The sequence below is a fragment of the Tasmannia lanceolata genome, unplaced genomic scaffold (assembly GCF_043159265.1).
Source record: "Tasmannia lanceolata isolate RefF3 unplaced genomic scaffold, GAP_Taslan_0.1 ptg000044l, whole genome shotgun sequence".
In the NCBI taxonomy this organism is placed as follows: Eukaryota; Viridiplantae; Streptophyta; class Magnoliopsida; order Canellales; family Winteraceae; genus Tasmannia; species Tasmannia lanceolata.
This window is the reverse complement of record NW_027518721.1, coordinates 18,200,126-18,272,214: the sequence shown is the minus strand read 5'-3', so window position 1 is coordinate 18,272,214 and position 72,089 is coordinate 18,200,126. Positions and strand designations below refer to the sequence as shown.

The following is a 72,089-nucleotide window of genomic DNA, read 5'->3' as shown; positions in this document are numbered from 1 at the left end:
AAAACAGAAAAATCAGAGGGATGCCATTATAAATTGAAGGTCCCTCTAAATAAACAACTCCACCCTTCATGTAACTTGCCTTGTATCTTTTAATTAAGGAACAATATTCACTTTCGGTTAATTTTTCTGTGTGTATGATTCATATAAGATAAAATCGGTTCTTGGATGGATTGAAAAGTAGCTATTGAAGTTAACTTCCGATAGTAATAAAAATCATTATCTGCCAATTGTAAATTATAACTATGTATATAATATTTGACGAATGGTGCATGACACAAGTATCGAAATTACTATCAGTTTTGATATGTTAATGCTGGTGTCAATTTGTGGAATGATTGTGAAGGTTAGATTGATAAAATATGAAGAAGTTTTGTAGCCTTTGTCTATCATGACTTGGCTATATGCCCATTGGGAATGATTGTCTACCTTTAATATCTATCTATGTTCTTGCAAAATGCTACCCTTTACCAATGAAATGCTATTATAGCTTCACTTTTGTATATCTTACAGGTTCTTTACTAACAATATATGTTATTCCATACTTTTATTCTCTTTTTCCACTTCCCATTCTTACGAATGCAGTTTTTTTAAAACAGTTTGAAAGCATTTTTTTTAAGCATTTACCATAGCCATAAGAAGTTAGTAAGTTAGTAAATTAAAGGCTTTCCCTCCCCCGTGCATCGCACAGGGTGTCCCACTAGTGTGTGTGTGTGTGTGTGTATATATATATATATATATATATATATATATATATATATATATATATATATATAGAGAGAGAGAGAGAGAGAGAGAGAACAAAAAACGGTTTTTAAACATACGTGTAGATAAGTTATCTACACACGCGTGTAGATAAGTTATCTACACACTAGCTTAAAATACAGTAAAGGGAATATTGTTTGGGTGATCCAAACCAATCATTTGATTGGCCCTCACATAGATAGGGTGTCCATAAAAAATCAGCTCCATAGGATCATCCCAACCCTACGATTTGTGGAGGTAAAATGGACGTGTATAAACCTTCATTAATCTGTCCATTTTTTGCCTCCAGATTCGAAGGGTTAGGATGATCCTATTAAGCTGATTTTTTGTGGACACCCTATCTATGTGTGGGCCAATCAAATGAATGGTTTGGATCACCGAAACAATGTGGCCCTCCATCTACACATGTGTAGAAACCGTTTTCTCATATATATATATATATATATATATATATATATATATATATATATATATATAGTGGAGGGTCACATTGTTTGGGTGATCCAAACCATTCATTTGATTGGTCCACACATAGATAGGGTGTCCACAAAAAATCAGCTCCATAGGATCATCCCAACCCTACGATTTGTGGAGGTAAAATGGACGTGTATAAACCTGTTGGATTTATTAATCCATGTTGGATTTATTAATCTAAATTAAAGTTTCAGAATCAAGATTGGGCTAAGGCTTTGAGGGTGGCTTTTCATATTCCTTGGTACTCCAAAGGTCATTCACAAAAGGACAAAAGAGTGGGCATTTCTTGGTGACTCTTTGTATTCTATTTATGGTGGCTCCTTGGTTTTCTCATTTTTAGTTGAATGCCTTTAGTTCTCTCATTAAGGGTGATTCCATAAAATGAAGAGACTCTTGGCTAGCTTCTAATGAGAGAGAAAAGAGAGAAGGAAAAGGTTATATACCATTGTTGTGGTGTGTGAAAGGAAAGCCAACCAATGGTGTGTTCCATATTTTTGGTGTGGGATTAAGATCTACACAAGAAGCCTCAAAGTGTTTTGTAGAGCCCGATTTGCTTAACTAGAGAGACTTGAAGCTTTGCCTTCAAAGTGTTTTGGTAGGTGCGCACCAACACTTAGTTGTTGTTCCTGGAGACGGTTCGGTCGTCAGATCCTTGCACCAGAATAGGGCCGAATAACGTCTTAAGCGAAGCGTTCAAGGACGTACAACAACTCTACATATATTGAGAATCATCTATATTCGGTTTGATCTTTCCATCTTTCTCTAAGATCATATTTTTGCAGTTATTCATTTTATAAGTTTCCCCTATCTGCACCAACAATCTTAAGACGTTATTCGTATAAGATGGATACTGCAAGAGCAATGGAAATTGATGGTTTAAAATTTGAGAACTTTGATGGTTCTGATTTTAACTCTTGGCGTCGAAAAGTGATTTTTGGAATGCAACTCCTGAAAATCTATTACACTGTTCAAGATGAGAAACCCAATTTTGAAGAAGAGAACACCAAAGAAGAGGTGGATTTGGATCGTGATGATGCCTTCTGTAGAAGTTATTTGCTCAACTGTCTGTCGGACCATCTTGCAGATGTTTATATTCAAAACAAAATAGCTTAGGCAGTTTGGGATAATCTGGAGCAGCAATACAAAGATGAAGAGAATTTGTCAAAGACTCATCTTATCGACAAGTTTCTAGATATGAAATTTGAAGACGGAAAATAAGTTTTGCCCCAAGTTAAAGAACTTGAAAAATTGGTATTGAAGCTTGAACAGAAAGTGATAAAGCTCAACAATATTTTCATTACTGGAGCTATTGTAAACAAGCTCCCTCCTTCCTGGCTATCTTTCTCTACGGAGATGCTTAGAAAAAAGAATCAAGTTTCTCTTCATTATTTAAAGCGGTTCATTCGTATTGAAGATGAAGCTCGAACCCGCTCTAAAATTGAGTTACTTGAGAAGCAGAAGGCTCTTCTAACATGATAGAGACAAAGTCAGAAAATAACAAAGGAAGATATAATGCGAAAAAGAAGAAGTACAATCCTAAGAAGAAGTGGAACAAGAAGAATCTCAATGTGCAGAAAAAGGAATTTAAGAAGAAAGGTCAATGTCTCAATTGTGGTAAGCAAGGCCACTTCGCTAGAGATTGTAGGGAACCACCAAAGGACAAAGAACTGAAGGAGTCAGTTAATGTTTGTAGACACCCTATTTTGACAAGGCCCTAAAATCCCCAAAGTCGAAGAGGGTCCAAATGAGGAGAGAACCTGAGTTTTTACCAATCCATTGTCCCCATTAGTTGGTGTAAAACTCCCAAAAGATTGTCATAACCCCAAGGAATGCGCCCGCAAAATTTTGCGGAAATCGAGTGAGAAATGGCAGGCAAGACGAGCTAAATTGGTGTGATTATCAAATCTTGGCTGTGCTGATATCATTTCCCTTATCTAAAGTAGGAGGGGGTGGTTTATAGAATCAAAGGGTGTGCCCCTACTAACCCCGAATGCAGCAACAAGACTCAAAATATTAGTCCCATTGCTTCCTAGCCCCCCCCCCCCCCCCACATCGAGGAAAAGAATAGTTAAAATACATTAGATGGTGGTTGTCCATGGAGGATGGGGGGGGGGGGGGGGGAGAAAATTTATCATTTTTTTCCTTATATATCTCGATCGAACTAGGGTTTAGAGGGGGGATTCATTTTTCCAAAGAAAAAAAAAAGCAGAGAAGAGGGAAATCCACAGCCGCGCCCACCTTCTTCCACCTCCGGCCACCCTCCAACCTCCGGCCAAGCCGCCTCCTTCTCGGCCTCATCTCTTCTCTTCCCACCCTGCTCTTCCCCCATTTTCTCCATCACCTCCCCCATCTTCACCCTCTTCACCACCACTGTCGGCCGGAATCCGGCAAGCCTCTCCCACAGCCACCATACCCCATTTCCCCCCATTTTTGCCCAGCCGCCACCTCAGCCATCATCTCTGCAAACCCATTTCATTTTTCCCTTTTTTCCACCTCCTCCTCCATCTTCTCCGATCCCACTCCGCCGGAGCTCCGGCCAAACCACCATCTCCAACTCCCCCAAGATTTAAACCCGATCTCATTAAAAACCCATCCCAGCCATCCTCATCTCGTCCAACCCCACTTGTCATCCATCACTTGCAGAACAGCCACCGTACCCAAAACCCATTTTCAAAGACCAAACCCACTTCAAAAAATCGCACATAGAGAGAAGGAGCCGGAACTCCACCTTCGTTCCCCATTTCCACCACCTCCACTCCCACCATCTCCACCTTCTTCTTCATCCCCAACTCCGGCCAACCCAAACCAGCTCCGACCCCATCTACGACCGACTCCACCATTAACGCCACCTCCATTCCCACCTTGAATCCAACCCAAACCACCATTAAAACCCAATCACCCAAACCCATTTCGTTTTCATCTTCATCATCTTCACAAACCCCATTTACCCATCTTCATCTTCTCCAAACCCCTCTGAAATTTTCCAATCTCATAAACCCACCTTCAACCTCCATCTCAAATCTGCAACATAACCCCCATTAAACCCCAAATCTCTCACCCCATTCCCATTTTCGAAAACCATACCTCTACCACCATCTTCCCCCTCATCTCCAAGAAAAAAAAAAGAAGAAAAGAAGAATGGGGTTTTCTCATTAGCAAGAGAAAATTAGAGATAGAGAGAAGTAGAGAGATCAACCCTTGCAGAGAGGGGATTTGCAGAGGAGGCTCGAGCCTCAGCCGCCACCACCAATTTCACCATCCAAACCCTCTTCATTTCATTTTCACCCCCATTACCATCATCTCCTCTGTTTCATCTCCTTCCAGCATCAGACCATCGAGAATTCTGCAATCTTCTTTCAGGTGATAGTCTTATCCTAATTCCTTTTCACTTTATTCTCATAATTTCATGAAATTGGATATTTGTTTTGGTCACTGATAGTGTATTTGAGGGTAGGAGAAAGGGTCCTCTGTTTGGATCTAATAAGCCTGGTTTGTGTTGAATGGATTTACAATTGGTTCATACATGATAAGGTTGAGATCACGCATGGATTTACACAGAGTACCGCCGCGCAAATGTAGCCCGAAATACAGTAGGGTTCATATTACTTGAGTGATCCAAATCATTCATTTGTAGGCCCCTGAACTTGAGCAAGCAAGCCCTACTAGTTTAATTTCATAGTATGCGTAGGTATGAGAGTGTGCTGTAGCAGTGAAGAGTTAAAGTCCAATGATAGTGCCATAAGATGTATGTGTGGAACAAGGGAATGTTGCGGTGGGGATATATTTGCAGATATGGGATTTATGTGTCTAAGGGTGGAAGAGAGGTGCTTAAGGCTCTAAGCATGAGAAGCTTCTTTTCATAGTTGTCTCTTCAATTATGATCCAAGGACTTTTCATTAACAGTCCAATGTCATTCCTCGGGCACTAGTAGCTTGCTCTGAGCGTTTTGTTTTATTACCTTTTGGAGTTGGAGCAAGAGGGCTGGCTGTTATTATTATTGGTTTTCATTTCAAACCAACTCAAGTCAAAACATGTGGATTATAAGGTTCAGATTTGTCATCTTCCCCGCTGTTGAAAGAGCCGCATCGGTTGAAAAATAGGAATCCGGGTATTTTGGATCCAATCAACTTCATTTCTAGTGAAACAAGTTTTCCCTTTCCCTTCCCCTTTTCTTTCCCTTCTTGGGATCTCTATATAGGGATAGGAGTTTCCTTCGTTTTCAAGTTTTTCATCGATTTCAGAGTTTCTTTCCGTTGAAGGCTATGACGGAATGCTTCTTGAGCCAACCCCTTCCCTTCCTGCCTTAGAGTTCTCGCAGGTTAAGGGATTTCCTCCTCTTTAGAGTCTGTCATAGAGAGTTTAGGAGTCTGTCCTACCACCCTAGAGTTTAGGAGTCTGTCCTCCCCTTTTAAAGTTTAGGAGTCCGTCCTACCCTTTTAAAATTCATCAGCCTGTCCTATCATCATAGGGGTTAGGATTCTGTCCATCCTCTCATCAAGTCACGTGATTTTATCCGCTCCTGCAAGGTATAGGATGCTGTCCAACCCTTGCAGAGCTGTGATTCTATTCTTTCCCCCCGCAAAGCATAGGATGCTGTCCAACCTTTGCGGGATATCAGGAGTCTGTCCTCCCCTTGTGATGATAGGATTCTGTCCTCTTGTGTCAAAAAATAAAAAACATTTGAAAAATCAAAAATCTCAAAAATCAAGAGTCATTAAGAGTGTAGTTAGAAAAATCTGGTCCGAACTACGGATGGCTTGATCCCTAGCTGAGGGGTACGTAGGCAGCTCAGGCGTGCAGCTGGCATCCTGAGTCCAGTCACCCTTTTTTTTCATCAACTTTTTTTTTACACCATTTTACAAATATTTCTCACATTTTCGTCCGAACTACGTTGGCTTGATCCCTCTCCGCAGGGTACGTAGGTAGCTTGGGTCCACCCAAGTTCAGTTAAACCTTTTTAATAAATATTTTCAAACATTTCAAAACAAAAGCAAAAATGGGCAAGGATGGTGATTGACAGGTCACTCGGAGCCCTATTTTCATTCCATTTCCGATTTTCATCGTGATTTTTCGGTTTCCATCGGTTTTCTGACGTTTTTTCGGGTTTTGGGACGGGCGATGACGTAGCGTGGCCCCTTTACAGGGATTGTCCTCGCTGAGCCCAACGATAGGTCATGACGATCGCGAGACTTGTCCGATCTTCAGCAAATTAGGATCGCTGGGCTTGATTCCTTTTGAATCGCCCTCTGAGCCTATCGTGTGTTCCATCTTCTTTCCCCTGGCATTTTTGGTTCTCACATGCCGTTGATTTTTTGATTTCTTTCTTTTCTTACACCTTTTAGCTTGCTGTGTGCTTATCTTAGATTTCTCATGCATTCTAGTTTGTTTGTTCTTCAAGCGTGCGATTGATTGCCATTTTCTTAGTCTTATCTCTTGCATAGGCTCGCATGCTAGTGTGTTTACTTTACTGCTTTGATTGCTTAGCTATAGCGTTTATCCATTCATCTTAGCTTGATTATCTGTCTAAACTTAGATATTTGCTTTCCTTATCTCATTATATCTATCATTATCTGCTTAGCTGTAGCTATGCATGCGATTGTTTATTGCTTTCTTAGATGTGATGAGTTAGGATTAGATGCGATGAGTTAGGATTTGGATGTTCATTTTTTTTGCCCATCCCCGGGTCATGCATGCTTAGATAGACGTTTTCTCGGGGATGATTGTTCCCATTTCACATGATTTTTGCCCAAAACTCTTCAAAGTTAATAATAAATGGCATAAGAGACCAGATGCTTGCACTTGGGCGAATTGGGGGCGCCTAACCCCTCCCCCATTCGTCATCAGGCACGGACCTTTTGTATCTCTGGTTATCTGTTGCGACAGAGCACATCATGGGATCCAGGGCCCACTTCCTTGGATGGCGACCCTTTCTTTGTTTAAGGTGCGTCTCGAATCCGGGCTGGTCCCCGAATCGAGAGGTATCTCACTTTACATCGCCGCTCATGCTGTGAGGGGCACTCTTTCGAGAGTTCCTTGGTGGAGCTCTCCTTCACGTGGATGATCCAAGACTCGCGTGGGGGCACGTCCCCCCGCCTCTCTCGGATCGGGGTCCACAATATTGTATCTAGAAATGAAGAGATTTCAGATTTTGTGGCAATAAGCTCTCATGTGAAGGGTACTTCAGATTCTACTGATAGGTGGCTAGACACTAGTGCTACTTGTCATGTGTGCACCAATAAGTCACTATTTTCTTCTTCTGTGGCTTCAAAAGAGAAAGTGGTTATGGCGGATCGTTTACTACTGATGTGCTCGGTTCTGGGACTGTTGTGTTGACACTCACGTCTAGAAAGACTCTTACTCTGAAGAATGTCAAGCATGCTCCATTCATAGCTAAGAATTTGGTGTCTGGCAGTCTTCTATGTGATGCTGGTATGCGTCTTAATTTTCAAGGTGGTAAGGCTGTTCTTTCTTATAACAATGTGTATTTTGGAAATGCCTACCACACTGATGGAATGTACAAAATGAGCACTGTATCTTAAGTTGTTAATGAAATCACCGGTTCTGATTATTCTTATGAGTTGTGGCATAATAAACTTGGTCATGTTAACTATATAAAGTTACAAGACATGAAAAGCTTGGGATTATTACCCGAATGTGGGGGTGATAAACCTGAAAAGTGTGAAGTGTGCGCACAAGCCAATTTTGTCCTGAATAGAGTTCCGTATTCAAAAACAAAGATTACACCACATGAACTTTGGTATGGTTATCCACCTAGTTTGGATATTCTTAAAGTGTGGGGGTGTCTTTCATATGTCAGAATACCAAATTATATTATGAACCCCTCCCCTTTAACCTGTGAGAATGGTTCACTACTCAAGGATAAATTCACCCCATTTAATGTTTTTCTTTGCCTTTAAAACTTAACGAATAATGTTTGTGGGTGGGCTGGGGAGACCATTCTACACATCATGTTTTGATTGGGGGGGGGGGGGATGGGATATCATTTCCCTAAAAAATTTACTTATAAGGCTACCATTCTACACATCATGTTTTGATACGGTAGGACCCACCATTTTACCTTCTGATTTGATCGGTCCGACAATATCTAGCTACCCTAATTCCATGCATAGGGTGGGCCCCCGTTTTTAAACCTCATGTTTTGATGAGGTGGGGCCTATTATTATTTTGCACCCATGCATAGCATGGGCCAAGAATGCCATCCTTTAATAAGTTAATTAATTGTTAGGGGTATAATACCGGCACTCCTTTATTTTGATAATGGCACTCTTGTTTTATTATTTCGCTTTTTATCTTAAATTCCAGGATGAGACTAGACAACAAGGCGAATATGAATCCCTTCATCGGGACTTGAAGGTCGGATTTGGAAAATGGGCATTTGATCCGATGGAACTAAGCAATCCATTCCCTAACAATTGAAGAGATTTACAAGATGATAGAATCAACAACCCAATACGTTTGTAGTGACGTTGGGTGCTATATATACAGATACAACATTTACATGACAATACTGCCCTTTATAGGGAATTATAATTACAATACAACAGTGATATGCTATTACCCTCCCGCAATTTGAACGGCCTTGTCAGAAACGGTAAAATTTGATCGAAGATAGCTGAAATGTGCTGATGAAATCCTTTTGTAAATATATCTGCTAGTTGTCGGTCTATAGGAATGAATAAAACTCGAAGTTCTCCTTTCGTAAATTTTTCTCTAACAAAATGATAATCAATATCCACATGTTTAGTCCCTGAATGCATAACAGGGTTGGCTACCAGATAAGTAGTGGCAATATTGTCGCAATGTACTGTAACCGGTTGAGAGAGAAAGATATCTAGTTCTCGCAAAAGTGATTTAATCCAACATGTATCGGCTACCGCATAAGCAATCGCTCTATATTCAGATTCAGTACTGGATCGAGAAATAGTTGGTTGTTTCTTTGCACACCATGAGATTAGATTATTCCCAAGAAAATACAATAACCTATTGTAGATCTTCTTGTATGAAGACAACCAGCCCAATTTGCGTCTGTAAATGCTCTCAAAGTATTTATCGGCGATGTTGTCAAACAAATTCCATAATGAACAGTCCCTTTAATATATCGAAGGATTCTCTTTACTGCTTGAAAATGTCTCTCACGTGGTGCATGCATGTACTAACTGACCAAGTTGACAGCGAATGTAATATCCGGCCTTGTGAAAGTAAGATATTGTAGGGCTCCAACTATACGTCTGTTCTCAGTTGGATCATCCAAAAAATCACTTTGATCTTCAGATAATTGAGTTTTTGGAATGTTCCATCTTTGATTTTTTGAGAATTTCAGAGGCTTATTTTTCTTGGCATAAAAATAAGTTATCTTTTGTTTTTGATGCATGTATGCCTAGAAAATAATGTAATTCTCCTAAATCAGTCATTGCGAATTCACTTCGCAGAGTCTAGATGATTGTAAGTATGAGATTATCATTTGCCGCTGTCAAAATAATGTCATCCACATAAAGTAAAAGGACTGCCATACCAGAAGAGGTTTTTAGAATAAACATGGAGTTGTCTGACTGACTACATGTGAAACCATTTTCTTTGATGAATCCTGTAAAACGCTGAAACCAAGCTCGTGGAGCTTGTTTTAATCTGCACAAGGCTCGCTTGAGTTCGCAAACGTAATTTGGGAATTCGAGATGAACAAATCCTTGGGGTTGAGTCATATATACCTCTTCTTGTAAATCACCGTGGAGAAAGGCATTTTTAACGTAAAGTTGACGTAGAGGCCATTTTCTAGATAAGGCGAGAGATAGAACAAGACGAATGGTTGGAGGCTTGACAACAGGAGTGAATGTTTCGTCGTAATCTAAACCCTCTCTTTGATTGTATCCCTTAGCGACTAATCTTGCTTTGTAGCATTCTATACTACCATCGGAATGAAGCGTAACTCTTTTGGATCCAATAATATTCTTATTAGATGGTAAGGGTACTAAATCCCATGTAGTGTTTGCAATAAAAGCATTGTATTCCGTTGAAATTGCGTCTCTCCAATTTTTATCTTTGTTTGCTGATGTAAAACAAGTAGGTTCGGAGAGAGAAATAGAATTATTTTGAACTGAAATTAATGAGGGAAGAATTCTTTGTTTTCGTGTTCCAACTTTGGAACGTGTGACCATAGGATGAGCACTTGGATGGTGGAACGGCTAATATTTTGGGAGTTGTGGGAAGGATTAGAAGAACCATGAACGTTTTGTTGAATAGTTGGTGTAGGAGATCGTGAAACAAAATTCTGACGTGTATTTGAATTCAAATTTGGGATTTGAACAAAAGTTTGACGAGAGCCCAGATTTCTTGAACACAAACTGAAGGAGATCGTGGAGCAGAATGTTGAGAGTCCACGTTTTCTTGGAAATTAGGTGATTGGGATGTTTGAAACGGAATATGGGCTTGACCAGAGTTAACGCAATTTTGAAAATTGGAGAAAGGAGAACGTGGGTGACGGTTTAGAGTAGTAGTAAAATTCGAATTTGTAGGAGTGGGGGAACTTAGTGTATTAGTTTGACCATAATGGGTAGAAATATTAGGAAAAGTTTGTTGAGAAGATGGGAATTGAAGGGAACGTGTAAAGTTAGGTAGTAAGATTGACGACATGGACAGCGGTTAAGAAAGCCGATGGAGGTAAATTTGCTTGAGATAACATTGAACGGACCATGTTTAAAAGTGTGCGATGTTTCCTTTCTGATGCTCCGTTCTGTTGCGGAGTATATGGGGTAGAAATTCGGAGTTGAATTCCATGAGTGTCTAAGAATTCTTGGAATGTATGATTTAAATACTCTCTTCCGCCATCACATTGGAGAAATTTAATTTTATGTCGAAGAAGATTTTCATTTCTGGCTTTAAAAATTTTAAATTTATTAAAAACTTCTGATTTTCTTTGAAAGGAGAAAACCCATGAGAATCTAGAGTAATCATCCAAAAATAACACATAATATTTTTAGCCAGAAAAAGAAGGGATAGGAAACATCCAAACATCAGAATGAATTATTTCTAAAGGTAATGAAGCTCGATAATGAGAAACAGAGAATGGTAATCTTGTACTTTTCCCAATTTCACAAGCAGTACATATATTGTTCATAGATTTACAATCAGTAAGAAAAACAGAACTGAAAAGAAATTGGAGGGAAGGGAGTCCAGGATGGCAAAGTCTATTATGCCAAAGGATTGGAGAAACGCGAGCAGCAGTGAGGGCTTCTAACGCATGGGCGTAGTGGCGGATTGAATTGAGGCGGCAAAAACTGTTGGATATATAATATAACCCTATTATGTTCTAATATAAGCCCAATAAAATAATGGACCGGTGTAGTGGGCCTATTTGGGCTAGAGCCCATTAACCTATTAAAACCCTAGTGTATCTCTATATATAGGGGCTGGAGGCAACAAACTTGGTATTCCAAACTAGATACCTTGGGTGTAATGCTTCAAGCAACCTCTTGCTTGACCTAATTACTATAACAATCTTGAAGCAGTATTCTGCAACCCTAATTTTTAATCGTTTTTGGCGTGGGTTTTAACCCCCGAAAGATCGATTTGGGAGTGGTTCTACACTAACGTCAATTCTTTTTCTTCGTTGGATTCAATCAGAGAATCGATTTGGGCGTGGAGAAAGCTTAGGGGATGGGTTTCTTCTCTCTTGTGCCTGTCTCTGCAACTCACGTTCTGTGGAGAACAAAAGAGAGACGAGTTGACTCTCTCTCAAGCAAGATATGGGTTGTAGTTGGAGAAGAATCCATCGGATTGCTTTGTGCAAATCTGTTCTAACATGAAACCCCTGTTTTGGGTGTGGGCTTCTCTCTAATAGACCTTGATTGCGTTTCACTCCCACAGATTTTGATTGGAAGTGGGTAGGATCGGAATTTTGGTTGTTGAGGTTTGCTTCTCCAAGAAGAAACTATACGATCATCTGTTTTTGCGGAATCAAAATCTCGATTTTGGGGTCTGTTAAAGTGGGTTTCGTGCCTGGGCGGAAACCCATCTTCTTCCTTTGACTCAAGGCAGGAAGCTCTCACGGCACAAATTTCTCAGTTTTTTGGGGTTTCCTCTAGGAGCAGAACCCTCTTTGCCGTTGATTGTTGGAGAATCATCGCTCCTCTGTAATTTCAGTGGGAATTCTCGTTTTTGCAGGGAGAAGAATTTTTGTTTTGGGGTTCCATCTCTCTAAATTGTTGGGGATCTCACGGCAGTAGGGGTTGGGGTTCTTCACTTTTGTTTTTTGGTACAACACTTTGGTGGTTGCATCACTGAAGACGAAAACCTTCCTGGCCGAAACCCTTTTCTCAAAAAGGACTTGCCTTGGTAAATTTGAGTGGGTAATTGGATTGTGGTGGAGCCGACACTTTAGAAGAAAATTATTGTGGGCGGAATGACTTGGTTCTTGGCTTTGGTTCCTCGATTAGGCTCATAGCTTTGTTTGTTGAGCCGTCGGTTGTGGATTTGGTTCGCGATTTGGTTCTCGATTTGATTCACGTGATACGGTTCTAGCGATTCGCAAATCAGGTGCACTCTTTCTAATTTATTTTTTGTTATTAAAAATGGAAAAGACTGGAGTTCCCTTTGAGATCTATCCTAACTAGGCTAGTTCACCGCTAATTGCTCCTAAGTTGTTACACAATCGATTGGGACATGTGCACTATCAGAAAATGGTCTAACTTACTAATACTCATAAGATACCATTATATATGTCAATTACATTTGACAAGTGTGAGAGTTAGGCGTGATAGAGAAGGAGAAGATACACATTGACAGGGTTCAAGGAATTATGTGCCTCTCAGGGCGTAATCCTTGAAATTACTGCTCCTCTCTCGCCTCAATCAATTGGCATAGTTGACTGTAAGAACAGGACGCTAACTTCAGTGTTAAACTCCATGTTAATGTCAGCTGGCATGCCTAGTTGCATTTGGGGAGAGGCAGCTTTGACTGCAAATCACATCCTAAATCTCTATATGCTCCTCCATGTGATAGAGTACCCAAGAATTTGGTGAGGACTTTGTGACCTACCAATTGGAGAATGATCCATCATCCTATCAGGACGTGATGAGATCTAGGGACTCTATGTTGTGGGCAGAAGCCATTCATGATGAAATGAGCTCTCTGTTAGAAAATCTAACTTGGCAGCTAGTCGATTTGCCAAAGGGGGCTAAGACTACGGGCTGCAAGTAGATATTTGTATGTGATTATACAAAGTTTGTTATGGTCTTAATCAAGCACCTAAATTGTGACATCCGAAATTTGGCAAAGTAGTAAAGAGCTTTGGGTTTCTGACATATAACTCGGATAAATGCCTTCACTATCGTTTTGTGTCGAATAAGGTCATGATTATTTGTTTGTATGTAGATGTTGATTCTTCTTTCCAATCTCTTTCTGTGATGAGAAATGTGAAACTACCCTTGGGTAAAGACTTCGACATGAAAAGACCTGGGTGTTGTTAACATCATTCTTGGTATGAAAGTAAGTTTTTTGAACGGCAGGGAATCACCATTGGCCTAGCCCATTATTTGAAAAACTACTTTCCTTTTTGAGGATGCAGTGAGTGCAAACCAATTGAGGCACCATTTTGATTATACCAAGAAGCTGATTTCTAAGGAAGAGACAGTGTGAGCCAGTTAGATTATTCCAAACTGATTGGTCGTCTCATGTTTGTGTTGCACTAGGCCAGACATAGCCTTTATAGTTGGCATGCTGAGTCATTTTACTAGCAATCCTGGCCATGAGCATAGAGATGCCCTTATGAGGCTGATGAGATATCTTTCATGTACTCTAGAGTATGCTCAAAACTATGGTAGCCATCCACTTATTGTAGAAGTTTATTCTGATGTATCATGGGGCTCATAATCAGATGACAGCAAATTTATTGTTGTTGTGTGGAAGTCGAATTGGAACTTTATGCCCTAACTTCAGCTATAGATGAAAGCTAAGGGATAAAAGATCTGATTATGTTTATGACATTCCACTGACCCGATTAAAGATTGGTTCTTTAGTGGGTTAAGGAATAGTTCCTTATGTGTGTTATGTGATAATCAAGCTACAACAATGGTTTTGAAGAACTCACTCTTTAATGGTAAGAGGAGACATCTTAGGCTACAACAGGCCATATGCTGAATTATCTCAAGAACACGGGATTATCACTTTGATTGAAACGAAATCGAAGGATAATAGGCCGAAGCTCTCACAATAGGGACTGACCAAAGATCGAATATTCAAAATTGTGGGGGAGATGGAGCTAAAGTCTGTATAGACAGAACTTAACCTACATCCATGTTATTTTGAATCTTCGAATCTCCCTTTTGGCCAAGATAGGCACTTGACATGTTTCGATGATGTTTACAGTTGATGAGTGTCATTCCACATTTGATGACATGTCCTTTTTGGGAAAGGTTGTACATTCCAAACTTGATGATACAGCGTAACTCAAATATGGATAAGATGACTGTAACATTCCAAAAAGAAACATGAAATGGTTCTTTGCAAAAGAAACTATTTGGTCTTGTTCTTTAATGAAACTTGACAATTAGGAATTGTTATTTGCAAAAGAAGCTGTTTAGGTCTTGTTCTTTATTGAAACTTGACAATGATGCTTATGGTGAGAGTGATACTGATACTTTTTCAGCCATTTGAATTGTACTAAGTTCTTCTTCAGGTAGAACTAGATACTTTCGTGAATTATGGAATTGTACTAAGTTCTTCTTCAGGTAGAACTAGATACTTTAGTGTTTTACACAAATGATTGGATTCATTTTCATGAAATCCATATTTGGTAATTCACAGGGATTGGCGAAAAAAGAGGAGCTTGTCTTGATTTGGAGTTTGATGAAGATGACTTACTTGATGAGTAAATCTTCTAAAGTCATAAAGACTATGCTTATATTTCAGTATGCATAGAGTTCACTTTTTTGTGGAACTTTATTTTGGATCTCGATGAAAATCATACCCCATGAATGAATTCCTCTAAGATCAGTGGGGTTCACTTATATGTGAAACTACCTTTTGGTTGTGTTTAGCTTGTTGTATATCTAGAACTCTTGGTTTGTCATAAAAGGATTCGTATTTTCAGTTGGATTACAGATCTTTTATGATATAGACCATATGGTGATGTGGATGATTCAATATTTTATTTTGAACATTACACTATCTATCTATTGGATTGTGCTATATATAGAACATAGGAGGAGATTGTTGGATATATAATATAACCCTATTATGTTCTAATATAAGCCCAATAAGATAATGGACCGGTGTAGTGGGCCTATTTGGGCTAGAGCCCATTAACCTATTAAAACCCTAGTGTATCTCTATATATAGGGGCTGGATGCAACAAACTTGGTATTCCAAACTAGATACCTTGGGTGTAATGCTTCAAGCAACCTCTTGCTTGACTTAATTACTAAAACAAAAACAAGCAGCAGGTAGCTTGTTGTAGAGATAGCAGCAGGTGGCTCTCTCATAGAGGGTCAAAAGAGCAACAGGTGGCTCTAGTGGACGTTCTCTAAAAAGCAACAATAGGCAACCAAATTTTATTCCAGTAATGATCAAAATGTTTTACAATGATGCCTATCTATAGGCTTTTGAAAAGACTAATCATAATCCTAATCATACGTTAATTAATTTCCTACTCTAAAGAAACTTCCCAAAATAATAAAACTCCTAACCTCAATCAAATTCCTAAAATCCTCTAACTAAATCTATAAAAAAGTGAAACTATTAACTAATTCTTTTTCTTGGACGTTACATCTAAAGAAAATTGCTAAAATTACTTAAAGCAAATCTTAAATAAAATAAAACTAAAATAGGACTCTCTTGAAGAGTAGTAATCAACGTGGACCGTTGATTTGAGCACTGCGTAATATCTTCTGATTAGAGGGATTCTGATGGTCCGATCAAGTTTCTAATGATCTTGACTGTTGATCTTCTTGAGTGCGCAAGATGCACCTGCATCAGCTTCTTCATTTGCAGGTTGAATACGAGCTTTTGAGGTAGAAAGAGGATACAAAGAGCCTTGATTACTGCAATGTAGGAGGGTAGAAAGCTGGATGCGGTAAGCTGGGGTGGCGCCACATGGCACCCCCTCTGCATACCGCATTCAGCTTTATACGAGAGAGAATTCCAAAACGCAATTAACCCATTTAAACGTAAATCCTAAAAAATAGCGCAAATAAATAGGTGAGAAGATAAGTTTCGATTGAATAATTAGACTTTTGGAAAACGAAAAGGACTTTACTTTTATATACACGTAACATTAATAACGAAATGTAAAACGTGTTAAGGGGAAGTGGCACCCGGAATTTAAAACGCTTCTTATATTGGTATTGACAAAGGAATGGAAAAATCGTCAAAAATCAAGGATTTATTAAAATAATATCTCTCCACAGATCAAATCTCCTAAAATACGCTGCTGATTTTGGAACTGAAAAAACGCCTAAAATCAAGGAATGGAAAATTCGCCTAAAATCAAGGATTAATTAAAATAATCTCTCTTTACGGATTAAATCTCCTAAAATTATTAGGGTTATCAATATTCTATCACGTATCCATCTCCATCCCGATTTTATCAAGATCGTATCCCATTTTATCACGATCATAATTTTTTCTTCGCCCCGTACATCGCACGGGACTGCAACTAGTTATATATATAAACCAGAATCCTCTAAACTGTGGTGGTGCCATGTGTCAGCCCTCTCTCTATCCCGTATATTACAAAGGTTTCTAAAATGGCAATTAATGCACAATTAGGGGCGTCTGTCTCGACGGAATTTCAAAAAAAAAATATTTACTGTCGTGTGTATCTATTCTTCCCTAATTAATCTCCATAAATATAGCACAAAATCGTGAAGGGACAGTTTCAATTTCCATAAAGTGGATGTTTTATCCGTCTCTCTCTCTCTCTAGAATACAAAAAGAAATCTATATATATATATATAGTTGAATGTGGTACGCTGAGGGTGTGCCACGTGACACCGCCTCTGCATACCGCATTCATCTATCACCCTCTATCCCCTTTTTATTGCCTTTCGTTTCATAATAAATCATTTTTATTGGCTTTCATTTCATAATAAATCGTTTCATATTCCAAACGTCAAAAGCTTCCTTAAAGAGGTCTCCTTTACAAACATTTTTACTATTTCAGAATGTTTACATCTTGCTGCTCTCCCTAATATCTCTCCCTAAAATCGCTAAAATCTCTGGAAACAGGCAACGATTGAGAGAAGCGGAAGAAATTCAAAAGAGTTAAAAAAAGTTATTGTGGTAGCAGGTCTCTACGGGCGGATTCTCCCATCTCCGCCGGTTGTGACCAATTCCAATGGTAGGTTTTTTACATCATGAAAAGTTTATAAATCCTAAATCATGAAAAGAAAACAATTCCAAGAAAAGTTTTTACATCCGAAAATTTTAGAATCGTTTTAGAATTGTTTTGACGCTATATTTTAGAAATTTCCAAACATTATTTTGACGCTATATTTTAGAATTGTTTTAGAAAATTTTGCAGCTCTTCCATTTAAGTTTTAAAATGCAAAATTAACTTGATAAATGTTTTTGAGGTCTTGCCATTAAAAATAAATGTTTTTCAAGGAGGAAAATTTTTAGTCTTCTAATGTTTTTAAGAAAGATATTTTAGGATCATAATTTTTTCGTCGCCTCGTGCATCCCACGAGACTGCAGCTAGTTATATATATAAAGCAAAATCCTCTAACCCGTGGTGGTGCCACGTGTCAGCCCCTCTCTATCCCGTATATTACAAAGGTTTTGAAAATGGCAATTAATGCGCAATTAGGGGCGTCTGTATCAGCGGAATTTCAAAAAAATAAATACTTTCGTGTGTATCTATTCTTCCCTAATTAATCTCCATAAATATAGCACAAAATCATGAAGGGACGGTTTCAATTTCCATAAAGTGGATGTTTTATCCGTCTCTCTCTAGAATACAAAAAGAAATTTCCTGAGGAATCCAAAACCATTTGACGCATGGCCTATCCCAATTAAATCTCATAATCTCTCTCCCTTTACGTCATTTCAACAGATTTGCATGCGTTTATTCCATGTATCTGGTAATATACAGATATCCTATAACCTGCTAATATACACATATCCTCTGTGTACCTTTGATTTCGAGATTCAGCAATAACAATTTGAGTTAAATGGAAACGTTACCCATTTATGGCTGAGTACCCACTAAGCACGCAATTAATGAAAATTTGCCAAAAAAAAAAAATCACGCCATTTATGGCTTTATGACGATTTAAATGGAAACGTTACCCATTTACGGCTGAGTACCCACTAAGCAAGGAATTAATGGGATTTTGCCACCCCAAAAAATAAATCATGCCATTTATGGCTTTATGGCATTATTATTGCCTTAAAAATATATGTTTACTGATATCAAAAGGGAGATTTTGTTGTTGATGATGGACGAAGAAGATGGGTTCGAAAGCAAATCTCTAATCAGTGTCAACAATAACCCACCTCTAATAGCTCTCCAGGTAAGCTGCAATCCTTCTATTGGGTTTCAAATCTTAAACCTTCATCTTCCTTGAATTCTTACGACAACTTTTCATGAATTGTAACAGTTCTGAAGAAATTGCAAGCCCAAGCTACATGATCCTAAAGATACTCTTGCATATATTGTGCCTGAAATATTATCTCAACGAGAGTATGATGATTTTCTTCATTTTGTTCTCATGTAAACTGATGCTAAATTTATGGGTGTGTATACTTTATATTTTGATTAAATTTTTGTTTGGGTTGCGGTTGAGTCCAACTGGTTCGGCTTTGCTAACTGTTTTCGATTGGTTACGGGAATGGGGATAGCGAATGAAGGTATCAAGACCTATTGATTTTGTGATTTCTGACTCATGTGGGCCATGCTTTTGTAATTCTCCAATGCTCTTTCGTCTGTGAGGAACGAGTAATTTTAGTGGCAAATCAGCTTCTTCTACATGCTCAAAGAGATTCTGGGAGTGGTTGTTGTCGCTTCAACTTGGATGAGGATACAGTTCTGTTACAAGCTGAAGGATGGTTTCTTCTCCAACACTGAACTTATTTGTCTGTGGTATCTTAAGGTTGATATAGATGCAAGTGACCAAGTGATTGCTTAAAAGCTGCTGGAGGTTTATAATTGTGAACCCACATTTTTGCCTCTTTAATTATAAAAAGGTTTCTACCATGGGTTCTGTAAGTAGCGGCTCTGGCAATGAAAATTTATTTTTTATTTTTTTATTTTTTAACCATTTTCATACAAGTTTTTATTATTCGTTTAATTTTTCTTCAAGCCCTGTGCAACGCACGGGTCTGAAACTAGTTTTATTGTAAAAGCTCAACCCAACTTCCTAAAAATCGACCCAAGTTGCTCCAACTAACTCTCTTTAGGATTTTAAAGGTTTATGATGGGAATGTAATGATAGAAAATAAAATAAAAAGGATGAGGCACTATAACTGGAAATTTCTGATATTATATAGGGGCCATTTGGATACGCGGATTTTAGAATCCAGGTTTTAGCATGAAAACAGTGTACAAGAGGGTTCATGATCAAGCTGATGTGTGCTGTTCTTACAGTGTTTCTTGGATTTTCACTAAGAAATCCAGGTTTTAGAAATCTCTCCCGCATCTTGTGATTTCTAAAACCTGGAAAAATGGGATGATCTGCTGCTCACTCGCTGACGGAAAGAAGGGCAAGAAATCAGAAAAGGATGGCTGGTCCTCTTCTTCTCTTGTCTCTCATCTACAATTTTGAAGAAATCCCAGATTCTAAAATCCGCATATCCAAACAACCCCTTAGAGAATTTTGGAGGATTAAAGGAGACTTCCATTTAAGAATATCTATTATAACTTCAAAGTGCATATGAATTAAAATAATGAAAACGAAAATGTCCATACATTTGCATTTTTCAAATGGCTTTCAAATTAGAGACACAACAGATCAGATCTGTGGGGTTCAGGGAGCTCTACAAAATCCCAACATCAAGGCACATCCAAGGGGTAAGGCTTAATGTTACATTTGGAAGGGATTGGAGAGCTGAGAGAGGACATGGAGTGGGAAAGGGGATGATGCATGGAAAGTAAATTTCTCTATGTCTACTTCAATGGGGGAGTTGCCATGGGACTTGGGGTCTAAGGAGCCCAAAGCTCCATGGCTTCCCCTAGACTAGATTGCTACAAAACTACTAAGTAGAAATGGAAATGACAATGAAAGAAATGAGAAGAAGGGAAGGGATTACCCTAGGGATTTTTGAATCCCTTATATTTTGCGACGAAGGATGGCGCCGCCCCAACTCCCCAGGGAGCTCTTTCCAGCAAATTTGTTAGAATTTCGGCGATGGAAAGAGAATGCTACTCTGGAAATTCTCCTGCGAGGATTCCGACAGAGCTCTGGCCTCCTTCGGTAGTTTATCAAGCTCCAAAGGCACTAAAAGGATAGGGGTTAGCCCTCACAAGTCCACTTGGGAGCCTAAGGTGCTTCTCCTTGAATGCCTAGCCTACCTTCTTATTCCCGATTTGGGACTAAAAGTTTTGTTCTTTTTTTTTTTACAATTTTTATCAGTTGATTTACCATAGTAACTCATAACCACTTACGATTAGGAAGATGGGTTACAATCTTAAGCTATGCTAGGTTTTCTAGAACTGGGAATATTCTAGGCGTCTGCCAGTTTTCAAAGCTTGACCTCTGGGAACTCAGATTGGTAAGCTCGAGGTTATGTTTGCAATATGGTTCTGACAAGTTTGGGTTGATATTGGATGTACTTTTAGGTTACCGGGTGATGGGGTACAAAAAATAGCAACTAATGAGCTGTCGACACGTGGCCCCGGAAGGGCCCACCACAAGCCCAACTGCTGCGCAGGGGTAATCTGGTAATTGCCTAAATAGTGGGTGAACCTAAACTCACAGAGGTTCCGACACCTGTCCTGGGGTAGGTAATCCAACCACCCCAGTTCCCCTTCTATAAAAGGCCTTCCAAGGCTCAGATCGAATGATAATAACTTCTGAACTACCTCTTAAAAACTCGCTCTGCACCCCTGCTCGTACTGACTTGAGTGTCGAAGGGCCTGTCCGGAGTAACGACTCCGGGTTGGTCTTCTGACCTTGTTTGCTCTTGTGGAGGGCTCAGCTCCTTCATTTCAGCTCCTCGGGTCCTCAAACCCAGCTCTCACGTCACTGCTGTATCTGTTACCGATTTTAGGCCTAATAGATTGGTGCCATCCGTGGGACCACGAACTAAAAGCTGTTCGAGTCCCCTATACAAAATGGCAGGGCAGAAGAGTGCTTGGGTACCAACTGCCCGAACTACCCGAGCCCTTGTACCTCGTAGGACCCGGAGCAAGCGAATCGCCTCGCAGGTGGTGGCTCCCTCTACTACAGCAGAGCAGAGCCCAGCTCATTCGGAACACCTCAATCCCACCCCCACTCCGGACCAAGTTCAAGCTCTCTTTCAACAGATGATGGCTCTTGTTGATCAGTACCAACACCTGATCCAAGCGCCTCCCCAACATCCTCCAGAAGCTCCACGACCTGTACAGGAAAGGTCGAATACCCACAAGGGAGAGCCAGCGCGCCCCAGTGCAGACCAGACCCACCACTTCACAAGGCAAGTCCATCACTCCATAACTAGGCATGCCCATACTGAGCCTCACCACCGTCGGAGGTCACGGTCCTGCTCCGTGCGAAAGTACCGGGCCTAGGAAGACCGTGCACCGCAGGAAAGGTCCCGGCCTCATCACAGGAGTCCGAAAAGTCAGTCCGGCTCTGCTGCGAGCCCATCGGTGGAGAGAAACAAGTCGTTGGACCGAGCAGACCAGAGGGCTGACCCAATGCTACGGAGAATAGAAGAAATAGATCATCGTATAGAAGAGCTGGCGAAAGATCAGGGCCAGCGCGCTGCGAAGACGTACTCAAGCAGACCATCGTTCACGGATAATGTTATGAACGCGGCAGTGCCCAGAGGGTTCAAAATGCCGTCGGTTCCGCAATACGACGGAACCACCGACCCTGTGGACCACCTGGAAACGTTCAGAACTATGATGCTCCTCCACGGCGCCTCTAACGAATTCCTCTGCAGAGCATTCCCGACCACACTGACCGGGGCAGCCCCGGACTGGTACTCAAGGATTAAGCCGAACTCCATTAGCAACTTTGAGGACTTTGGGGACAACCTGGTTCGCCATTTTATCAGCAGCCGGAGGCCAAGGAAAGCAACGACATCCTTGATGGCCTTGCGGCAGGAGGATAATGAACTTCTGAAAACATTCGTCAGCCGTTTCAACAGAGAGGCTCTTCAAGTGCCAAACTTGGATCCATCAGCCGCCATGAATGCGCTCCTCACAGGAGCCAAATCCAACGATTTCTGCCGATCAGTTGCTCGCCAGAACCCACACTCACTGGCGGATCTGATGGCAGGGGCCGAGGAATATATAGCCGTGGAGGAGACTCTAGCGGCCTTAGACTCAAACCGGAGGAGAACCTCCGAAGAAAAGAACCCTACCAAGCAGCGTAGGGATGATAAGGCCCCCAGAGGAGGGAATTACCCCTCTCAACACCTCCCGGAGACACATACTGGTCGCAATCAGAGGGGAAGAGTTCGTAAGGTGGCCGACCAGAATGATCTCCAAGGGAAATAAGAGAGACAAGTCGAAGTATTGTAGGTTCCACTGGGACCACGGGCACGACACAGACGAGTGCTGACAGCTCAAGGAAGAAATCGAGCTGCTGATTGGTTGCAGATACTTGAAAAAGTATGTCAAAGATGACGGCCACAGAAGAGAGCATAAGGAGAAGAGTCTCCAGGGCCAGAGCCCCCGACGGTCACAGCCGCCCCATGGGGGGAATCAATCTCCTCCGCCATCCAGTCCACAGCCAGAGGCGCGCCGATCCCAGCCCAAGGGGGTCATCAACACGATTATGGGAGGGCCATCAACCGGAGGCACATCATCTGCTGCTAGAAAAGCATACGCACGCCGAGTCAACGTCGTGCACACATGCTGCAAAAAGATGAAGACGGAGAATGAAATCTCCTTTTCATATGCGGATCTTGACAACTTGATACTGCCTCACGACTACACCCCGGTCCTAACAATGCTCGTTGCAAACTGGGAATTGAAGAAAATCCTTGTCGACAACGGGAGTTCGGCAGATATCCTGTACTATCATGCTTTCAAGAAAATGATGATAGGTGACGACCGTTTAAGGCTGGCGAACTCCGATCTGTTCGGTTTCTCAGGGGAGGTCGTGAAAGTGGAAGGACAGATTGAACTCCCAGTCCTCGTCAGAGAGCCACCCTGTCAAGCCTTCACGATGGTTAACTTCCTGGTAGTGAGGGCCACTTCGGTCTATAACGCTATCTTGGGACGACCCGGCCAGAATCTAATTCGCGCCGTCGCTTCAGCATATCACCAGAAGATGAAGTTTATAACGCCAAACGGCGTGGGAGAAGTCAGGGGAGATCAACTACAGTCTAGGGAGTGCTATGCCGTGGCACTCAAGACCAAAAATACGCGGGAATCGCTGCCGATTGAGCTACTCGATCTGAGAAACAAAGCCCAGGGGACTCAGCCCGTCGAAGACCTCATCTCCATCCCTCTGTGCAAAGGCGATAATGTGAAAGTCGTTCAGATCGGCTCCTCTCTAGGCAGTAGCACCCGGCATAACCTCACCCAGTTTCTTCAAGACAATGCAGACGTCTTTGCATGGGCTCCCGCTGACATGCCCGACATAGACCCGGAGGTCAGCACGCACAGACTTGGTGTTGATCCGACCTGCAGGCCGGTGAAACAGAAAAGAAGACATTTTGCCCTCGAAAGGCGGCAGGCGATAAAGGAAGAAGTGAAGAAGCTCTTGAGAGAAACTTCATTCGGGAAATTCAATATCCGGACTAGCTGGCGAACGTGGTCTTGGTAAAGAAATCCAATGGGAAGTGGAGGACCTGCGTTGATTTCACCGACTTGAACAAAGCTTGTCCCAAGGACAGCTACCCGCTCCAAAAAATTGACCAGTTGATAGATGCCACCACAGGTCACGAACTGCTGAGCTTTATGGACGCCTTCTCTAGATACAATCAAATCAGAATGTATGAATCGGATATACCAAAGACCTCCTTCATAACAGATCAGGGAACATACTGTTACCGCGTCATGCCCTTCGGGTTAACGAATGCCGGGGCCACCTATCAAAGGCTCGTCAATAAGCTCTTCCAAAAATAGATCGGCCGTAACATGGAAGTCTATGTGGACGATATGCTGGTCAAAAGCCGAAGTGCGCAAGATCATGTCTCCGACCTGAGAGAAACATTTCAAGTCCTAAGAGAGCATAACATGAAGCTCAACCCCAGCAAGTGCACCTTCGGCGTCAGTTTGGAAAAGTTCTTGGGGTTTATGGTAAGCCAAAGAGGGATAAAGGCCAATCCAGAGAAGATCAAGGCCGTGGTGGAGCTCACTCCACCGAAAACTATCAGAGAAGTACAACGGCTAACAGGGATGGTGGCCGCGCTGGAGCGCTTCATCTCAAAGTCCGCAGAGAGATGCCTGCCTTTCTTCAACGCCGTCAAAGGGATCAAGACAACACCTTGGATAGAGGAGTGCCAGATCGCATTCGAGGAGCTGAAGTAGTACTTGTCCTCCCCACCGCTGTTGACAAAGCCAGAGCCAGGGGAGGAGCTGCTCCTGTACCTGTCCGTAAGCCCCATGGCATTGGCAGCCGTGCTAGTTCGAGAAGAGCACAACCAACAGAAATCGATCTACTATGTTAGCAAGGTCCTGCACGATGCTGAAACCAGGTACCAGCGGGTTGAGAAACTTGCATACGCCCTGATCATGGCGGCCAGAAAACTGAGGCCATATTTTCAAGCCTACACAACAAAGGTCCTGACCGATCAGCCGCTCAGGCAAGTTCTCCACAAACCTGACACCTCGGAGCGTCTTGTAAAATGGGCCGTGGAGCTGAGCGAATTTGATATCCAATACCTGCCTAGGCCAACCACAAAAGCTCAAGTGCTGGCAGACTTCATGGCTGAATGCACCATCCCCTGGCAGAGCACCGAATCCGAAACTGTCCTAACCCCGGTTGTGGAGAAGGTAACCACAAGTGGGGAACGAACAAAAGCCGAGACTGAACCAGTAAGAACAGAAATTGTCCCCGTACCGGCAGAGCAGGATCCATCGACCATCGAACCACTCTGGGAAGAGTACGTGGACTGATCTTCGAACAAGGGTGGCTGTGGAGCCAGTTTGATTCTTGCCGGGCCTGACAACATCGCTCTGGATTACGCCTTAAGGTTTGGATTCCATGCGTCCAACAATGAGACAGAATATGAGGCCCTCCTCGCCAGAATGAACATAGCAGTCCAGACCAGCGCTCAAAGACTGAAGGCGTACTACGACTCCCAGCTGGTTACGAACCAGATCCAAGGAGTCTATGGAGCCCGCGACGAGCACATGATTAAATATCTCTCCAAGGTCCGTCAGTTGGCTAGTAAGTTCAAAGACTTCGAGGTCATCACGATTCCTAGAACGAAAAATGCAAAGGCGGATGTGCTATCTAAGCTGGCAACATCTGGTTACACCACTCTAGGAAGTATATGTATGGAGTTTCTGCAGAAATCTAATATCGAGAATGAGGCCGTCAAGGTAATGCAGGTCAAGCGCGAGCCGTGCTGGATGGACGAAATCATCGAGTACCTACGTAGCGGGAAGCTTCCAGAAGCGAAGAAGGAAGCCCGCAAAGTAGTACACAGAGCAACCCGCTTTTCCCTCGATGGTGAGAACCTGTACAAAAGGTCGTACACCCTCCCATACCTAAAGCGCCTCCGGCCAGGCAACGACACATACGCCCTACAAAAGACGCACGAAGGGATTTGTGGGGAACACCTAGGGGGCAAGGCCCTGGCAATCAAAGTACTGCTGAGAGGCATGTACTGGCCAACCTTAAGACAAGACGCTCTGGACCTGGTCAAGAAGTGCGAGAGATGCCAAAAGTTCTCTCCCACCATCCACCAACCTGTTGTATCCATGGCCTCGATCATCAGCCCGCTCCCTTTCGTAGTATGGGGGATGGACATCTTGGGCCCCTTTCCACCAGCCTCCGGAAGACGCGAGTTCGTCGTGGTAGCCATTGACTATTTTACCAAGTGGGTGGAAGCCGAACCTCTAGCTCAGATCACAGAGCAAAACGTACAGACCTTCTTCTGGAAGTCGGTCGTTTGCAGATTCGGGATAGCCCGCGTCTTGATAACGGACAACGGCAGACAGTTCGACCGCCGAAACTTTCAAAAATTCTGCTCTGACTTGAAAATCGAACAGAAATTTACTTCAGTGGCGCACCCTCAGACGAATGGGTAGACAAAAGTAACGAACAGAATCCTGCTTCAGGGGATCAAAAAGAGGCTGGACGAAAAGGCTGGCCAATGGGCAGATGAACTTTATCATGTCCTATGGGCTTATCGTACAACCCCGCGCACATCAACGGGGGAATCACCATTTAACTTGTCCTTTGGGACGGAGGTCGTAATACCCGTCGATGTGGGCGCCCCGTCTCCAAGAGTCACCAACTTCAATGAACAGCTCAATGGAGATGGGCTCCGCGCAAATCTCGACTTACTGGAAGAAGCCCGAGAAGAGTCCCGAATCAGGGTCGCAGCCTACAAGCAGAAAGTTTCCAACTATCATGATTTGAAGATACGCCCCAGAGAATTCCGAGCAGGGGATCTAGTCCTAAGCAAAGTTGTTATCTCCCAACCAAAGAAGGTCGGAAAACTCTCCCCGACCTGGGAGGGGCTGTACCGAGTGAGAGAGGTGATTCGCCCGGGAACTTATAAGCTGGAAACGCTTGGGGATCACCTACTACCCCATGCCTGGAATTCAAAGAACCTCCGAAAATACTATCAATAGACGTCCACTTGGCATAAAAGCGAATGCCGTTGTAAGCGCTCGAATATGAATGATAAAGAGGATACTGTTTCTTTGTAAATCTCCGACCAAACCATCTTGGAAACCCAGTTCATTAAAACTTGGGTACTTGCTGCTTAGTTCACATCGGTTCGCCTCTACAAAGACTCGGGTCAATTGAAGCTTAAATGTCTACCCGGAGTATTTTTGTCCCACAGTATTAGAATCAAGCAGTATCAGCCAGAGGCAGACATAAGTAGACAGCGGACAGCGAAATGTAATTTCTATTTATGAAAAAGTAGGGCCTCGAAGGGCCATTACAAAAAATAGGTCCTCGAAGGGCCATTACAAAAAGTAGGGCCTCCAAGGGCCATTACAAAAAGTAGGAACTCCAAGGGCCATTACAAAAAGAGTCATGAAGTCGTGCCCAAGAGGGGAAAGAGGGGGAGCTCAAGACACCCCATCACTGCCACCCCGTGATGGATGTGCCCCGGGACCTCTGCGGCAGCGGTAGTGCCCTGCTCGTCGTCACCAGCCACCAGCGGATCGGGGAGGACAAGGCCCGTCAAGATCACAGCGGATTGGATTCCTTGACCTGTTCAAGACAATCAAAGAATCTCAGCTTGTAGGATTCACTGGACAAACTAATAAGTTCGTCCTCTTTCTTCCGCACGGCCTCCTCGACGGCCGCTGTCTGCCTCTCCCGGGCTCTTTCCCTCTGTGCATTAAGGGCTTCGGCGGCCTTCTGTTTCTGGGCGGCCATATCATTTTTGAGCTGTTGTACCTCCGCGTCCCTCTTCCCGATGGACCTTTGGAGCTCGGCTGCCTCCTGCATCAGTTGGCCGCTCTCCTCCTCGGACTTAGTGATCGCCTCAAAAAACTTCTGGTTCTTCTCCCGAAAGTCATTATAATATAGTCCGATCTGCAGGCAAGCGTTATATATATATATATATATATATATATATATATATATATATATATATATATATATATATATATATATACGGGCCATCTTACCTGATAGAGTGAAGAGAATATGGCCTCGTCGGCCGCAGCTGGAGGTTCGTTTAGAACCTGGAGCTTGTCTCTATTCAGGAGACCCTTGGTGACGATCTCCACGGTTACCCGGCTCTCACCCAGGCCGGTGTCGCTCTTCTGTACGGCCCAGTTGGGCCGAAAAACATTATCTCCAGACTTCGCCTGGGGGGCGGACTCCGGTGGATGCTCCCCCCGACTTAGAAGACCCTGCTCCTCGGCCGTAAGCGCCGACCAGCTTCACTGAAGGCTTACCCTTGGGGGGCGGCGTGTCCGAGGTTGGAGCAGGACTCGAGATCTCTGAGGCTTTCCTTTTCTGGCCCTGCTGGGCCCTTCCAAAGGCTCCTTGCCTCACCTTCTCCAACTTGGACTGTGTCTGCATCTCTAAAAGTCAACATGGACGAACAAAACCGGTCAGGAGCAAAAAGGAGGAAAAAGAGTTTAAAAGCAAGACTAGCCACATACGTGCCAGGGTCGCAGTACTAATGCCAAGCCCGACCAGAACCTCTTCCCCAGAGAATTCCACACAATGAATGAGGCCCTCCCGGTGCAGCTCCTCACAGACTAGGGCGAACGTTCCCATATCCTCGCCCTCAAGGAGCGGCTTGCAGCTCAGCGCAAGTGCGTCTGGGGTGTCCCATTTTAGAGGAACCGGCCAGGGATCGGTGGGCTCCCTGTCCTCGACATAGAAGAACCTGTTCTTCCATAGATGTATGGAGGACGGAATACTAGTGATCATTTTCACCTCAGGACGGCGCTGGCTAATGTAAATCCAACCCTCGTCCATGTGCCTCTTCAGGTGCGCACACATGCGGAACAACGGCATAGACAAATCTTTTTTAAGCCGGCCCTGGACAAGGTATATAAACCAGATCAGCGTCCTCCATGAGTTCGGCGCGACCTGAGCCAGAGCCAGCCCGTAATATTGAAGGACCGCGACGATGAATGGGTGCAGAGGGAACCTGAGCCCGACCCTCAACGACTCGTCGTATATACAGATGTCGGAGCTGACGTTGCAAGCCCTATCTCCCTCTATCGTGGCCCTCAATCCAAACCTTTGGAGAATACAATACCTATCCCTAATGTCCCCCAGCCTGGACTCATCAAGGATATTCTCCTCGTAAAGAGCCTGGACGTTGTACTGGGGATTGGCGTCCATCCGGGCCCTAGCTACGACCTCAACGGCCCAGCCCGGGAGGAATGTTGTGGACACCTCAGCGGCGTCGCTACCAACTCTCGCCTCTGCTCAGAAGTAACTATCCGTTGGGTCCGGAGTATTATTCAGATCCAAAATCACCTCGTCCCCACTATCTATGACCTCTACGCTAACGTCAGGACTTGCCATATAGGGACCGGGAACCCTGGTCGGAATAGTTCGAGTCCTCTCCGACGAGCTGGATGCTGAACTACTAGAGGACCCGGACTCCCCTGAATCAGACCTGGAACCGGACTCGGGACTTGAGGCACGACCGGACATAAAGAACGCGGAAAGAAATCAAATAGATACGCTAAAAGAAGGATTACCGGCCTGAAGAGAAAGGCTCCTAACTCGCGGACGACCACAACCCCGGGCTATCAGAGCCGAATAGGCAGAGCAAGAAAAAGAAAAGAAAAGGGAGAGAGCAAGTAAGAAAGTGAAATGTGAAAAGTGAAAACCTCATTTTATAGACCTTGGCTTGAGGCGGTTCGCATTAACAAAAGGCACGCGCTTCGAGGGACCTTACATGGTGCCGCGTGGTCCTCATTGATGAAGGGCTCACGTCCCGAGGCGGAAGACGCGCGTGCAATACAAAGGCGGAAAACAGTCGGTTATTAAATCTGCCTGAGCGCGGGTACCTTCGGAGTAATTGTGTCCGGTCCAAATCGGACACAAAAATCTGCCCGTCCCAAGCCGGACAGAATATGGCGCATTCGCTAAACAACAAAAATCTACCAGTCCCAAGCCGGACAGAATATGGCGCATTCGCTACACGACAAAAATCTGCCAGTCCCAAGCAGGACAGAATATGGCGCATTCGCTACATGACAAAAATCTGCCCGGCCCAAGCCGGACAGAAAATGGCACATTCGCTACACGACAAAAATCAGCCCGTCCCAAGCCGGACAGAATATGGTGCGTTCGCTACACGACAAAAATTTGCCCGTCCCAAGCCGGACAGAATATGGTGCATTCGCTACACGACAAAAATCTGCCCGGCCCAAGCCGGACAGAATATGGCGCATTCGCTACGCGACAAAAATCTGCCCGTCCCAAGCCGGACAGAATATGGCGCATTCGCTAAACGACAAAAATCTGCCCGTCACAAGCCGGACAGAATATGGCGCATTCGCGACACGACAAAAATCTGCCCGTCCCAAGCCGGACAGAATATGGCGCGTTCGCTACACGGCAAATTTTTTTTTTCCTATCAAAAAAAATATATGCCCGTCCCAAGCCGGACAGAATATGGCGCATTCACTACACGACAAAAATCTGCCCGGCTCAAGCCAGACAGAATATGGCACATTCGCTACACGACAAAAATCTGCCCGTCCCAAGCCGGACAGAATATGGCGCATTCACTAAACGACAAAAATCTGCCCGTCACAAGTCGGACAGAATATGGCGCATTCGCTACACGACAAAAATCTGTCCGACCCAAGCCAGACAGAATATGGTTACCCATCCCAAGCCGGACAGAATATGGTGCATTCGCTAAACGACAAAAATATGCCCGTCCCAAGCCGGACAGAATATGGCGCATTCGCTACACGACAAAAATCTGCTCGGCCCAAGCCGGACAGACGGCTTAGCCGGACATAATTTCTGGACAGATTTCCTAGGCCGGACAGATTTTGCCCGATATATTTCCCTGGCCGGACACAGCTTAGCCGGACAGATTTTCCGGACAGATTTCCTAGGCCGGACAGAAGGCTTAGCCGGACAGATTTCCTAAGCCGGACAGACGGCTTCGCCGGACAGATTTCCTAGGCCGAACAGACGGCTTAGCCGGACAGATTTCCCAGGCCGGACAGAATATGGCGCATTCGCTACATGACAAAAATCTGCCCGTCCCAAGCCGGACAGAATATGGTGCATTCGCTACACGACAAAAATTTGCCCGGCCCAAGCCAGAGAGAATATGACGCCTTCTCTAGACGACAAAAATCTGCCCGGCCCAAGCCGGACATAATTTCCGGACAGATTTCCTAGGCCGGACAGATTTTGCCGGATAGATTTCCCAGGCCAGACACGGCTTAGCCGGACAGATTTTCCGGGCCGGACAGAAGGCTTAGCTGGACAGATTTCCTAGGCTGGACAGACGGCTTCGCCGGACAAATTTCCTAGGCCGGACAGAAGGCTTAGCCGGACAGATTTTCCTGACAGATTTCCCAGGCCGGACAGACGGCTTAGCCGGACAGACGGCTTAGCCGGACCAATTTTTCGGACCGATTTCCCAGGCCGGACAGACGGCTTAGCCGGACAGACTTTCCATCAAGTCATCCCGAACACCAGCTCGTTCTACCATTTAAGAATACAACTCCTCACACTTCCCCAAATCACTACAATGACTTGGAGAACTGGAGAGCAACTGATGGGGTACAAAAAACAGCAACTAATGAGATGTCGACACGTGGCCCCGGAAGGGCCTACCACAAGCCCAACTGTTGCGCATGGGTAATCTGGTAATTGCCTAAATAGTGGGTGAACCTAAACCCACAGAGGGTCCGACACCTGTCCTGGGGTAGGTAATCCAACCACCCCAGGTCCCCTTCTATAAAAGGCCTTCCAAGGCTCAGATTGAATGATAATAACTTCTGAACTACCTCTTAAAAACTCGCTCTGCACCCCTGCTCGTACTGACTTGAGTGTCGAAGGGCCTGTCCGGAGTAACGACTTCGGGTTGGTCTTCTGACCTCGTTTGCTCTTATGCAGGGCTCAGCTCATTCATTTCAGCTCCTCGGGTCCTCAAACCCAGCTCTCACGTCACTGCCATATCTGTTACCGATTTTAGGCCTAACACCGGGTTTCAAGAATCATTCTGTTATCCGTGCCTATAAAATGGCAAATGGTCCATTCACTCAGGAAGGCAAAACCTTTGGGATCATCGTAGGAGTCATCATCATGGTAACCTATCGTTAGTCCGACCTAGGAAAAATGGGGTATCTACAAGTCCAAACTCTGGGACCCCTAACGCATGTTTTTTAAACGCAGGACGTGGATAGATGAGAGCTCTACCAAAGCCTGTTCGACCGAAGCTGATTTTGGCACCAACACTAACGACTACACTAAAAAGCATAAGTTTCAAATAATTTTCCAAGTAGTCCCTGGTTGTTTTTTCAAGGTAGTTGTATTTTTTTTTCCCTAAACGGTTCTTAGTGGGCAAGAGAATCATAACTAGTGTTCTATTAGTATATATAATAACTTCTAGAGAAATTATATGATGAAGGGCTGTATAAACACTTCATCATATAATTTCTCAGCTTCGTTGTAGTATTTAATATTGGAATGTAAAATGTTGTTTGGTACAAATAAGTCTTGATCGTCTTGTGCCAGAAAGAGACCGTTACTTCGAGGCGAAAAGAGTGCTTCAGACCCAAGAAAATCACCATCCCTTCTTTTTTCTCTCCTTGGAAATTATGATTTAATTTGTGACTAACGTATTCATAAATGAAACTGTGTTTGCACAATAAGGAAGATGACAACAATGAAGAGCTACGTTAAAAATGACCAAAAAAAAAAAATTATTGTAATGATGCTTCCTTTTAGGAAGAAGAATCTGAAAAAGAACAAGAAATACAGAGAAAGGGGTTGGGAGGGAACAGGACAGAGAAAGAATAGGAGAGAACAGAAGAATTCTGAGTAATTTCTTGCTTTGTCCCATCTCAATGAGTACATTTATAGCCTTAGTGTATTCTGTTATTTTCTGTTTCAACCATCAACTGTCTTTTGACTCTAGTTACATCATTTTAACCTACAAACTAACTCTAGTTCTAACACATCTCAACTGACTTACCCTCTCCAACTTAAGTCTTGTTTATCTTCAACCCCTCACATAATCAACCATCCATTTTGGCTTGCCTCTGCTCCTTTGATTAGTAACTCATGTGATTGGAATCCTTATTTGATCATCAGCAACAGACTGAGTAACAGATGTATCATTGCCTCCCCGATTGAAAACCACCTTGTCCTCAAGGTGAAGAGCAGGAAACAAAAGTTGAAACTCAGTAGCATCTTCCCAAGAAGCTTCTTCAAGTGGTAATTGTTTCCATTGCACCAACCATTGCTTAACCCATTTACCCTGTTGAAGAACTTCTCTCTCACTGATAAAAGCCAAAGGTTCAATAACTGGATGGTTGTCAATGCTGACCAAAGGTAACTCAAGTGGTACTACAACTAAACTTGGATCCCCATGATAAGGTTTCAAGACAGATATGTGAAATACTGGATGAATTTGTGATCCTTCTGAAGTTTATAAGAGACTAAACCAATCTTTTTGATGACTTGAAAAAGTTTATAAGAGACTAAACCAATCTTTTTGATCACTTGAAAAGGACCAAAAACTTTTTACCTAGTTTATGATTAGGCTTATGTCCGACTGTCACTTGACGATAGGGCTGTAATTTCAATAAGACCCAATCACCCACTTGAAAGTGTAGTTCAATTCTGTGGGCATCGACTTTATCTTTCATCCGAGTTTGTGCAGACTGAAGGTGTGCCTTAAGACATCTTAGAAGCTCATCCCTGGAACCCAAATCCTGATCCAATGCTTCTAATTTGGAAGTTCCCCTGCAATATGCTGGTATGTTAGGAAGTAGTCGACCAAAAACAACTTCGAATGGAGATCTACCCAATGAGGAATGAAAAGCAGTATTATAGTGATACTCTGCCCATCCCAAGGAGGAGGACCATTTAGTAGGATAATCAGATGCGACAGCCCTCAAAAATTGCTCCAAACAACGATTGACGACTTCGGTTTGCCCGTCAGTTTGAGGGTGATACGCAGAACTCATCCTCAGATCCGTTCCTTGTAAGTGAAATAAAGGTTTCCAAAACTGACTCAAGAAAACCGAATCCCTATCACTGACCAGAGATCTTGGAATCCCATGATGTTTACACACAATATCCATGAATAAGGTTTCAACTTTACTAGCATTGTAATGCTTTGGTAAAGGTCCAAAATGAGCACTCTTAGAGAACCTATCGACTACAATCAATATTACAGAAAATCCATTAGAAATAGGAAGATGAGTAATGAAATCTAAGCTTAAATCTTCCCAAACCTGCTCCGGAATAGGTAAAGGTTGTAAAAGACCATGAGTAGGAACAGGGGGACTTTTGATCTATTGGCATATCAAACATTTTAAAACAAATTTGTGAACATCTGACCTCATGGATTTCCAAAAGAAATTAGCTGCTAATCGAATATAAGTCCTGTGAACACCCGCATGCCCTCCAATGGGTGTAGAATGGAATTCTCGAATCATATGGTCTTTAAGATCAGAATTAGCTGGTAAGAAAAGCTTTCCTTTAAAATAGAGCAGATCATCTTTGACAGACCAATTCAGTAAATAGTTAGGTGGATGCTGTAATTTGCTCATTATAGCTTGCAAATGACTATCTAGCGCCAACTCTTGTCCGAGTGTCTTCAAAAAATCGAATTGTGGAACAGCAACAGCCATCATATTCAGTGAAAAAGGAGCTGATGTTTCAGCTGGTAGTCTGGATAAAGCATCAGCAGCAGAATTCTCTTTCCCGGGTTTGTAATTGATTTCATAGTGATAACCCAATAGTCTGGTGAGGTAATGATGTTGCTCAGGGGTTTGAATCACTTGATCCATAAGCCCCCTTAAGCTCTTTTGATCTGTATGAATAAAAAATTTATTCCCTAACAGATATTGTCGCCACTTAGCCACAGCAGATGTAATGGCATATAATTCTCGCACATAAGTGGAAGCTTTTTGCAGTCTCGGACACAATTTCTTGCTAAAATAAGCAAGTGGGTGTCCTTGTTGCATCAAAACAGCTCCAATTCCCACACCAGAAGCATCAGTTTCCACACAAAAAGGCAAAGAAAAATCCGGTAAAGCAAGAACGGGTGCTCTTGTCATTGCATTTTTTAAATTCTCAAAAGCTTTTTGTGTCAAAACTGTCCATGAAAATCCATTTATTTTCAGCAATTCTTTCAAAGGAGCAGCAATGGTGGCATATCCTTTTATAAATTTTCTATAGTACCCTGTTAAACCCAGAGATCCTCTCAACTGTTTCTGATTGGAAGGAATTGGCCATTGCAACATGGCCTATATCTTTCTTTGATCAGGTTGAACGCCCTTCTTAGAAATGAAATGTCCTAAATATTCAATAGAATTTTGGCCAAAGGAACATTTATTGAGCTTAGCATAGAATGAATTTTCTTTTAGAGTTTGAAGAACATGGGCAAGGTGAATGATATGTTCAGCCATCGATTTGCTAAACACAAGAATATCATCAAAAAATATAATGAATTAATGACAAACTTCCTTAAGAAAGGTTGAAAAACCTGATTCATGGTTGCTTGGAAGGTAGAAGGAGCATTTGCCAGGCCAAAAGGCATGACTAGGAATTCATAGTGTCCCTCGTGTGTTCTAAATGCAGTTTTTGGAACATCCGACAGATCCATTCTGATTTGATGATATCCGGCCCGTAAATCCAGCATAGAAAACACCTCTGCTCCATGTAATTCATCAACAGTGGGTATAGGAAACGGATCTCTAATAGTAATAGAATTTAAGCCCTTATAATCCACACAAAACCTCCAGCTGCCATCTCTTTTCTTTACCAATAGAACAGGGGAGCTAAAAGGGCTCGTACTAGGCTGAATGACACCTGAATCCAACATTTCCTTAACTAATTTTTCAATCTCTGATTTTTGGAAGTATGGATATCTATATGGTTTTATATTAACAGGTTTGGAATTGGTTTCCAACATAATTTTCTGATCAGTAGAACGTGAAGGAGGTAAAAAAGAGGGTTCAGCAAATACCTCTGTAAATTGGTGTAAAATAGGTTGTAAAGCAGGAACTACCTCCTGATAGGAATCAATGGCAAATTGTCCAGAAGAATTTGCGGTTGATGTAGGCAGCAGCATGAAACACGACGATAAACCCCCATTATCAGCCAATTTGTGTAACTGCGTAGGTGAAATAAAATCTGATTGGTACTCTTGAATGCCTTCAAATTGAATTGTTTTCCCTTGCCACATAAAGTTCATGGTTAACGAAGTATAATCCGTGGAAACTGGACCCAAGGTTTGTAACCATTGAACTCCCAAGATTACATCAGCACCTGGAAGAGAAATGACAAACAAGTCTGTGACGAAGGAATGATTTTGGAGCTCGATTTGGATGTTGGGACACATGCCCTGGCACATAAAAAACTCCCCATTTCCCACATGAACTTTAAAATGAGGTGATTGAGTAATAGGAAGCCCCAAGAATTTGCTACTCGTTCCTGAATGAAATTGTGTGTACTGCCCCATCAACTAATACCTGAATCTTATGATTTATAATAAATCCTTCGAGTCTGAGTGTTCTTGAAACAGTGAGACCCATCAAAGCATGAAAACTAATGGTAGGTTTGTCCATAATATCTTGATGCTCTACTACTGATTATTCTGGCTCGTCAGAATAAAAAAATTTGTCTCCTTCGTTGGTACCTTCCAAGAGTAACATAGATACTTGATTCTTACACTTATGGCCTGGATGAAACCGTTCATCACAATTAAAACAAAGGCCCTTTTCTCTTCGTTGCTGCATTTCAGCAAAAGACAGTCTCTTGATTGAAATTTTTTGGTATGTTGGATTAGAATTTGAAGTCGAAGGTTTGAAAGCTGATAAATTGGTTGAAAATTTTTGAGGATTTTTCTGAGCAGAAAAATTTGGACTAGGGCCAAGAATCGAAGATTGAGTACCAATTTTTGAAGTCCATTGGCAATTCATCAAACAAGATTCTGCAATTTTATCATCTTGTAATCATGCAAGACCGATAGCTTGATGTAACTCATATGGCTGATGAGCTATTAGCTCTCGTCTGATCTCTGGTTTGAGTCCAGAGACAAAACAACTCTTCAAGAAATGATCACAGAGACCATAAACTTTGGGGGATAATTCCTCAAATTCGGTTTGGTAATCAAGAACAGAACCTGACTGAGTTAATTTTGGTAACGCACCTTGTGGATCTTCATAAGCCGAAGGGCCAAAACAATTTTTAAGGGCAGCTTCAAATTCAGGCCAAGATCGTAATTGATTGCTATCAGCTTGAGGCAGGACCTTCCCTATGAAAAGAAACCATCTGAAGTTTTTGATTGTCTGCGGTTTGATGAAAGGCAAAGAATTGGGAAACTTTGAAGAGCCATGCTGTCGGATCTCCTCCACTGAACCTAGGAAAATCCAGTTTAATAGGTTTAGGGAAAGGAATAGAAAGAATGGAAGAAGGCATATCTCCTTGGTGTGATGAAGAAGTGGATGGAATTTGGTTTTGCTGATGTTTACTAGATTCAAAATCGGAGGACAATTTATCCAATTTTTGCTGCATTGGACGAAGAAGAGCCATGAAATCCTCTCTCATTTGTTTCTGCATAGCAGTCATTTGAGCAGAGATTTTATCAATTGTAACGTCAGTTTGAGAAGTCTGTCGAGCTCGAGTTCCATCCGCCATGATCAGAAAACAATGAAAGCACCAATGATGCTTCTTTTTAGGAAGAAGAATCTGAAAAAGAACAAGAAATACAGAGAAAGGGGTTGGGAGGGAAGAGGACAGAGAAAGAATAAGAGAGAACAGAAGAATTCTGAGTAATTTCTTGATTTGTTCCATCTCAATGAGTACATTTATAGCCTTAGTGTATTCTGTTATTTTCTGTTACAAGCATCAACTGTCTTTTGACTCTAGTTACATCATTTTAACCTACTAACTAACTCTAGTTCTAACCCATCTCAACTGACTTACCCTCTCCAACTTAAGTCTTGTTTATCTTCAACCCCTCACGTAATCAACCATCCATTTTGGCTTGCCTCTGCTCCTTTGATTAGTAACTCGTGTGGTTGGAATCCTTATTTGATCATCAGCAACAGACTGAGTAACAGATGCATCATGTCATTGCCAACTTGAGTAGAACACAATTTTCCACATATATTATGACTCCTTTAGGGCCCGTTTGGATTACAAGAATTTTCTAGAAAAGAATGGAAAAGAGAAACTTTTTCATAAATTTATTTCTTTTTCGCTGTTTGATCAAATGAAAAATGTGGCTTGAACCATATCAGTTCAAATTTTGTTTAGAGTGACCAATTTCAAATAATTTCCCTCCAAAATATATAAGCGATAATTTCTCTTCAAGTCAGGGAGACAAAAAATCCCAGGAAATTTTTTTCCATAAACAATGTTCTTCCTGCAATCGAAAGAGTGCTAATCGATTGAGAAAGATAAACAAAATAGCAACCCATAAGAAATCAATAGATCCTTGTTAACATATGACCTTAATGATCACCTTGGATCCCACAGATGGATTCGTGCTTCTGATTTTTTTTATCCTTTTTTGTAGGATTCTTACTTTTTTCATTTTTTTATTTATATTTGCATGCGTAAAATATTTGCATATATTTAAATCACGTTACTAGAAATATATTTCTTAACTGTAGATGTTTGTTATGTAATAATAGCAATAAAAATTATTTTCAAGAAGTTCTTATAATTAAAACTTTAATAGTTAAAGGAAAGCTTGTGCTAATAAGATTTTAAATAACATGTGGCTTGTCCATGGACATTCGAATTTCCCTTTATATTGTGTATAGATAAGACCTAGGCGATTCTTTGAACACCTCTAAGGTAGGGGTGTGTACTGCGTGAGCCGGGTCCTCGAGGGATTACTCCTGAATCACGTAACGACCGCCTTAATATGGATAATTAAAACGACGAAAAAGAGGTGGGTTTTGGTTCCCTCCGTTTGTACAACACCATCGGAGCGCTAGGCTCTCGTCTCTATCTCTCTTGCCTATGGTGGGATAATGAGAGGGAACCTAGCCCTATTTACAAAGAGAGTAGGGATTTACATTATAGGATTCAGGGCAAGAGAATCCCCAAACCCTATAAATACCCAATATTGGTTTCTATAATAGAAATGCGGAAAGCGGGAAAATTAATGTAATTTTACCGATGTAGCGAGAACGCCTTCCGAAAAGTTGGCGGCGTAACGACGCTATTCGGATGGTGTAGCTCCGAATTCTCTGAAAATTCGGTAGAACAATGACGTTAGTTGAACAGTGTAGCCTCGAGTTCTCCAAAATTAGGCAGAACAACAGCACTAGCTGAATGGTGTGGCTTCGAGTTCTCCGAAATTTGGTAGAATAACGGCGCTAGTTGAGGGGTGTCGCTCCGAGTGCTCGGAAATTCTGCAGAATGCCGACGCCCAGTGTAAGCTACCTAAGTATCTCTCTGCTTTCTCACTCTCTGGAATGGAAACTAGGGTTTTACGGAAAATATTCTTTTGGAAAGATCGAAAATTTAGAAAACTCAAAAATCGGACGGAAAAACTGGTTTCGGATCGATTCGGAAGGTTAAAAATCTTATTTTTACAGTTACACCCGCGACCCCCCCCCCCCCCCCCCCCTATAGGGTTCGGACCGAAATCGCGATTTGTCAAATCACAAATCTCGATTGGTGGGCCACCAGTAGGTCGGTTTTGGGTATTTTGTGTACTTTTGGGAGTTTCGGCGGGTCGTAACTCTTTCATTTGGATTCTAAATCGCGCGCGATCAGATCCACTGGACTCCTTGTGGCATGGAGAATCCATTGAACCTAATTGAGTGCTTTGAAATGGTATGAGCAATTTTGGTGTGTCCGAAATCGGGTTTCCAGGATTTTTCAGGAGTTTTCGAAAACTTTGAAAGACTATAACTCCTTCATTTGGACTCCAAATCGCGCATGGACAGATCCATTGGACTCCTTGCGGTGAGGAAAATCCAATGAATCTAATTTCGCGTTTTGAAATGGTGTACGCAACTTTTATACGTTTTTTACTCAAATTTAAAATTTGGGGCAAATGCCGTGTGAAAAAGGCTTTTTGGTTGTGCCGTAAAAGGCGGGCGCAATGTGAAACGGGCTTTTTGGGTTTTAACTTGGGGACAAATTCATTTTTGAGAAGTATTTCCTGTTTCGCGAACCAGAGAGAGATCGAGAAAAAGAGAACAGGGGCTTTGGGCTCGTCATGTGACTCGTCCTCGTGACAACCTATATAGATTGACATTATTTCTTTTTGTGGTTGCTCGATCATTTTGGGTTTCTGTAGAATCTGTCTTATCAATCAATGGTTTCTGAGATTTGGGTCTCCTTTCTTGGGCCCTTTTACTCTGATTTCCAACGTCTCTCTTTGGTCGTGTCTTATTTGTGTGACTGAAGTGCTTGCATCGATTACAGGCTGATGGTGTCCATTCATATTGTATTTTTTGCTTTGTTAAGCCATTTGGGGTGTGAATGGTTACAAAAACTGGGAGTGTAGTGCATGCTTTGATTTCCATGTAAGTGTTCATCATAACAGGAGCACGGGCAATGGATCTTTGGCAGTCCAACTTTGAGAAAAATGCAACTCCTTATCACGCTGGTTCCCTCCCCAAAAGTCTCTTACATTTACACCCTTTCTTTTATGGCTTTTCACTTAATGCCTTTTCACAAAACCAACTAACAAAATGATCTAGGCCGTTGATCTTGCACATGCCACATCCACCATTAGGATTATTTCCTAACATTCCAGGCATAGCCTTCATAGCTAAGCCTCGAACCCTCAACTGTATAAGCTACCGTGTGATATCATGATCAAGAGAAATCTTTTCGTCTGTTTTGTCTATATAATGTTTGAGGAGGGTCAGGCCGGCAAAAATGGTTCAATGTCTTCTGGAAAATCAATCCAAAATGTACATTAGATTTTGGATCGGTTTCACAACGGTCGGCACTAATAAAATTATGAGTTTTACCGACCCATATACTGCATCATTACAGGTGATTTTAAGTGACAGTAAATGTTATTTTATTTACCGCTGGCAAATAGTATTTATCGACAGTCACATAAAACTGCCTATATAGATTCATATACCTAAGTTTTGTTTTGTTTTGTTTATCGGTAATCGTCGGTGAAATAAAAATTTATTGGAGCAAGCGGTTGAAAGCAATGGATCTACTAATGAAAAACTGTGCAAAAATAAAATTATACTGACTTAAATGGAGGATGGATTATTAACGATCTTGATTGCGATACTGCCGTACGTCCTTGAACGCCCACCTTAAAGTGTTATTCGGCCCAACTCCAGTGCATGGATCACACGACCGAACCACCTCCAGGAACAGCAGGAGAATGGATTGTTGTAATGCACCACTCAACAATCCTATAAGGCAAGCTCTATATTGAATACTTTCTATTTTTCCTGAGAGGCTCTAGAGTAGTTTTCTTTCTTGGTTTCTCTAGATGCTAGAATGAGGGCTCTATTTATAGAGTTCAAGTAGCAACCCAAAGGACACCCATTAAAGGTGACCATTAATGGATTCATGTATTTATAGGTGAGTCTTCTAAGAGTCATACATGAATCCTTAATCATAAAGGTCATGCATGAATCTCTAGATGACTCTCCATAAATTCCAAGTCCTTAAGAGACATGCATGAATCTCCACATTCATTAAAACTTCTAACATTTAATGTTTCAATAAATATAGAGCCATACAAGAATCCTAATTCAAAGAATCGTGCATGAATCTCTATATACAATGTTCATCATTATTAGATACATGTTCAAGATTTAATAGAAGATTTGAAACTCATTTATTGGAACAAAATCCAACAATCCCCCACAAGTTTCAAACTTATCAACTAAGTATTAGAGAGCACTAGTCGCATTGTGCATAATGAAAATGTCCGAAGACTTGAATTCTCAAACAGATTATCTGAATTGTAGTTAAAGTACATGGTGGACTTAGCCTTGAACCAGCACCTTTCTACTTTTCAGTAATCACACATGACTAAATCTAGAGTACGTATGCATAGTGGACTAAGCCTTGAACTATCACACTACTCACAAACTTGCCTGAAATAAATAGCACACACAGTGCTCGTCCTGGTTCTGCGAGGGCTCTAGGAGTATGCCATCTCCATAGAAGACACATAGTCTCCACCCTAACATAGGTGTGTCCTTTAGTGTGTTCCTGTCCAACACCCCGTACCCGAAGTACTTCGGACCACATTAATGTTTAAAAGCCAACCTCTTTACTATGATAGGTTTCTGTGTGGGCTCTAGCAATCTTTCAGACTACGTAGGAGATGGCAAATCTCCACCCGCACATAGGTGAGCTCCTTAGAGTATACAAAATACTCAGAACTCATTAAGGCACTAATGTCATCCTCAACTCATTCATGTTTCTGCATGGGCTCTAGCAGTCTTGCCTACTCAGACCACATAAGAGGTGATATGCCTCTACCCATACATAGGTGAGTCTCTCGGGGCATGCACCTGTCATGCATCCCACACACAAAGTGCTTTGGGCTCATTAAGCCTTATAGCCTTCCTCTATTCCGACAGGTTAAGTGCACTAACACAGAAATGGTCTCAAATAATTTATATTAAAGTGCACCAAAACAAATCCATTTATATTTCATTATTTGAACCATGAACTATATTTGATGGTAGACTAAGCTTTGAACCACTAATATAGTTTAATGGTAGAGACAAATACAAATAGATTACCTAGGCATGAGACCCATTCTGATAAGTAAGATACTATTTCTGCAACAAATGCATATAGACCTTTTTGCAACACATGCAATTAGACCTTTGTGCAACACATGCACTTAGTCATTTATGTAACAATAGTAATCAAACATGAATCAGTCTACTTGTGTTTTATTCTTTGAACCATGAATGACATAATTAGGTAGACAAGTCTTTGAACCATAAATGTCATTATAATGGTAGATATAAACACAAATGACCATTCCCAGATACAAATTATCATAATTCAAATGCAAATTGTTATACCTCAAATGGACATAAGTCTCATTCTGGAGGATGTCTGCAGGACCAATTACCTTTTCAAACCTTTTGTCATAGGATCAGCAACATTCTCTGATGATCGAACATCAATCACTGCAATGATTCCTCGACTTATCAGATCATATAGATAGTTGTGCTTCAGACGAAGAGTCATTTTTCTTCCGTTGAAGAGTTCGTTTTCTGCAACAGTGTTAGCCGCTTGATTATCACAAAAGATAATAATTGCTGATAAACACAATTTCCTTAGCGGAAGATCTAGCAGAAGATCTTTGAGCTACACAGCCTCATCTCCAGCACTTGCCAAAACAAAAATCTCTAACTCCAAGTGTTGTTCTGCTTCAAAGAGCTCATTTCGTCTTCCACGGATTCTTTCCAGAACAGTGCATCTTTGGATTGTATAGCTTCTTCAAATGTTTGAAGATCACTCTCAACATTTTAGGTGATAAAGTCATCACCAAAGGACGTGGGCTTCCTTTGTCATTTAGGCCTTGGCTCATCAGCTTCTTCCACAAGAACATCAACAGATTCATCATAGACTTCATTTTCCTGAGAGTAGAGCGAGGAGCAGGAGCATCAGGGTTAGCTTCAACTTGAACCTCTTCTCTAACATTCTCAGGTGAGTCCATTAAAGAGATTGATTTGTCCTTGATGAACTTGTCTTCGAAAAATTCAGCATCTCGAGCTTCAATGATAGAGTTGGTGCCGATATCAAGAAATCTGCAGGCATCACTGTCCACAGGCTCTAGAGTAATTTCCTTTCTTGGTTTCTCTGGATGCTAGAATGAGGGCTCTATTTATAGAGTTCAAGTAGCAACCCAAAGGACACCCATTAAAGGTGACCATTAATGGATTCATGTATTTATAGGTGAGTCTTCTAAGAGTCATACATGAATCCTTAATCATAAAGGTCATACATGAATCTCTAGATGACTCTCCATAAATTCCAAGTCCTTAAGAGACATGCATGAATCTCCACATTTATTGAAACTTCTAACATTTAATGTTTCAATAAATATAGAGCCATACATGAATCCTAATTCAAAGAATCGTGCATGAATCTCTATATATAATGTTCATCATTATTAGATACATGTTCAAGATTTAATAGAAGATTTGAAACTCATTTATTGGAACAAAATCCAACAAAATTTACCGGAGGTTTTTAATGACCCCCGATAAAAATGTTGTGTATATAAAAAAGCTGCCCCTTAAGCTCTATTTCCCGCATTTAATCCTTAGTTGTTAGAGTATGTAAGATATTACCAAATCTCATCATTGGATTAAGGTCAGGTTGTTAGATTAGATTAAGCCTGATAATGAAGTTATGCTAGATTAGGATACTAAACTAGATTAAGATAATATTTCATTCTATCTTAATTTCTTTATGTTGTTATCTTAATGTTATGCATATATTCATTGATTAGGATATTATGTAATCAATCAAAGATTCACTGAAAATCATCATTTTTCTAGGATCGTTACTGCAACCAAGTTTCCAGAACCAATTTGTAATGGGAGAGGTGCAACTAATTCTCTTAAAGCCAAGGCCCACCACAGCACAGCAGCCGGTACTACTATCAATGGGATTGCAGAGCCCCCATACTAAGTGAGGCATGGATGGATATAAGGTGCTACACACCCCATGGGAGCACACCATTCCGAGCTGTCAAGCCTCTTTTCAAGCCCACAGGAGGTTCTCGCCCCCATAAGCGCCCCCCAAAACCGGAGGACGGATGGCCTCTATAAGCCAACAATTTTACATAGTATCATGCCTCTTTGTGCTCTGTTTCTTTTTTGTGTGTGTTTGTGAAAATAGCTTCCTTGTTTTGTTGTCCTTGTAGGTTTAAGCCCCACAGGCCACAACCTTGCTTGGCTGACTTGCTTTGTCGTGAAACATCGCAAGTGACTCATAAACCTCGTCATCAGACCGAAGCACTCCACTGGTCACTAATCAAAACAAAGGCAGTTCCATTCTCTAAGGAACGACCGATCTAACCGTCCACCCATCCATCATCGCTCCCCACTACCACTGAAAACTCGTTTACTTCTCGCTTCTATCAATAGTAGCTACTTGAAATCTTTTGCCTCCGCCCATCGCTCGACCTCTCCATATCATCACTTGCATGCTCTTTCTCTTACACTAAGAAAATAGCCCCCTATCACTACTAGCAAGCGGCCCTATAGAGCATCACCCTTGTCTTCACTTTTTGCTACAAAGAGGTCAACCCAATGATGTCATTATGTTCATCAAACAACCCACTTCCTTCGACCGTGTCAAGATTGTTAAAATGGCCATTGCCATCCACATTATTGCCTAAGAGATTTCCTCTTCCATGAAGATTGGTACTTAAACCGAATCATCATAACACATGATGACTTGCCCATGGATGCTCACTTTTTCACATTTAGACACCGGTCTATAATAAACTAAGGGAAAGGATATCCCCCCCCCCACCCACGCTTTTCTCTCTAACGGATAAAATCACCCCATTTAACGTTATTCGTTAAGTTTCTAAGGCAAAGAAAATCGTTAAAGGGGGTGAATTTATCCTCAAGCAGTGAACCATTCTCACAGAAACCGTTACTGTACGTGGGTACGTGTGTGTGTGTGTGTGTTGGGGGGGGGGGGGGGGGGGGGGGGGGGTGTTGGTTTGTTGTCATTTCCCCAAACTATTGCTATGCAGATTAGTATCTAAAACCTACCCATATGAAGAATCCCCAATTGTGGTTCAAGTTTGCTCCAGCCCAATCAGGCTCTTTGTACTCATCTTGCAAGCAACATTCTCTTCGGCAACCAGCATCGATGACCACTATCATCAATGGACCATCATAATCACCGTGGAAAATTGGCGAATTCAATTTCCATTTCTTAATGGTGAAATTCTATTGTAATCAAGCGTATGTAGATTTCCAATCCACATACGTTTGAGGAGGAATGTTAGAGTATAAAATATGTTATCAAATCTCACCATTGGATTAAGATTAGGTTGTGTTTTTTCCTTTTTGGAATGACAATTAAGATCAAGTTGTTGGATCATATTAAACCTGATAAAGAAGTTAGACTAGATTGGGTTACTAAACTAGATTAGTATTATCTCCCTAATTCTTATCTTAATATCTTTCCATTGTTATTCCTAAGTCCTTTATATAAAGACTAATAAGGATATTATGTAATTAATCAAAAATTTAATGAAAATCTCCATTTGACACCATTTCCATCTATCCCCATATTTCACTAGAGACAGAAGAAAAAGGAAGGAAGCAAACCTAGAAGAATAAGAAAAAGTAGAAAAGAAGGTAGGGAGGAGGAAGAAGAAAAAGAAGACTAAGCAAAGAGACTCCGGTCAGGTTTGGTTACATCCAGCCACCTTAGCAGGGACGGAGCCAGAGAGGGGCGAGGGGGGGGGGGGGGGGGGGGCACTTGCGCCCCCTCAAATTTGAAAAATTTTCAATTTCTCAGGATCTATATAAGTACTGACAAAGTGAGGAGATGAGAACATAGTGTTTTTTTCAACATCGAATAATCTGTGTCCAAAATTGTCCAAATTTGTAATTGTCAGAAATTGACTCTTGCAATTAATACCTCTCTCTCTCTCTTTCTGGGATGAGAACATAGCGTTGTTTTCAACTTCGAAAAATCTGTGTACAAAATTGTCCAAAATTGTAATTGTCAGAAATTGACTCTTGGAATTAATACCTCTCTCTCTCTCTCTCTCTCTCTCGCTCTCTCTCTCTAGGATGAGAACATAGGCGTTTTTTTCAACTTCGAATAATCTGTGTACAAAATTGTCCAAAATTGTAATTGTCAGAAATTGACTCTTGCAATTAATACTTCTCTCTCTCTCTCTCTCTCTCTCTCTCTCTCTCTCTCGGATGAGAACATAGCATTGTTTTCAACTTCGAATAATCTGTCTACAAAAGTGTCCAAAATTGTAATTGTCAGAAATTGACTCTTGCAATTGACACCTCTCTCTCTCTCTCTCTCTCTCTCTCTCTCTCTCTCTCTCTGGGATGAGAACATAGCGTTTTTTCAACTTCGAATAATATGTGTACAAAATTGTCCAAAATTGTAATTGTCAGAAATTGACTCTCTCTCTCTCTCTCTCTCTCTCTCTCTCTCTCTCTCTCTCTCTCTCTCTCTCTCTGGGATGAGAACATAGCGTTTTTTTCAACTTCGAATAATCTGTGTACAAAATTGTAATTGTCAGAAATTGACTCTTGCAATTAATATCTCTCTCTCTCTCTCTCTCTCTCTCTCTCTCTCTCTCTCTCTCTCTCTCTCCAGTGAACTAAAAATCTCCTATGACATTGTGGATTTGTGGCCCACAAATGAACGGTTCGATCATCCTCTGAAGTGGGACCCAGAAGACAACTGGAATTCACTCATACACACACCATATAAAATCTCCACTGATACGCTCAAAAGATATCAGTTATAATATGGTGTAAGCTCGTATAGTTCAAATTATTTTTTAAAAAGTATTGTATAACTTACCATAGGATGATCCAAGCTGTCCATTTGATGGGCCACATCGTAAATACACTTCACCCCAATAAAAATGGTTTTTGGGGTGCAATGTATTTACGATGTTAGGGTCAGAGCCCAAAAACTCATTTCGATAGGATGATCCTAGGCCACATTGTAAATTCATTGCACCCCAATGAAAATGGTTTTTGGGGTGCAATGTATTTCCGATGTTAGGGTCATAGCCCAAAAACAAATGAGTTTTTTGGCATAGCCTTACATTGTGGCCTATCAAATGAGCGGTTTGGATCATCATATGGTAAGTTGTACAATACTTTTTGAATGATACCAGGCTACATGGAACTTTCACCATCCCAAAACAAATTACCCATGCCATGCTAGGAGTGTTAAATAGTGGGCCCAACCCATCAAAACATGTGTAATATAATTTGGCCCCACTACATGAAATGTAAGGGAAAAGTTATACTAGCCCCCTTTTTTACTTGGGAGAAACCCTCTAGTGTAAAAGGGTAATGGGCCTCACCCATGCTCTGCCCCTCCTCAAGCAAATTCCTGGCTCCACCCCTGCACCTTAGATAAGTCAAATTGGGCCCTGATTTTCAATGTTATTTGCGTACGTTTCTTATTCCAAAACAACGTCATTTTTAGAAAAAAAGGGTTTTAGTCTTCTTAGCAGCCCTTAAATTAGAATAAATCATATTTGCAAATATGGATACCGACTTTGACTGCACACCCATCTATTTTTACATGTTCGGTGGCCAAAGGCAAACACCTCCTTTCAAACTGAGTGCTCTCTTTTGAACATCAGAGACCCCTAGAAATCCTTTCTAGGTGGGCTTTTTCTTGCTTAATTTCTACTTCTCACCATCCCATTTCACAGATATTCTATGCATTTTATGTATGTAAACACCTGAGATTTTTATTTTATTTTTTTGTACCTTTTCAGAGATGTTTGGAAGAATAGTACTTGTTTTGGTGGTGGGTTTTCTGGGATGGGCTTTTCAGGCCATGACACCTCCCCCTCCAAAGGTTTGTGGCACTCCAAATGGTCCTCCTGTAATTTCGCCTAGAATCAGACTCAGAGATGGAAGATATCTAGCCTACAAAGAAACTGGAGCCCCAAAAGAATCTGCCAAGTATAAAATCATCCTTGCTCATGGTTTCCGCAGCAGCAAAGAATTCAGAATTCCAGTATCCCCGGTAGGATTTGAATCTCATCCTTTTTTCCTTAGGCTCCATCAATGTATATTGGTAGTAAAACAAATTTTACGATCATTTTCCGTATAAAAAATTGTCATAAAATTTTTTACGCCCAGTTTTACCTACAAAGAAACATTTGCTCTATCCAACCTCTAAATTTAGTGTTGGTCTAGTCCGAGTTTTGGATCTCCCTCTCTCATGTATTTAGAGTTAGGGAAGGCTTATTGTTCCCATAAATGTATCATCTTTCTCTTTATCTAATAAACCGGTAGGGTCCCTGCCAAACGCCAGCTTACCCATCAAAAAAAAGAAGGCTCAAAGCCCTTTTGATTGGCTTTCATTTGATTTTTCAGGAACTGGGAATTTATTTCTTGTCATTTGATAGAGCTGGGTATGGGGAAAGCGATCCGAATCCAAAACGGACGGTGAAGAGCGAAGCTATGGACATTGAAGAGATGGCCGACCAGTTGGTGGAGATGGGACCTAAATTTTATGTGATTGGAATGTCAATGGGGGGATACACTGCATGGAGCTGCATTAAATACATACCCCACAGGTATTATTATTATGGGACCTTATTATTATTAGGCTTTCTTTTTTTTAAATGATAGTTATGATTAAGCTTTCAACGGGGCCCATTCGAATTGGATCCACATATTTCTTAGTCATGATTTATTCGAATCCTTAGTTGAGTCCGGTAGGATCCGCATATCCTACTATATGTGTGTATGGACGTATGGGGATAGTTTTATTAAGGGTTAGAGTGTCCTTGTCCGAGTCCTATAAAAAAATAGGGATTTGCTAGGGAATTTCACGAAGGGTCATTTCGCAGCTCATTTTTGCAGAGAGTCAACCCTCTAACATTCAGATATGAGGGTTAGGATCTACGTATGGAAATGATTTTTGGGGCAGGACTTATTTAGGTTGTGGCCCATCTAATGGATGGTTTGGATTTTGGATCATACTATGGTGCGGGCAAGCGACAAGAAATATGTGGACACATAGAACCACGTCCACCCATGAATAGCAAATGGGTTTTATGATTTTGGACTTATGTTCTTATAGGTTAGCCGGTGTAGCGCTAATAGCTCCGGTTATAAACCAGTGGTGGCCTTCTTTTCCGGCCAATCTCTCAAGAAATGCCTACGAGCAACGACTTGTGCAGGACCGATGGACCCTTCGGATCGCTCACTATGCACCATCCTTCTTGTACTGGTGGATGACACAGAAGTGGTTCCCTTTTTTTAGCCTTACTCAACCCTGATATTTTCTCTCAGCAAGACAAGGAGATCTTTCACAAGATTATAGCAACCGGGGCCCACATTGAGGTACCTAATCTTCTCAAACAAAGACCCATATCTATCAGTCTCTCTACTACCTATCTATTTATTTATAATACATATGTTTCTTTCCATTGTCATTAGCTTTCTTTCCAAGAAAAAATTTCATTGGAAAACCGTTTCTTCATACCACATGGGCCTAACAGTTTAGACCCAACCATAGCATGGATGGGGGCCTCTATGTTACACTTGCTCCTGTGGGCCCACTATTTTACACAATGCTATGATGGGGCGGCGCCCAGCATTTTATAACCATGCCTAGGATGGGTGGGCCCCGGCATTCTCCACCCAAACCCAAGCATAGGGTTGGGTCTACCATTTTACATCTCATGTTATTGATGGGATGGGGCCTGCCATTTTTATATATCTGTGGAGCCCACCATTTTACCTGTAATGTTATACTCACCATGTTTTTTTCCCATTGTCATTTGTTTTCTTTAGAATGCTATCCTTTAATAAGTTAATTAATTATTAGGGAGATAATAATGACTCTTTTTATTAATTAATTATTCCAGGATCAGACTGTTACTACACAACAAGGCGATTACGAATCCCTGCATCGGGATATGATGGTCGGATTTGGAAAATGGGAATTTGATCCGATGGATCTAAGCAATCCATTCCCTAACAACGAAGGATCTGTTCATATCTGGCAAGGTTACGAGGATAGGCTTATCCCGTTTGAACTACAACGATATGTTTCAAAGAAGCTTCCTTGGATTAAGTATCATGAAATTCCTAATGGCGGCCACTTATTCTTGTTTGCTGATGGTGTTGGGGATATAATCCTAAGGGCACTTCTACTTGGAGAAGAGCCCACTAACTTATCTACCTAGCTTCTTTCTTCTTCTTTTTTATCGTAGACATAAATTCCCAAACAGTTGTTTCATCCTCCTAACTCTTTAGGATTTTAAAGGTCTGTATTGGGAATGTAATGAAATAAAATAAAATAAAGAGGTGAGGACATTATAACTGTAAGATGAGAATATTATTTAGAGAATTTTGGGGGATTAAAGGTGATATCCATTGAAGAATATCTGATATAATTAATTTAAGAGTGCGTGTGAATTAAAATAAAGAAAATTAAAATGAGCATGCATTTGCATGGTTCATTCTAAATTTAACTTACTGGGGCTTTCCCATATGAAATCGAAGTAAATGTTGTAGCAAGAACTTGTTAGCTGGTCCTACGAATGAGGGTGAGTGAAGAGGGAGGATAGAGAGGGATGAAACTCCTTCAGGTGTTAATCTTCAATGTCCATGATAATAGGTGTAGGTTAAGAGGTCTCTTAGGACTAATGGGTGTAGGGAGTAGGTAATTAACGAGGGAGTTAAGGATAATCATACTCTAGTATTAAGATTAATCTCGTATAATTCTTGCTAATAAAAGATAGGGGTGTCAACGAACATATTCCTCAATTTGATGTTAGAGCTCAAGCGCACGAACATATTCCTCATATATATATATATATATATATATGAGGAAAGTGTCTCTAGTCTCTCCCCTAGATAAGCTTATCTACTCCTCCCTTTAAAAAAACACAGTGGGCCCACGCTGTTTGGATGATCCAAAGCATTCATTTGATAGGTCCTAACATAGATAGGGTGTGCCCAAAAAATCAGCACCAAAGGGTCATCCTAGAACTTATTTTTGTGGTGCCTTGTGGTACCCAGAATGGACACATATAAACGTCCACGTTTATATGCGTCCATTTTGGACACGGTGTGCCCAACAAAATGAAGTTCTAGGATGACCCTTTGGTGCTGATTTTTTGGGCACACCCTATCTATGTTAGGACCTATCAAATGAATGCTTTGGATCATCGAAACAGCGTGGGCCCACTGTGTTTTTTAAAAGGAAGGAGTAGATAAGCTTATCTAGGGGAGAGACTAGAGACACTTTCCTCTATATATATATATATATATATATATATATATATATAAACGGTTCCTATACATATGTGTAGAGAGTTTTCTACACACTAGCTTAAAATACAGTGGGGGCCCACATTATTTGGGTGATCCAAGCCATCCATTTTAAAGGCCCTCACATAGATAGGGTGTCCACAAAAAATCAGATCCATAGGATCATCCCAACCCTACGATTTGTGGAGGTAAGATGGATGTCTTTAAACCTTCACAAATTAGTCCATTTTTTTGCCTCCACAGTTCAAATGGTTAGGATGATCCTATGGATCTGATTTTTTGTGGACACTCTATCTATGTGAGGGCCTTAAAAATGAATGGTTTGGATCACCCAAATAATGTGGCCCTCACTGTATTTTAAGTTAGTGTGTAGATAACTTATCTACACATATGTGTAGGAACCATTCTCTCTCTCTCTCTCTCTCTCTCTCTCTCTCTCTCTCTCTCTCTCTCTCTCTATATATATATATATATATATATATATATATATATGAGGAATATGTTCGTGCGCTTGAGTGCACCAATCATATGGGTCCCACAATTTCTGTGAGGATCCAAACAATTCATTTGCAAGGGCCTATCATAGATAGGGTGTGTACCAAAAATCAGCTCCATTGAATCATCCTAACCCCTCCAAAAGTGGAGGGCAAAAATGGGCAGATTTGTAGTCTGTCCATTTTGACCTCCACAAATGGATGGGTTAAGATGATCCTATGGAGCTGATTTTTTGTACACACCCTATCTATGTAAGGCCCTTTCTAGTGAATGCTTTGGATCATCCTAACAATGTGGGCCTCATTGGTTTGAGAGCTTAAGCTCACCATAAGGTTCCAACGCTCAAGCTCACAATCCTTTTCCTATATATATATATATATATATATATATATATATATATATATATATATAGAGAGAGAGAGAGAGAGAGAGAAAATGGTTCCTACACAAATGTGTAGAGAGTTCTCTACACACTAGGTTAAAATACAGTGGGGGCCCACATTGTTTGGGTGATCCAAGCCATCCATTTTAAAGGCCCTCACAAAGATAGGGTGTCTACAAAAAATCAGATCCATAGGATCATCCCAACCCTACGATTTGTGGAGGTAAGATGGATGTCTTTAAACCTTTACAAATTAGTCCATTTTTTGCCTCCACAGTTCGAATGGTTAGGATGATCCTATGGATCTGATTTTTTGTGGACACCCTATCTATGTGAGGGCCTTAAAAATGAATGGTTTGGATCACCCAAATAATGTGGCCCCCATTGTATTTTAAGCTAGTGTGTAGATAACTTATCTACACATATGTGTAGGAACCGTTTTCTCATATATATATATATATATATATATATATATATATATATATATGGAAAGATGTGCGTACTCGGTCGAGTAGATAAGCTTATCTACTCGGTCGGGTTAAAAACAGTGGGGGCCCACATTTTTGGGGTGATCCAAACCATTCATTTGAAAGGCCCTTACCTAGATAGGGTGTCCACCAAAAATCAGCCCCATAGTATCATCCTAACCCATGCAACAATGGAGGGAAAAAATGGGAAAAAATGGACAAACACAGCTTGTCCACAAATCTGCCCATTTTTCCCTCCACTGTTGGATGGGTTAGGATGATCCTATGGGGCTGATTTTTCGTGGACACCTTATCTAGGTAAGGGCCTTTCAAATGAATGATTTGGATCACCCCAAAAATGTGGGACCCCACTGTTTTTAACCCGACCGAGTAGATAAGCTTATCTACTCGACCGAGTACGCACACCTTTCCCATATATATATATATGAGAAAACGGTTCCTACACATATGTGTAGATAAGTTATCTACACACTAGCTTAAAATACAATGGGGGCCACATTATTTGGGTGATCCAAACCATTCATTTTTAAGGCCCTCACATAGATAGGGTGTCCACAAAAAATCAGATCCATAAGATCATCCTAACCATTCGAATTGTCGAGGCAAAAAATGGACTAATTTGTGAAGGTTTAAAGACATCAATTTTACCTCCACAAATCGTAGGGTTGGGATGATCCTATGGATCTGATTTTTTGTAGACACCCTATCTATGTGAAGGCCTTTAAAATGGATGGCTTTGATCACCCAAACAAAGTGGGCCCCCACTGTATTTTAAGCTAGTGTGTAGAGAACTCTCTACACATATGTGTAGGAACCGTTTTCTCATATATATATATATATATATATATATATATATATATCTTTTTTGAAATGATAAGATTTTATGAAGAAGAGTTAAGGCCCTCGATGGAGGGGAATGTGAAATCAAAAGAGAATGCAAAGATGAACATAAAGATACACTAACATCAAGAATCCAAGGGGTAAGAAGTCAAAGGTTTCCAGCGATGGACGATTCACTCCCTCATGACCAAGACGGCCGTTTTATCTTTTATTATTATGATAGGATAATAATTAGCAGTTATGGTAGCTATAGGAGTAATTGCTATTTGATAGGGATTTGATAAGGAAGTTACCCATTTAATAGATAACTAACCTATTTCTTTGGGAGGGATTGCGCATACTTTATTGGAAGTATCATGTTTGTAAACATTTATTTAAAGCTTGTAAACGACATTAAAGGGAAATGAATGAAGAAAATTGTTTCAAAACAGTGTCTTGTGCACAAAGGAGGACGACCCTTCCCTCGAAGTGGGTCAAGAGGCCGATCTTGCCTCCGAGAAGATCAAATCCGTTGCGATCCGAATCGTGTTCGTAACAAAGTGGTATCAGAGCCGTCAATCCTGCGCCATGGGTTGTGAGATTTGGAATTCCTTGTGTGATGATTTATGCAAGATTATTTCAGAATTTATGGAAGAACAACAACGATTTTCAGAAGGCCTGAACAGAATCAGCATGCTGGTCAAGGAAATGCAAGAAAAAAGAAAGCTAAATCTGAAAAAGGCGCAAATTGATACCGGCGAAGATGATTTGGTGGAACGCCATGCCAAGGCTCATCTTGATTTTGTCGGCCCGTTCGATCATTCCATAACTTCAATTCGCTGCGATAAAAAATCATATTTCTTTTCCAGTTTGATCCCAAGATATTTTAAAGGTGGAGTTCAACGGTTCACGATCGTTGTTTTTGAAGGCGGAAGTCCAACATCAGATCTGTTGGTCAACAAAATCATGGCCAATACAATTTGGGATCCCGGTGGAATAAATAGTTTTTTTTCCAATAATCCAACCTTGAGGACAAGGTTGATTTCAAGGGGAGAGGAATGTTAGGTGATTTTCTTTGTGTTTATCTTTTTTTCTTATGATAGGATAATAATTAGCAGTTATGGTAGCTATAGGAGTAATCGCTATTTGATAGGGATTTAATAAGGAAGTTACCTATTTAATAGGTGACTAACCTATTTCGTTGGGAGGGATTGCGCATTCTTTCTTGGGGGTATCACGTTTGTAAACATTTATTTAAAGCTTGTAAAAGGTATTGAAGGGAAATGAATGAAGAAAATTGTTTCAAAACAGTGTCTTGTGCACAAAGGAGGACGACCCTTCCCTCGAAGTGGGTCAAGAGACCGATCTTCCCTCCGAGAAGATCAAATCTGTTGCGATCCGAATCGGGTTCGTAACAACGGCCTCTTAATTAGCCGATCTCCGGACATGCTAGAAGAGGACCGAGTGACCCTCCAAGCGATCCAAAATCTCATCTATCAATTTTGAGAATCTCCAAGGGTGTGGGTGCCTCTCATCCAGCCACCTTATAATATTGAAGGAGTCGTCCTCTACAATAAGATTATCCAGATCTCTTGAGGCTGTTAATCTAATCCCCTGAAATAATAGCTCGCACTTCCATCTCATTAGAGTCTTTTACTCCAATAGGACCAGAATATATATTGCGCCATTCTCATCTTAAGCACAGCTTGGCTAGGATTTATTTATTTTTTTATATTATTATTTTTTTATAGGAAAGATGGGGTTTGGGTAGGACCCTTACAAGACATTAAATGGTTGGAAAAAAAAAATACAACTCCGGAGTCCTTACATACAATCTAAGAGAGGGTGGGGGGATGCATAGGGGGGTATCCTCTCCTATTCAAGAGCAATCAAACTTGGATAGAAAGTCTGTGGCTCCATTCGCTTCATACCATATGTGGGAGATTCTCCATATGCTGAAGCTCAATAGAAGTATCTTAATTTTATTTTATTTTTAAAAGGTGACAAATGCATTCATAATCAAAATAGAACAGAGGGACAAGGCGTCCTGCAGAGAGCCCATAAGGAGAAGAAAAGAAAAAATTACACCATAGGAATGTCAATCAGAATCGAATCACGGTCCACCCCAAGCTTGGCCAGCTCGTCGGCAAGAAAATTAGCCGTTCGCCATCTATTGGTCAGCACAGGATGGATTGTGTGCACTAAGTCCCTTACCTCATCAATTTTAGACGCAAGCCAAGGGTACTTGTGGCCATCTTTCGCCAAGGGTACTTATAGGAGCCAGTTACAACCTTCACGCCATATGTGGGAGATTCTCAATTTGCTCTGAAGCTCGGTAGAAGTATCTGAATTTTACTTGTGGCCATCTTTCGCCAAGGGTAGTTATATGAGCAGTTACAACCTTCACCGCTGTCATTGAGTCAGATTCAATCCAGATTTTGGTAACTTTCTGGCGAGCTGCAAGCCGAAGCCCTTGAAGGATAGCTTCTATCTCTATCTCGTGAACAGGTGTTGGGTTGACATTGGTAGAGAAGAGGCGTCTAAGTTGCGAAGGAGACCCCTGACGGGTGCCAAATCACCTGGGAGGGAGGCGTCGGTGTGAGCGTTGTAGTCCCCTGATTTGGATTGGACCACATGCAAAATTTTGGCCCAGTGATGGCGTAGTGGAGAGGACAATCCAGATTAGTGACAATCATCTTGTTCCTGGATTGGGTTATGTTAAATTTTAAAGTGTTTTTTTTTTTGACACCCCATTTTGCTTAGCTTAGTTTATTTTCTTTTTCTTTTGAGAAATGTAGTGAGGACAAATATGTATTTTATGTCCTTGGGCATGTTGGTCATTTTTGCCTAGCTTGCACATGTGTGAGCCACACATGTTTGCTCCATCTTTTCCCACTACTCACCTATTTCAAATTCAAACCTTTCCTTGGAACTCTAAACCGACTACTTCCCTAAGCATTAAAGACTCCACTTTCCCATACCTACTACCACTTACCTAAGCCATTTTCTCTTTACTTTCCATTGACTTAGCCTATTCTCATTTACTTCATTTTGTAGAGATTCTCCACTACTTCGCAAGTTCCGTTGAAGCTCTCTTGTACATCTCCATTGAAACTTTCTCGTGTGCAAGCTTGCGTTTGAAGCAAAGACAAACTTTCCCATATTTTCTCTCTGTGTTGAAGTTTTCCTCTTGAAGCTTTCTACTCGTAGTTTTGTTCTTCTCTCATATGTATTGGATTACATCTTGTGGTGATTGTTCTTCTTCTCTTTTGGTTGTGGATCTTGGGCTAGTGTAAAGTTCGGTTTCACTGTTTGAGAAGTGGATTTCCGGTGTTGTGAAATCTGTCTTTCTCTATAGATTAATCATGGATGCCCAAGTTGAGAAGCAGATCTCTTACGTTGGCTAAGATGACTTTGAGAACAGTTTGCTTGTGATTGTGGGGTTGTCCATGAAGCCTCCCATTTCGTTAAGCCCAAAGGTGATATGCAGCAGCACCAAAGGCTAAGCAAATTGCCGTTGCTGCTTGACCTTTCCCTTGGAAAACTTTCCTTATCCATTCTTCTTCCTCGGCAAAACAGTTCTTTGGTTTTCTCCTATGGATGAATCGTTAGAATTGAGTTCGAGATCCTACAGGAGAAGGAACATGAGAAAAATAAGTGGTCTGGATTCTCCCTGTCTGAATTGCAGAGGAGGCAATTGGTCCCTTGATGTTCCAAGGAAAATTAGCCTGTCTCTAATGTTTAATTTGTGGATGAGAGCCGGCCAAGAGGTGAAACTATGCCTGGGAATGTGCCCCTTGAACCAGATTGAGGATGACCGGGAAATTTTCTGCTTTTGAAGCCTGGGCAGATTTCATGGTGGAATTCCCATCCGAGGTCGGCTTCTATACAGGGATGTTTTCTACTTCAGAGTGGATAAGAGCTGAATTGAGAATGTTTTTTACATCATAAAGAGCTATATTGTCAAATATGTAGCTCCATTGGCCATTTGCTAGAAGTTGATCAATCGTGGCTTGAGGAGGAACAGAGTGAACTGCCGTGTTAATTGAGATTTGGGAACTGATTAGACCTTAGTGGTGCCAAGGGTGATTCCAAAAATTGATGCCGCCCCTTTTCAGATGATATGGCAGATATTCTTCGTGGTGTCTCTGATCCGGAAGATGCTCCTTGCACCCAGGATGGATTTTGAGGAGCTTTTACAATCCAGAAGTTGCGATCACTTAATGTATTTTCTTTCTATTGAACCGGGCAGTCCCGGGGTTGTTTTTCTTGTTAGGATATTCCATAGGCTTTTGATTTGGAGGGCTTATGTCATAGAGGCTCCTGATTCCGACCCCACCTTCTTTTGAGTGCAAACGGTTGTCCAAGCTAGAGCCATCAAAGTTGAGCTTCAACCAACTTGGCTCAGGGGGAATCCATTTCAGGGTCATAATGACCTCTCGGTTAGTACTCTTGCAAACCACCCCTGCCAATGTCTTATATTGGTTGCCGAGTACATCTTAAAGCAAAGAAGAATCCTAGCCCAAGAAATGACAAGCAATAAAAAAATTGTTACTATAATCATGAAACTAAAATCTTCTTTGGAGTTGTTTCGTTAGATCTGTTTATGAGGGGCATATTTTGCAATTTCTGAAACCCCTTTAATGAAAAATTAAATGAAGCGACAAATTAAAAAAAAATAAAAAATGGGAAAGACAATGATTTCAATTGTAATACTTGGGTGATGTAGGCATTGACAACAATAATGGAGATTGGTTGCATCCAGTCACAGTGAAAATCAAGTGCTTCAAAAGAACATTACCCACGAAAGTGTCCATAATCTAATCTCTGACAAAGACTAATAGCTATACAAGCAGTAATATGGGAGACTTGAGGACAACTAGATCAAACTCGGTGTCGACTATGAGACTTAGCAAATCAGCCTGTATCCAAGATATTTCTACTTGGAACGACAAACATCTTTAACTTGGTTATAGCTGATTTGTAGCCTGAAATTTTAAGTATTTGCAAGTAATTCTGGAAGGAAACTGCATAATCCCATCTTGTCATCAAGCCAGAAAGTAGAATGAAAACTCATCTCTGCTCAACAATACAACTGATTTAGTGTCTGCAATTAAAAGTTAAACTTCTCTACATGAGGTCTCTAGAACCACTTTGTACTGGCCGACATTTTTGAGATTTGGCTAGTCGCAACTTCCAAGACGACCATTAAAGATTGATTAAGAATGGATTGGCCAGGTTTCAATCTGCTTCAACACTCAAGTGGCAAAATAAAAAGTAGTCGCGAGGCATCGGTTAATGACAACTGGACTATTCGAGAACAAAAAACTCAGGCTAGAAAGGAATTGGGTTGCAGTTGAATTTAATGGAGTGCGAATTCAGTCAATAAAAGAAAAGGGGTATTGATGAGAGCAAACAAATTGGTAGTTCAATGGGTGTGGAGCATTTGGAGATGATGAAATGAACCCATCACTCCACTCAAAATGGGGAGAGGAAGATGTTTAGCATAAAAAAAAGATTGGATGAATCATGAAATACAGGCAAAGATAGATATCAAAACCATCTCATCTTGGTCAAGCATTTTGACTCCAAGAACCTAATTTGAGAATCTCAATACACAAAATTCACTTTGTCCATTAATATTTAACTTACATCGTCATTAAAAAGTAGTATGTAAAGTTAACTTAGCTGAGAGAAACTTACACAAAAACAAAACCCAAAAAGAGATGGCCACAAAAAGGAAGAAAAAAATCCAAAGATGAATCAGAAAACAAAAACCTTAACTGACCTCAGCCAGTTGACATCTGTATAAAGCTAGTGCTCTCCAAGTAAAAGAGCCTTAACAATAAGATCACCAGACCCATCTGCTGCTGGGATCATGTGACCAGCACCAGGAAGCTCATGATAGTGAATCCAAGGAAGCTTTTTGGCAATGTAACGCTGTGGGGTAACTGGCACCACCCAATCCTGATCACCATGCCATAGGTGGACTGAACCTTCATTAGAAGGAAATGGGTTCTCAAGATCCATTGGATCAAACTCCCATTTCCCAAAACCAACAATCATGTCAAGATGAAGGGTCGCAAAATTGCCCTGCTGCTTTATCTGTGCCTGAGAATGTGAAAACAGGTGATGAGTATCACAACCAAAGTGAATGTCATGAACAATTTATTTTGACTGAAGAAGATACAGCATGGGTGTTCCTCGAAGTGCTTAGGCGTTACTAACACTTCCTTTAAATCTTTTTCTAACATGCCAATTTGGATTACAAAAATTGTTACAGAAATAAATACATAGTTTCAAGTTTTCATTTAAGGTAGCCAATCATTGCCAACACCATAAATGAGAAATTAGATAATAAAGTATCATGCACAGCATCCTCGTTGTGCTAGTAGTTTTTTCCATGAAAACATTCTGCATTAACTTATGTAACTTACAAAACGACTAAAATGTTTCTGTTTCCATCTCCACCAGAATGACTGAAATGCATAATCCAAAATCTTAAGTGTGATAATGGTATACTATATTAGTGTGTATTACATAATTATTTTTATATGAATTCCATGCAAAATGTGGTGCATGTATTAACTCAACTCAACTAAGCCTTTGTCCCAAACTAGTTGGTGCATGTATTATGTATAAATATTTATATGAATTACATGTGAAATTTGGTATGTACTAAATTATCATACACGGGCGACAATGCATGTTGTGTTCGATGTCTTTGAACCATTATACACGGTTGCCTTCCACGTGGCACTAAAGGAAAGGCGGTTAGAAAGGATGTTGTGGATTCTTTTAATTTAAAATTGGCTAAGGTGCTGAAGGCCCTAAAATTAAAAAATAGGTTCCTTAGGGCGGGTGAGAGCTCAGATGCAAAGGGTACACGTGCGGGCAAATACAAACTCAGAAGAGGTCTAGGCCAGAACGCTTGTCTCCTGGCTACTCGTGGCGGCCTATCAGCACTTAATAGGAAGATTAAGTGCTTGTATCGAAAGAAGGAAGTTCGTAAGAAAAATCTTCAATCTGGTAACCACCATTACCTATGAATCTAGCATAATTCGCCTAGTCCAAGTATGAACAGAAAAGATCGATCTGAGGTCACTAGTAGCGTAAGTAAAGAGGAAATTACCTTGGTGGATGGAGACCTTGAGCTCCTAAAAAACCTCAAATATAATGAAAAGCTTGCAAGGAAGGAATCGCCTACCCCTGGTGAGGTGTTAATTTCTCCCCTTAAGAAGCAATTGTTGAAAGAGCGAGCAACAATAAGTCAAAGCTCAGGATTGTCTACTTCCCAAGTCACTCTGAATAGCGAGGAAGAGCTTCATACGCCCCTTCGAAATTTGCCCATTTTTAACAGGATTTTAGAAAAGGAAAGGAGAACCCGAAGGCGTTTATGGGAAGAGGAGAAACAACTGGCGATTGTAAGTCTGGAAACTAAGCGCGCGTCCCTGGGTGCTGACCAGGGTCTGGGGTCAGGTATCCTCAAGGTGGAAGATGGTCAGCAATTAAGGCAGTCTAATGAACCCAATAATCGTGACAAAGGTAAGGGTGTCATGGTATCGTCTATTATTCAAGAATCTGGGCACCCAGAATTGGTACATTTAATGATTTCTTAGCAATTGGTGATGTGTTTGGGATCTCCTACCAGGAGAATCTAGAAAAAACTAGAGAAATGTTCCTTGCAATGCAAGCCAGAGTTGTAGATGATAAAATAGAAAGAGTTAAGGAGGCTAAAACAAAAGCTGGATTATGCGATTAGAAGACCTACTTTGAGAGGGTGGTGAGATGTTATGTTTTAGGGAGTGAGTATCGTTTTCCAAAATTATCATTTAAGGAGAATTCGCAAGTTGAGGAGTGGTATGCACGACTTCTGGTGCCAGACTATTTAGACTAGATGCTCCTAGTTGATATAATTATTTAGAGGTAGGCTGGGAAGGAGGCTGCAGGAAATTAGAAAGTCAGTATTGAGATGGTGGAAATTGTGATGGTGGTTTCAGTCCCATAGACTAGAGGTAAGACTATTGTTAGAAGGATTACCCGAAGGGGTCAGTCCCTGTGTAGGTAATTCAAGATTCTAGTTGCGTTGAAATAAGATATAGTTCCACATTAGCTTGAGAGACCATGGTCTTTCGCTAGTGGAGGCACTCTGGTATGGGAGTCTCTTTTATTGCTATTAGTTAAGAAATTCGAGGTGTGGAAAAGAGTATGGAACGAACGTTTTGGGAAATGCAATGGATAGTGTCAAAAAGGCATGATAATGGAGGGAGGAAAGGGATAATTTTGGCTTTTACGTCCTATTGCATGGTATATTACGTATTGGGCACGGGTATGCCCGTGCCAATACATACTTTAATCTCTTGTACTGCAGGCTGGGACCTCTAGTCCCGAATGCTTTTTGAGTATTAATGAAATATGTCACTTTTCAAAAAAAAAAAGTGTGTATTTGTGCTAATTCTAGGATTTTATGAAGTTTCATCTTTAAATTATATCATTTGCATATGTTTCCATGTGATTCCTCGATTTTACAGGATTTCTGCCGAAATTTCCAACAAAACCGAAATGTTTCCGGAAACGTTTGTTGAGCGACCAAAACCAAAATTTAAAACCTTGCTGGCAAGATGCATAATAAGCACATTCTACGTGTCAAACAGGTTATACCCTAATGTTATATTCTGTAGGGAGCTGATACCAGCCCCCTTGATATTGATGAGAATGCCCATTTTAGTTCTTTTCCAAGTAAATAAAACATTTTATTTGAGAAGCGTCAAAATATCGGTCTCCGATGTCTATTCCTCTACCCCTTCCTCTCTCGGCCACCTCCGTTCTCATTTCATCCTGTCTCGTGATCAGTTTTTTTATCTGCACCTCTTCCTAACATATGCAGTCATTGTTTCAAAACACAGATGCAAGTCAAAAGACACAAAACTTGGCCAAAGCAAATCCTAGTCGACTCGGCACAATGCGGTTGAGTACTTGGTTGACGCGTCTCAGTACCCGGTCGGCGCAGTCATAACTCATAACATGGGAGAGTCAAAGGAGTTTTGATTGATTTTGTAGTGCAAAACACAGACTCGGACAAGAACACAGCCAAGGTAAAAAGGAGTAGACTCGGGAGAGTCCACGATGACGCGGGGGGAGTTTTGAAACTATGTATGCACACACAAGATCTCAATCTCTACAAACTTCATCCCCACATCCACTTGCCAGTCCAAAGTTCTCTCATCCAATAAATTCTCACGACTTCTAGACAACAGCTTACAGCCGATTGAGATCGGTCTCTTTATTCCCACAAGGGAGTTTTGATAAGATAGCATAGGTAAAAACAAGATTTCTTACCCAAGCCAGTCCCTCAAATTCCATCATACTGCACATTCATTATCAAGCAGCATCCCTGCCATCTGAATCAGTGACGGGATTTTATAATCTGACCCTTGGATGGCTTTCAGAAGCTCTAGTCAGCATGCTTTCACCCAAATTCAAAAATTGAGGAGAAATCTACAACCCCTTGTAAATGGTGCAGCATTTATCGCAGACAATCAGCCAATCTACCATTATCCCCTCGAGCATCTCATTGGACCAGTTATTGTTGTCAAATATCACATTGGGGTAGCTGGCGCAGCCTATGTCTCCTCCATATAACATGTCTCTAAATCCTAGCATACTAATACTGTTTTTTCTTTGTATAAAGAATGCTGGTATATTTTAGCATTGGGGTTGGAAACTTTGAGTCCGTATAGATTTAGAAATTCAGTACATGTAGATTGAGGTAGATGTGTGTGGTTACGTTTCGAAGATTTACTGATCAACCCCAACGCGTTCCCCATGCTTCTGGCTATGATAGGTGGTATCACAGCCTACATTCCATGGCTTCCTGCGGAAAACGAGAAAATCAAGCAATCATGATGATAGGGATATTCAATGATCTTCATGATACCGTTAATCAAATGGCTGAGCAGTTGGCATGGTTGAATCCCCCTTGGGTGTGAGCAACACGATATCGACGATGGTGATCGGCGAAGGCACTCTCATGCTCTAAACCAAGTTCCACATCGTGCCCCTAGAGTTCCTTATCTTCCCGAGGAGGATTATTCTAGCGAAGATGAACTCGACGACATCTTTCAACCAAGGCATGCCCGTGGTCGTATTCTGCAAGCCGTGGCTCATGATCTTGACTAACATATTAAGGTGATCACATGAGAAGATCCGCCAATTGTTTGGCGGACGAGCTGGCCAAGGTGGGTCACGGGTGTCGATCGCGAGAATATTAACATTGAGGTGGGCGGTGGGGTGTGGGGGAATATAATGCTTCTACTTTTGTCTTGTATGTTATTGTAGTGTTGGGTCGGGTCTGGCAACACTTGTCAACCCTGCTTCAGGGACTACTGGTCCCCTTTTGGGTTGATGGAATAAAATAACGTTAGATGCCTGATGAGTGGAGGAGGAGTACATTAGTACCTATTTATAAGAATAAAGGGGGTATCCAGAGTTGCACCAATTACCGAGGAATTAAGCTAATGAGTCATGTTAACTAACCAACTTCTCCAAAAGCTTAAGCTGTCGGAGAAAGGCGTTATTTATCTTTTATACTTTAACACTCCCCCGCACGTGTGGCCCACTTGGCAAACACGTGGCACATGTGGTCCCACTTTGGGCCGACCATCGCATGTGGATTTTTGCTATCCGGGAAGTTTGAACTCGAGACCTTTGCTCTGATACCATGTTAACTAACCAACTTCTCCAAAAGCTTAAGCTGTCGGAGAAAGGCGTTATTTATCTTTTATACTTTAACAAGTCACACCATGAAGCTTTCGGAGAGGGTAACTGAGCATAGACTAAGAAAAGAGACGAATCAGTTTGGCTTCATGCCCGGACGATCGACTATGGAAGCTATCTTCTTAATTAAACGGTTAATGGAGAGATTTAGAGAAAATAAAAGGGACCTTCATATGGTTTTCATTGATTTGGAGAAAGCATATGATAGGATTCCTAGGAGTGTTATGTGGTGGGTCCTTGAAAGGAAAAAACTGCCTACTAAATATGTTGATGTGATTAAGGATATGTACGATGGAGCAGTAACTAGTGTCAAAATGTTAGGCTCGGAATCTTAGGCCACCAAGAAGCAGCATGTGCATAAGATAAGTGTAGCGGAGATGCGAATGCTTAGATGGATGTGCGGCCACACAAGGTTAGATCGAATTAAAAATGAAGACATCCATAAAAAGGTGGGGGTGGCACCAATTGAGGAGAAGATGAGAGAGCACCGCTTAAGATGGTTTGGGCATATCCAATGTAGGCCTTTGGATGCTCCAGTGGGAAGACGTGACTCGTGCCAAGTTGAAGGAGTTAAAAGAGGTAGGGGCAGACCGAAAACAACTTGGGTATAAACAGTGAGGAAAGACTTGAGGGTTAGGAACATAACAGAGAACATGACATTGGATAGGATAGAAATGAAGAAAATGATCCATGTAGATGAACCCAACTAGTGTCAGGATTAGACTTAAGTCAATTTGAGCCAGATAGATCCTTTCACCTTCTTCATGAAAATTTTCTAAAAGATTCATTAGCCAACCCAACTAGTTTGGGACAAAGGCTTAGTTGAGTAGAGTAGGAATAAAATAATCGTTACCTTCTCAAAAAAAAAAAGTGATTTTCCCGAGTTCAACGGCCAACTTTGTAAGTAATAAGGACTTGTACAAGGTCTGAAGAGAAACCGAGCTCAGTCAATAAGGTAGCCAATATTGTAGATGTTTCAAACGTTTTGAAAATGAGGTGCGGAAGAGCATAGTGAGAGTTCTATGCTCCCACCTATTTTACCTTGGAAAAATAAAAGTTTAATTCAATCAGTGATTATAATTCCTAATTTTTTGGTAGGTAAGCTAGGATTGAACCTCCGACCCCTTGGTTAAGGAACAAAGCCTCTTACCAATTAAGCTAGAGGCTCAACCTCCAGTGATTACAATCCTATGAGAGTTTCTATGTAATAGAATGAGATACTCAATTCTTGGATTAGAAGGCACTAGATCAGATTCATGACCTTTGCTAGGTGTTTTCTAGACAACTTCTTTTATCACATTCACCAGGATAGACTTATGCAGCTTCTAGAGCTCCCATAATATTGATACTTAATTAGGTTTTCCCTCATGAATATTTTTTTTCACTTTTCAAATCAATAAAAACTTCTAAAATGATACTAGACCATGACTTCTCCACTACCACAAATCATGTTATATGTTAATTATTGATAAAAAAAAATTAGCTATACATGGTTTGAATCATGTGAAAAGAGTTATCTACACCCTAAGCTTAAAATACACTGGGGGAGCACATTGTTTGGGTGATCCAAAGAATTCATTTGATGGGCCCTGACATAGATAAGGTGTGTCCAAAAAATCAGCTCCATGGGATCATCCTAACCCTTCGAACTATGGAGGCAAAAAATGGACAGATTTGTGAAGGTTAATACACTTTCATTTTTACCTCAACAAATGGTAGGGTTGGGATGATCCTATGGAACTGATTTTTTGGGCACACCCTATCTATGTGAGGGCCAATCAAATGAATGCTTTGGATCACCCAAACAATGTGGCCCCCTCTGTATTTTAAGCCTAAGGTGTAGATAACTTATCTACACTAGAGTGTAGGAACTCTTCTCTCTCTCTAGATATATATATATATATATATATATATATATATATATATATATATAGAGAGAGAGAGAGAGAGAGAGAGAGAGAGAAGGTACAAAGTCAGTCACAATGTGGAACAGTCCAAGAATGAAGCATATTCTCCAACAAAGATCTATTTTTTTGAAGAAAATCTGCAATATATATTACTATTCTTTATTATTCATCAAACCTATTAGCTGCTAGCTTATTATACTGCTTCCACATAATAATATCGTCAAACCAAGAAAAACAAAAATATGTTGGTCCTTGGGGAAACAAAATACCTCATACTGTTTTCTTCCTAAAAGCTTGGGGAGCAGCTCCTTATCTTGAGGGGAAAAAACATCAGGGTGACGAGCTATAACACTAGAACTCGGAAACCACTTTTGAGTATTCCACCAGTATGTTAGCCAAGGGGCGTAGTGAGCAACTCGAACTGCCCATTGGTCCCTACTAAGTTGCTGGTTGTATCCTTCTCTAGATACGTTGTCAGGAAAACCAGGCCACCAGTAATTGATAACTGGGGATATCAGAACTGCTCCTGCAAGCCTGTCAGTATTAAAATTTCCAACATGAGATGACCCAAAATAAAAGAAAACTTAAAGGGGGATGCAATAACCATTTTGGTATGTAAGACAACAAACTTAACAAATCCGTAAAGCCCAAATTGAACCTTACTTCTTTGCACATAGAAAATGTTATCCTTATTTCTTATGGATGAACAGGATAGTCTTGAAATTTGCACTGATATTTATGTTGATTTTATAGGACATACCTTTAAAGAAAAGGTATGATGCTGCCACTCAAAAAAAAGAATGAAAGAAAAGAAAAGGTACGACGCTTATGATGCTTTCTCATGTAAAAATTGAATTTTCAGCACTGGGTATACAGTTAAACTAGTCACTTGCTAGACAAAAGAAATCACCAACAAATTCCATTCCTCTTTTTTTTTTTTTGAAAGATAAATCCATTCCAATGTTCCAAAGGAACTTATTCTTTCATAAAACGGAAATGTTACAACTACTTAAATAAAGCAAACATCTATAACTTTTGTGCATTCTCAGCAATTTGCAAATTAATTGGAGGAGCTTCTCTCAATGACTTTTTGTTAATTTTGAAAATCAAGATACTTTTGGCCATTTTCAGCATGTTGTGATCTCATGGATGCTCCAAAAGGCTCCCTCCCTCCCTCCCTCATCATAATGATAAACTGAAGGGGGCCCTTGCAAAAACAATCTACAGGGGCATCCCATTGGTCCATTTCAATAAAGTACAACAGAAAAGCATAAAAATGGTATAGAAATTACAAACATAAATGAGCAATAAATGCATTTTGTTGAGATTGACCAATTATGGCGCCCTTGTAGATGGGTTTTTGCAAGGATGCCTCTCTCTCTCTCTCTCTCTCTCTCTCTCTCTCTCTCTCTCTCTCTATATATATATATATATATATATATATATATATATATATATATATAGAGAGAGAGAGAGAGAGAGAGGCAGATCATTGCAGCTATGCATGCGCGCGCGCACACACACAGAGAGATTTTCATATTCCAAGCTCCAAATTACTAAAACACGGGGTCCAATTTGCAGTACTTGAGAAGCTTAACAGAAACATGAATGAAGGAAAGAACAGAAAATCAGCTGAGTCATACCGGTGAGGGATGTATTTGAGGCAGGTCCAAACAATCTGTCCGCCCATAGAATACCCTATGACATAGAATTTGGGTCCTAGTTCTAACTGGTCAGCAAGGTCTTCAATATCCAAAGCTGTGCTTTTCAGGGTCCTTTTCAGATTGGGATCGCTCTCTCCATACCCTGCTCTGTCAAAAGACACCAAATAGATTCCTAGTTCCTCAACCATTTCCTGAAATTCCAAAACACAATTAGCCTACACGATGACCAGAGAGAGACCCCACAGCACCCAGAAAAAGAATAGAAGAGATGCCTATAAAACAGTTAATACCGGAGACAATCGCAATGCATCATGTCTGCAAGAGTCAAAGCCATGAACAAAAACAATTCTATACTTGGCTTTGTCTTTTGGGACACCGTGTTCTTTGTAGGCCAGATGCCTTCCATCCCTGAGTTTGATTCTAGGTGCTGTAACAGGAGGGCCATCTGGAGATCCACAGATCTTAGGAGGAGAAGGTTGAATGGCTTGATATGCCCATGCTAGTAAACCCATCAACATAACCACTAATATTTTTCTAAACATTCCTGAAATGTCAAATTTACATCAAATCCATCTCCAATAAATGGGAAAACATAAACACAGCTAACATAAAACTAGGGTTACACGTTAGATAATATGTGTCCTATCCATCAAAAGCATTCACTCTCCTACCATGACTAACAAACTATAACAAATGCACCAAAATAATTCCCACAATGCAAATGATGGATTGAAAATGACAAAAAACACGAAACTTGGGCTGCACGGTTCTTACATGGCTGAATAACTCTGAAGTTCATATCAAGTTCATCTCTAGAAAAGCTTCAAATAAATACAAATAAAGAAAGCTTTTAGAAAAATCTTGGAAGCACGGAACTAGGACTACTCTTATGTGAGAAAATCTGAAGTTTGGACTAAAAACACTATCATGGGCAGTTCACATAAAAATTATTAAGCAAAAATGATATAAATTATAGATAAGAAACATGAAATCAGGGCTAGATTAGGCTGAAAAACTACGAAGTCTACATCAAATCATTCATTTCTTAGCAAGACTGAAACTAGATTAGAATCATCAAAGAAAAGATTTCAAACATGAAGGCCTACTCTTATCCCCAACGTATGAAATTCAGATCGAAATATCCACAGGCCTACTCGGATTCCCAAAGTATTAAATTCAGATCGAAATCCCCACAAATGGCTGAAAATATATCAGACTTGAAATTTTTTTAAATATGAAACTAAGTTTAAAAACTTGTACAAACACTAAAAAAAAATCCAAAAAAGCCTACATCAAAATAAAGAAAGTGAAGACTACATCAAAAATAAATCCCAAAAAAGGGTCAACAACAAAACCATATATGTAGGGAAAAGAAAAAATCGAGATCTTGAACGATAATAGCACAAATATAAAGAAAGCATACAAAGATTAAAATAATTTCGCTTTCGCAACATAGGTTACATCAAAATTAAGTTTATAAAAGCTGACCAACAAAAGAATAAGATTGCTAATATGAAACTATGGCTTAAAATTTCAGACTAACTAATACAAACCCTAGGCTCTGACTCTGATACCAAATTGATGCAATGATCACATCACTAACAATATAACCCAATAATGATAATTCATTTCAATAACCAATCTGATAAGAAGTAAATCATACAAGGGTAAATAATAGACAAGAGCTGAGTTGAGGGCAAGATACAAAAAATTGTTATAGTGGGTTAGATTAATAAGGTTATAAAGAAGAGACTTTATATAAGAGTGAATGAAGATGAAGAAGGATGAATGACCTGAAGGAAAATGAAAGGAGGTGTTCTGTTTTGATTTCCTAGTATGAGCCCTAGCTGAAGCAGCTGAGATTTTTCTATTTACTCCAGCCATATCTCTACACAGATTCTAGGGATTTTTTTGAAAACCCTAGAATGAGAAAAATGGTCTGAAATCTGAAGAGGGCTAAATTGAAGATGAGTGAGGAGTTTGATTCTTACAGGGTTGGTATGTGTTTTGAGTCTCTAGGGCTGCAACTCGAGCCGGGTTTTACCCGACCCGCATCGACCCGACCCGAAAATAGCCTGGGTTGGGTTCAAGTTTCATGGGTTTCGGGTCGAGCCGGGTTGAGCATTCAAAAGCCCGCATGAATCTCGGGTCGAGCCTGGTTTGAAGGGGCCAAGTTGATTCAAGTGTTTGATTCAGCATTGTTTGATTGTAATTACAACATTGTTTGATTACAGCATTGTTTGATTCAAGTGTAATGTGAGTGTAATTACATCATTGTTTGATTCAAGTGTAATGTGAGTGTAATTTCTGCTTCTATGAGTTGAGTTGAGTTGCCTTGCCAAACAAGAATTTTCCTTAAAAAATTGTTTCAACATGAAAAAACCCGACCCGACCCGAACCGACCCGAGATTTATCATGGGTAGGGCCGGGTTTGGGAATCGTGGGTTTTCCGGAAAAAAACCCGACCCGACCCGGCCCGAGATATTTCTCGGGTAGGGTTGGGTTCTCCAAAACCCGACCCGCCCGACCCGAGTTGCAGCCCTAGTTTTGACAAGATTAATTATTTGGATAAAAAATGATTAGTACAAATGTACCCTCTTAGTTCATTTTATTACCAAGACAGACATCTCACCCTAAATTGTGGGCCCCACAGTGGATGGTTCAGTTTTCTAAACTAGTAATCAGATGGTGTTGTTGAATTTGAACCGTTGATTAAATTCATTTCAAACTATCCACTCATGGGCCGTTCGGTCGTAGTATTAAGCATCATGAAGCACACTATTATTACACAGTGGGTCCCACATATGATTGATCTAAACCTTCACTTATGGTCCTTAAATCGGAATGTCCTCCTTTCGACGTGGACCAAAGTAAGAGTACATCTATCATTCGCCTCCTTTTCTTCCCTAACATCTCTAACAGGGTCTCTCTGGGCCCTACCTCAATGTGACCATGGGCGCAACTTGGATCGGGCTCAATCCGAACCCGACGGGTTAAACCTGATTTCATCTCGAGTTAGGTTAGTATTTCCTTGCGTTGGGTTGGGTTGGGTTAGCGTTGGGAAAAGCCAACCCGATTTAATTTTCGGGTTGGGTTAGGGTTGAGGACATGGGCAACCCACCCTGACTTGAACCCGACCTAGTTCTCAACTTTTATCATATTTGTTGGGGTAAAAATCGCCGCCCAATTGGAAGGCGAAACGTGGTACACATGGACCCAAATGCACTGGGAACAAAAGGGTAATTTCGTAGCTCATATGGAAGCCCTAGGAACCCTAAAACCTAAAGCTGCGGCCCTAGAAAATAGCTGCCAAAGATAAACTTGGGGACCTGATTTCTTAAAAAACTCACCCAACTAGGAAAGAGTCCCTAAGGG

At 41.1% G+C, this 72,089-nt stretch overlaps 2 protein-coding genes and 1 pseudogene across 3 annotated transcripts; 2 read left to right on the top strand and 1 right to left on the bottom strand.

Moving 5' to 3' along the window:
• The first annotated feature begins 25,594 nt into the window (after nt 1–25,594).
• LOC143863370 (uncharacterized) lies at nt 25,595–26,602 on the top strand. Its single transcript, XM_077374049.1, has 2 exons — nt 25,595–26,434; nt 26,564–26,602. Exons 1-2 carry the CDS (start codon nt 25,595–25,597, stop codon nt 26,600–26,602), a joined length of 879 nt encoding a protein of 292 aa, XP_077230164.1.
• Nucleotides 26,603–48,201: 21,599 nt separating this feature from the next.
• Nucleotides 48,202–51,235, top strand: LOC143863972 (putative lysophospholipase BODYGUARD 1; annotated as a pseudogene). The gene is made up of 5 exons (XR_013241048.1): nt 48,202–48,548; nt 48,664–48,928; nt 49,261–49,473; nt 49,983–50,245; nt 50,773–51,235. The product of XR_013241048.1 is annotated as a putative lysophospholipase BODYGUARD 1 (transcript).
• Nucleotides 51,236–59,981: 8,746 nt separating this feature from the next.
• LOC143863819 (uncharacterized) lies at nt 59,982–70,709 on the bottom strand. The gene is made up of 5 exons (XM_077374587.1): nt 70,508–70,709; nt 69,005–69,258; nt 68,694–68,905; nt 67,320–67,584; nt 59,982–60,478 (listed from the first exon to the last, which is right to left on the bottom strand). Exons 1-5 carry the CDS (start codon nt 70,596–70,598, stop codon nt 60,182–60,184), a joined length of 1,119 nt encoding a protein of 372 aa, XP_077230702.1. The 5' UTR covers nt 70,599–70,709; the 3' UTR covers nt 59,982–60,181.
• Nucleotides 70,710–72,089: the final 1,380 nt, after the last annotated feature.

Coding starts and splice junctions, on each gene's coding strand:
- LOC143863370 (XM_077374049.1), top strand. CDS start 25,595: ATGAACATAGCAGTCCAGACCAGCGCTCAAAGACTGAAGGCGTACTAC. Junction 26,435..26,563: donor CTCAGATCACAGAGCAAAAC/GTACAGACCTTC, acceptor AAAATCGAACAG/AAATTTACTTCAGTGGCGCA.
- LOC143863819 (XM_077374587.1), bottom strand. CDS start 70,598: ATGGCTGGAGTAAATAGAAAAATCTCAGCTGCTTCAGCTAGGGCTCAT. Junction 68,906..69,004: donor ATGCATTGCGATTGTCTCCG/GTATTAACTGTT, acceptor TTGGAATTTCAG/GAAATGGTTGAGGAACTAGG. Junction 60,479..67,319: donor TAGGAAGAAAACAGTATGAG/GTATTTTGTTTC, acceptor TCACATTCTCAG/GCACAGATAAAGCAGCAGGG.